The 72,089-nt window shown below is 34.0% G+C and overlaps 4 protein-coding genes and 2 pseudogenes across 6 annotated transcripts; 3 read left to right on the top strand and 3 right to left on the bottom strand.

The window, feature by feature from the left end:
* Window positions 1–15,865: 15,865 nt before the first annotated feature.
* Window positions 15,866–24,526, top strand: LOC143626874 (ABC transporter G family member 22-like; annotated as a pseudogene). The gene is made up of 9 exons (XR_013152505.1): window positions 15,866–16,762; window positions 18,274–18,341; window positions 18,732–18,964; window positions 20,209–20,364; window positions 20,441–20,624; window positions 22,012–22,320; window positions 22,561–23,280; window positions 24,033–24,140; window positions 24,320–24,526. The product of XR_013152505.1 is annotated as an ABC transporter G family member 22-like (transcript).
* Window positions 24,527–47,151: 22,625 nt separating this feature from the next.
* LOC143626872 (uncharacterized) lies at window positions 47,152–51,497 on the top strand. Its single transcript, XM_077096817.1, has 14 exons — window positions 47,152–47,247; window positions 48,764–48,837; window positions 48,925–49,069; window positions 49,159–49,247; window positions 49,357–49,492; window positions 49,569–49,762; window positions 49,831–49,976; window positions 50,067–50,165; window positions 50,250–50,341; window positions 50,427–50,528; window positions 50,603–50,709; window positions 50,788–50,875; window positions 50,951–51,108; window positions 51,180–51,497. The coding sequence occupies exons 1-14, from the start codon at window positions 47,152–47,154 to the stop codon at window positions 51,397–51,399; spliced, it is 1,746 nt and encodes a 581-aa protein (XP_076952932.1). The 3' UTR covers window positions 51,400–51,497.
* A 941-nt stretch (window positions 51,498–52,438) lies between these two features.
* Window positions 52,439–54,394, bottom strand: LOC143626823 (arginine-specific demethylase JMJ22). The gene is made up of 2 exons (XM_077096781.1): window positions 53,154–54,394; window positions 52,439–52,711 (listed from the first exon to the last, which is right to left on the bottom strand). Exons 1-2 carry the CDS (start codon window positions 54,392–54,394, stop codon window positions 52,471–52,473), a joined length of 1,482 nt encoding a protein of 493 aa, XP_076952896.1. The 3' UTR covers window positions 52,439–52,470.
* A 2,305-nt stretch (window positions 54,395–56,699) lies between these two features.
* On the bottom strand, window positions 56,700–61,723 carry LOC143626821 (syntaxin-132-like). Its single transcript, XM_077096780.1, has 12 exons — window positions 61,706–61,723; window positions 59,703–59,798; window positions 59,562–59,618; window positions 58,808–58,856; window positions 58,645–58,733; window positions 58,488–58,561; window positions 58,305–58,408; window positions 58,173–58,198; window positions 57,998–58,075; window positions 57,805–57,885; window positions 57,602–57,667; window positions 56,700–57,022 (listed from the first exon to the last, which is right to left on the bottom strand). The coding sequence occupies exons 1-12, from the start codon at window positions 61,721–61,723 to the stop codon at window positions 56,849–56,851; spliced, it is 912 nt and encodes a 303-aa protein (XP_076952895.1). The 3' UTR covers window positions 56,700–56,848.
* A 4,217-nt stretch (window positions 61,724–65,940) lies between these two features.
* Window positions 65,941–67,992, top strand: LOC143626820 (annexin Gh1-like). Its single transcript, XM_077096779.1, has 4 exons — window positions 65,941–66,528; window positions 66,752–66,961; window positions 67,106–67,195; window positions 67,668–67,992. Exons 1-4 carry the CDS (start codon window positions 66,088–66,090, stop codon window positions 67,881–67,883), a joined length of 957 nt encoding a protein of 318 aa, XP_076952894.1. The 5' UTR covers window positions 65,941–66,087; the 3' UTR covers window positions 67,884–67,992.
* A 104-nt stretch (window positions 67,993–68,096) lies between these two features.
* On the bottom strand, window positions 68,097–68,755 carry LOC143626819 (blue copper protein 1b-like; annotated as a pseudogene). The gene is made up of 2 exons (XR_013152493.1): window positions 68,567–68,755; window positions 68,097–68,460 (listed from the first exon to the last, which is right to left on the bottom strand). The product of XR_013152493.1 is annotated as a blue copper protein 1b-like (transcript).
* Between the last annotated feature and the right edge of the window lie 3,334 nt (window positions 68,756–72,089).

Below are 72,089 nucleotides of genomic sequence, written 5' to 3'. Positions count from 1 at the left end.
CTCCGGTGTTGTTCGTTAAAAAGAAAGATGGACGTTTCGCATGTGTATAGATTACCGCGAGTTGAACAAACTCACCATTAAGAACCGGTATCCCTTACCGCGTATTGACGACCTCTTTGATCAACTCCAAGGTGCCTCTTGTTTTTCCAAGATTGATCTCCGCTCTGGCTATCACCAGTTGCGCATCCGCGATGAAGATGTTCCGAAGACTGCTTTTCGAACTCGTTATGGCCATTTTGAATTCTTGGTCATGTCCTTCGGTTTAACCAACGCACCCGCCATTTTCATGGATCTAATGAATCGGGTGTGTAGGCCTTTCTTGGATAAATTCGTGATTGTGTTTATCGATGACGTTCTGATTTATTCTAAGACCAAGGCCGAGCATGAGCAACATCTCCGATTGGTATTGCAAAAGCTTAGAGCCGAGCAGCTCTTTGCTAAGCTTTCCAAGTGTGAATTCTGGTCTGATGAAGTACAGTTTCTTGGTCATGTTGTAAACAAGATGGGTATTCATGTCGACCCATCCAAAATTGAAGCAATCAAGAACTGGATTACGCCATCTACTCCTACCGAGATCCGTTCCTTTTTGGGCTTAGCTGGTTACTACCGGCGATTCATTTCGAACTTCTCAAAGATCGCTTTGCCTTTAACAGCTCTTACGCACAAAGGTAAACCGTATATTTGGGGCTCGAAGCAAGAAGAAGCCTTTCTATCGCTCAAGCAATTGTTGTGTGAAGCTCCTGTTCTTGCGCTACCTGAGGGTAATGAAGATTTTGTCGTGTATTGCGATGCATCCAACCAAGGTCTCGGTTGTGTTCTTATGCAACGAGGCAAGGTTATCGCTTACGCATCAAGGCAACTCAAGGTTCACGAAAAGAATTATACAACTCACGACCTCGAACTAGGCGCAGTTGTTTTTGCCTTGAAGATCTGGAGACACTACCTCTATGGTACTAAGTGTATCCTCTACACTTACCATAAAAGCCTTCAGCATATCTTTGATCAGAAGGAACTTAACATGAGGCAACGCCGATGGAACGAACTCATCAGCGATTACGATTGTGAGATCCGGTATCATCCTGGTAAGGCTAATGTGGTAGCCGATGCGCTCAGCCGAAAACCCTGCCAGCTTAACTGTATCTTGCCGCGCACCCAGCTTCACTTCGCGCCGATTCAAAGCAACCTTGAATCGCGTATTCGTGACGCACAGCGCGCATCCATCAGTAATGGTAACCTTCGCGCCGAGTTAGCGTGTGGCGCGGAAGCACTCTTTGTCCCTAATCTGAGTGGAATTCTCTGCTATCTTAATCGCATCTGGATTCCCTGTGATGAGAATCTTCGCGCTGATATCCTGAGTGAAGTGCACAAATCTCGATATTCCGTTCATCCTGGCGCTGATAAGATGTACAAGGATTTGCGCATTACTTATTGGTGGCCCGGTATGAAAAAGGATATTGCTGTGTTCGTAGCTAGATGCCTGACTTGTTCTAAAGTAAAAGCTGAACACCAACGCCCATCTGGTTTGCTCGAACAACCAGAAATTCCTACGTGGAAATGGGAATGTGTAGCGATGGACTTTATTACCAAGTTACCTTTGACAGCAAGCAAACATGATAGCATTTGGGTAATAGTGGATCGTTTGACTAAGTCTGCTCACTTTCTGCCCATTCGTGAAAACTACCGTGTTGAGCAACTCGCGCAGCTTTATGTCAAGGAAATTGTCTGCCGCCATGGTACTCCTTTGAGCATCATATCCGATCGCGATGGCCGTTTTATATCTCGCTTTTGGAAATCTCTCCAATCTGCGCTAGGAACTCGCTTGGACATGAGTACGGCATATCATCCTCAGACTGACGGTCAGTCTGAGCGAACTATTCAAACTCTTGAGGATATGCTCCGATCGAGTGTTCTTGATTTTGGAGGTAATTGGGATTCACACCTGCCTTTGATTGAGTTCTCTTATAATAACAGCTATCATTCCAGTATCGGTATGGCCCCATTTGAAGCACTTTACGGTCGTAAGTGCCGCTCCCCGATTTGTTGGAGCGAAGTGGGTGAAACTCAAATCACAGGACCCGAACTTGTTCAAGAGACAACCGATAAAATCGCCAAGATCCGTGATCATCTGTTGACTGCCAGAAGCCGACAGAAGAGTTACGCAGATCGTAGGCGAAAGCCTCTCGAATTTCAAGTTGATGATCTTGTTCTCCTCAAGGTGTCGCCCTGGAAGGGTGTTGTCCGCTTTGGGAAGAAAGGTAAGCTTGCTCCTCGATATGTTGGACCATTCAAGATTCTCGCGCGTGTAGGAAAAGTTGCCTACAGACTTGACCTGCCGCCCGCGCTCAGTAATGTGCATCCAACGTTCCATGTATCCAATCTCAAGAAGTGTTTAGCTGACGAGAACCTTCACATTCCACTTGATGAAGTTCAAGTTGATGAATCTATGCATTTCGTTGAGAAGCCTGTTGAGATTATGGATCGCGAGGTTAAGCAAACCAAGCGCAGTCGTATCCCTATCGTGAAAGTTCGCTGGGAGTCCAAGCGCGGAGCCGAGTTTACATGGGAAAGGGAAGATCAAATGAAGATCAAGTACCCGCACCTGTTCTCTGCGCAACCTACTTCGAGATAAATTTCGGGACGAAATTTCTTAAAGTAGGGGAGACTGTGACATCTGCCCCGATCCGACACGACCCAGGTACCCGTTTCTCTGACCCGATCTCTTTCTTTTATGATTTAATATTTATTTATACTTATATTTTACTTTTAATAATAATAATATACTTTTCCTTCCCGCCTCTTTCTCTCTCTTTCTTTCCGCCGTCCCGTCCCTCTTCTTCTCTCTTTCCGCCTTCTTTTCCCTCTTGTCGCCGTCCCGCTCTTACGCCTTGTTTCCCTCTTTTTCTTCTAACTCTTTGCTTGTCCTTTGTTCCTTCCCGCCTAAGGTTGTCTGCGCAGCTCCACGCGCCAGACTCCTTACAAGGAAGCCTGCGTGAAGACCACCTGTTTCAGCGATACGCGAGACGAACTCTTCTCGCAGCGCGCTAAGAATTGTAATTATTCTCGCAGCGCGCTAAGAACGGTAGTTCTTCCCGCGACGCGCTAAGGATTTGTAGTTCTTCTCGCAGCGCGCTAAGAATCGTAGTTCATCCCTCGACGCGCGAAGAATTATAGTTCTTCCCGCGGCGCGCTAGGAATTTTAGTTCCTCCCGCGGCACGCTAAGAAATGTGATTCTTCCCGCGGCGCGCTTAGAAATGTAGTTCTTTCCGCGACGTGTTAAGGTTAGTTCTGTCTGCCTTCGCGCTCGCGCTCTCTTGACCTGTGTCAGCCTTCTCGCGCTAAACCCTTTGAGTTTTCTTCTGTTGAATCTAGCCGTTTGCTTTTGTGTTGTCTTATCTTTTGAGCTGTTGACCTAATCTGCTTTATGTCTGAACAGTTACTTTCGGCGCAGCATGCGCACCAACCCCATTGGTTGGCAGAAAAAGTGACTGACATTATCTTTTGAGATCTGCTTTTTCCATGCTTGACCAGTACCTTTATCTGACCCTCCCATGCCTTTTTACTGTTCCCTGTCAGCCTTTTTCTCTTTTTCCCTGCTACCATATCTTTTGATATCTTTTACTTTTCTGAACTTGCTTTTGATATCTTTTGTTATCTTTTGTTTTGTCTTGTTCTGTTTGTCTTGGAATCTTTTCCCCTTTTTCTGGATTCATGTCTCATAGGGTTTCTCTATAAATAATAATATTATTTTTCCTAACACATCACACACAAACACTTAATTTAACCTCCTCCTTGCTCTCTCTGCCGCCTTCCTCTCTACCTCCGTCTTCCTTTCTATTCTGCCCTGCTTTCCGGTAATATATATATTATATATAATAATTAACTTATAATCAAGACTCAAATCAATTCATTAAAACAATAATCTTATTTATAGGTTAACTTGTGCTTGTTTAAAGTTGGTTCTTGATTTATCTTACACCGCATCGTTTATCAAGTGAGTAATCTCGTACCTAATCCCTTTTTGCTTTTAATGTTTTGGGATGTTCATGTGTTCATACAAACTTAGAGTCTTAAACTTGTTTATGAACTTTAGTCGCGCAGTATCCCATGTGTTGAGGACGTAGACTTGGCTGTTTATTTGTATGTGTGGATCATTAACCGTCTTGTCGGTCTATTCCGCAGTTCTCATGGTACCATTAGATGAACACGGGAGAACTATCGTTTATGATTTTCTCTTTTGTTTACACATGCACAGTTTGTCTTGTTTGTGAGCTCAATTGTGAGCACTGGCAGTCTATGAATCTTAGAGTTGGTCCCGATCAGATTACACCCTTGTTGAAAACCAGACATACACATGTTGCGCGCAGATTTATTGTTATCTATGTATTGTATTAAACTTGATTTCTCACCAACACGCAAGTGTTTGACGTTTATTTTAACACATGTTCAGGTTTGCTGTAGCTGTTCTGAAGCTTGTGGACACGTAGGACGTTTTTTTTACTTTTGGACCTAGATTAAAATGTATCAAGACAAGTTATTGCTGTTCGAATATTATGATTTATAATATATTGATTTATGATGATTTATGTTATCTTGTGTTTACCCTGCGCGTGCGCGAATGAATGTATTTATTAAATATTGACACCCAATAGTGTCACGAGTAATGAAACAATATGTGGCGCCCCGATGTATAATCCGCCTTTGGTCGGGGTGTTACAGGTGGTCACAAGAAGGTACCCCCCCTTCTCAGTGACGAGCTCACGGTGTCTGTTTTGCAGGTTATCAGAAGAACCATCTTTGTCGGGTCTAACCCCTCGAGGGAAACATCTATTTAACCCCCAGATTATCCGTAATCTGCCCGGGGTCATTTAGTGTTTCTTCACTTTGATAGTTATGACCTTACTTGAAAAGAGGGTCTGTTCTATAAGCTCGTATCTCTGTATTCTTGATTCCCAAGTTTTGATGAGTCCTTCGAATACTGAAAAAATAGAAACTTAACTTATGTGTATAACTAAATACAAAAGAGAAAAACATAAAAATAAATTGGACCTTCCACCTTGAATAGGTATATCCATGGGCGGATCTTTTAAGAGCGGGAGAAGTTATATTTTATCATACTCCAAAACCTTAATTCTGCGTTTATAATAACAAAGATCCTTTGATACATTTTACTTTTATGAGGGTGTATGCATTGAAGAATTAACGATCCATCATCCAACCCGTATTATCGGTTAATAAATCAGAATTTAATTCAGACTGTAAAAATTCAATTAACCTATATATTACCAGCATCCTATTTTACTAGCATTTTATTTTATTTTACTATACTAATAAACAAAAATAAAGATGATGATGTGTCATAATCACATTAAATCATAATTTCTAATCTCTATTCTCCTTAATCCATGCTATCCATGGGTCATGAGTTAAAATTATTTTGACAATTAGGTTATAAAATAGTCAATTTCCATTCTAATCTTAATCTTCTTAATCTACTAATAAATAAAAATAATGACGATTATGTGTCATAACGACATTAATTCATAATTTCTAATTTTATTCTTCTTAATTCATGTTATCCATGAGTTGAAATTAATTTAACAATTGGGTTATAAAATAGTTAATTTTCCATTCTAATATTCTAATCTCATTCCTACTTCCTACAATGGGTCATGGACCAAAACCATTTTGGCAATTGAGTTGTAAAATAGTCATGAAATTAAAGTAAAATATTGATTGGGATCAAACAAGTAAAAATATGAAAAACAAATAAAAACAAGTCTAGAATGAGATTTCAGACTTCTTATTGTTTGTATAATATATTTTATTTAGTTTTTACCTTTGATTTTGTTCATTTATTTCAAATTGCAAATCTTATTTTTTATCATTTAATAAATCTCGTGTAATACACGGATTCAAAAGCTAGTAACATATAAATAAAGAAAACTTATCAACTCTCTGTATATACAATTTAATATTTGTTTGTATGCTAGGTATTTTTTTCAAGTATTGTACTATTAACTTCTGTCAATTTGATCCGATTAATAATATATCACTTTCTTCCAAGAAAAAGAAAATGTAAATTAATTTTAATGAGGTTGGTGCGAAGTTAAAAACCACATGAATATTTCGTGACCTTTTACTACAAAGGTTTCAGCCACGTCCATGTCAACTTTACAAGGTCCAGCTCTATTAAAATGATATTTAGTTAGATCAAATTGGAAAAGTTATGTTATGACAAAAAAGAGCTTTAAAGCAAACTAACTTTATGTGTATGTCCATATATATACTTTTTCCATATTCCATTTAATTTAAAAGAAAACTTTACGTTCATAATACTTAGGGATTTAAGAGGAAATCTTAAAAATATTAAATTGCTCAAAATAGATTATCAAAACTAAACACTTTATTAAATTCACTTTTAAGTTTGTTAAAGAACCAAAAGAAACAACAAACGGACACATCAGCTTCATATCATATTGTAATTTTTTCTTAGAAATCGTCATTTTCTTTCACAACAACAAATCTTCACAAACCTCATTAAGAGATTATCAAAACTATATATAATATGTATATATATGCGTGTATTTGAGAGTGGGGTCACCATCACCCGTCATCGCCCGCCCGCGGACTCGTCTGCTTTTGCAGACTTTACTTCACAACAATAAAGTTTGTTATCCTCAAGTTACATTTGCATGTTTACCACCTCACTCGGATCAGACAATTGGGTGTTGCACCGCGTTATGCATGCTCTTAAAGACCAATCAATCATGTGGAATTTTTTCGCAAAACTGCTACGTGCGGCTTCCTGAAGGCTGAACGTACGGTCTACGCCACCATTAACAGCTAGTTTAATTAGTCACGTTCTTTATTTGTTTCATAAGTTAATATCCATAGTAAAAGTTGATTTTGTCAGTCTCTTTGGTAACTTTTATATGATAGGATTAGGAAATACACATCTAACGTTTATTAATAATTAAGAAACTTGGAGTCTGGAGTAGATATTCAAAATAATTAAGTTCAAAGTTTATAGAAAGATTTATTTACTTTGGCATAAATGAGTCTTATATTTTTTTTTGGAACGACTAAATAAGTAACACCGGGTACTTCATACGCGGCCCCCATTGGCTAATGGTAGCCCGAGCCGGCCACGAGTCCGGACGGACGGAGCCCCTAGCGGTCCACCCATTGAGGATACTCCGGATAAAACCCGACTCCCACGCCCGCCAAACGGCACGACAGCGAGGAGCCGGTAAAACCGAGTGAGATCAGGACTCGAACCCTGGCAAGTCAGGGTCATCCCTCATCTCCTGTATAAATTGGTGATAGTGAGATTTTGAACCCCCTACCTCTCACTAGTAAAGTGAGTGCTCTACCATTGAGCCACGTCCAATTTATAAATGAGTTTTATATTGACTGTGCATGTAAGAAATCACAGTTTTACACTTTTATAAGCTTTTTATAATTGTATTTGAATAATTAAATCAATTTTTGAAAAGACAGCTTTAAAGCAAACTAATTTTACGTGTGTGTCCCATATAGTCTTTTGTTCCTCAAAACTTATTATACGCTCATAATATAAAGAGGAAATAATCAAATGAGTAAATTGTATAAAGATTATATATCAAAATATATAACTTTTTAAAGTTTATACAAATATGTTTATATCCCATGGAATGGGTTAAAGCATATCTATTTTGAAATAAACTAATATATTTAAAGAAAAGGCTAAAATACAAATGGAGATAAAAATGAGAAGTGTAAGAATGATTTGTGAACTAAAAAAATCTCTTAAAAAATTCAAGAAAAATAATAAAAAAATCATAATTCAAAATATAGCTAAAAAATGAAAATAGTAGAAAAACTAAAACATTTCCCCCCGTCTCTCTCGTTAAAAAAAAGGGAAGAGAAAAAAACACATAAAAATGACACAATGTCGAAAAAAAGATACAATTATGAAAATAAACATAAACAAAAAACACAATGGTAAGTAAAGAAAAACACAATAGATCACAAAACAAAACACAATGCCGAGCAAAATATAAAACAATGTTGAGTAATATAACATTATATTAAGGAAAAGGAAAACAAAAGCACAATCAATGATAAAAAAAATAAACAAAAAATACAATAATCTTTTGCTTAACATTGTTTTTTGTTAAACGGGAAAGACGATGGAATATTTATTTATTTTTTTAATTTATATTTTGAGGTGTGATTTTTTATTATTTTTTAAAGAGTTTTTTGTGTGACTACAAATTCTTTTTATTGTTCTATTTTTGTTCCCTTTATGGAATAATTTGACCTTGTATTTTAATATCACATCTTAAACGAATCTTATATCGTCGTAATATAGCATGTATAAGTTTTATAAACTCTATTATAAATATAATGAAAGAACATAATTCAATTTTGAGAAGTTATAATATGACAAAAGATAGCTTTAAAGCATGCTAACTTACAAAAGATAGCTTTAAAGCTTGCTAACTTTATGTGTATGTCGTGGATATAATATTAAAGTTCGTGGACATGAGTCATGCATGTATTATAAGCTTTATCTATCTAAATCTAAACTAAATGATAAATAAACAACTAAGAGAAGACGTGCCATTTGTTGGCACCCAAAAAACCATGTTTTCCTACTTTTGTTGAAAGTTTTGTATATTAGTGTGAATAAAAGTCTTAAATGTATATGTGGAAAAAGTTTGTTTCGTGTGGAACAGAATGAATAGTTGTTTATAAGGTAAAACCTTTACTACTTTATTGAAGCTTTATGATATGTTTTATTACAAATCCTATCCGCGTGCAGCTCCAAAAACCCGCCCGCATGAAGAGGGGGGGGGGGTGTGCAAAAATGGGTTTCTGGACTGCAATTTCTTTGAACTAGTGCGTGCCCGCACGAATGTAGCTCCGAAAACCCGGTCCCGCATGACGTAGTTTTTGCCCACGAATGCCAGCTTCGAAAACCCGGGCCCGCGTGGTGTAGTTTTTGCCCTCATTTTTGAGACTACTAACTGATGCATTTCATAACTGTTGGATCAGCAATGATCGATCTTATGATTATTAATGATCATTATTTTTGGTTTAAACTGTACTAATGATCATTATTCGGAATTAATTATGCACTAATGGGATGATCAGTTCTACGCACAAAAACAATCACTCTAAGCTTCTTTTTTACAACATAGCTCCGGTTTCGTTTTGGACAAGTGATCAAGTCCGGTAGTACGCTGCTGCTTTAAACCAGCGTATCCTGGAACAGACCGTGAATATGTTTAAGGAAATTGTGTCAAACACAAGCCCGATTCACTGTTATCATTTCTTGTTTTATTTCTTTACTAGCTTTTGAACTCATGTATTACACGAGATTTGTAAAAATAATAAAAATAAATAAGGTACGTTTTTTTGAAAGAAATGAACAAAAGTAAAGGTAAGAAAAAAAATAAAATATATACTACAAATAGTAAGAAGTCTATAATCTCAAATTTAGAAATTAGAATGAGATAAACCATTACAAGTTTATAACAATATACAACATTTGTTAAAATTATTTTGACTCGTTACCTATGGATAATTTAATGAATGAGATGAGAGATTAGAAAATTAGAAGGGAAATTATAATCCATTTGTCAAAATAGTTTAGACCCATGACCCAAAGATATATAGGATAATTAAGATGAGGAATTATAAAATTATAAAGAAAATTATAACTCTTTTGCCAAAATTATTTTGACCCATGACCCGTGGATAGATATGAATGAGATGAAATATTAGAAATGAAATTATAACCCATTTAACAAATTGGTTTTGCCCATAACCTATGGATAGGTAAAATGAATGAGAAAAGAGATCAGACCAAGAATAAATGTGGGATTGTCACATCATACTCATTATTTTCTTTTATTAGTAAAGTTATATTAGATTGTTTTTTATTTTCATATAGCATTTCTAACAACTCTCTTATTAAATGGGAAAGTCAAAAAAACAACCAATTTGACAATGCCTAGTGACACAATGCATTAATAAGAATAAGAACGTAACTGTAAAAGATATGGCACATTCTAGTAAAGATGATCTTAGAGTAGAATGTAAACTGCGTATCAAAATTGGAATATTAATTTACTTGACTCTCACTCTACCTGATATTAATTTGCTATCCGGTTCATAGTCTTATAATTTATACACTGTCCATGTTTATATACATTTTTAGTATAACTTAAAAAAATCCTCATATAAGGTATAAACATGATAAATATAAGTTTTGTAAGAAATGTTGGCATGAAAGAGTGTAAACGTGTTTTGAGCGTTTTGACTGTATTTGGGAGGAAATCTTCACATGACCAGTATTATTACAGAACTTTTAAATTATTTAAAAACCTTAAGGAACTCTTAATAACTAAAGTTTCTTATAAAAGAGTGTTGTTTTATCACTTATTAGATCTTTATTTATGAGTACAATTATGAAAATTAGTTTTTACACACAATGATATTTTCTTTACACATATGTAAATTTGTTATTACATGCATTTTACACATGTGTAAACTTGTGATTTATATATGTAATTAAACTGTTCTTTAAATATGATAAAAACTAGTCTCAAATAATGTTAATATATTTAAAAAATTAAAAAAAAAATATTTGTTTGTTATAAGTTTCTAAACAATTTTAACTTTTTTTTAGTTCTGAAATGATGCCAACCCTACTTCAATATTACTAACTTTCTATATAGTATTTACTTAGGTAACTAAAACAAATATCATAAGCTCTTGAGAAACTAAACTAACAATATTGATTGATATTAGAGGGCCTGTGTTAAAATTAAGATAGAATGTATATCAAAATCATATAAGTGACTAGGGAGGTCTCATATAAAATCAACTTAGAACCACAAGAACCACACAAACATGTGTACACAACGAATATCAGATTTTTAGTAGAAGAGGGAAACTGCACAGTTACTGACTTGGTTGAATAACCATCGTATATAAAAAGTTAAAATAACATGTATAAATATTTACACAATTGTCTATCTAGAATTGATTTTCTGTTTGACTAGCAAGATTCCCTCGCACGTTGAGGCAAGAATTTGGTGTGTAGGGAAATTCTGTAAATGCATAAAACTTAAAAATAATCTTTGCAACGATATTAATCAAATAAAACCATAAACTTAAATATCGGTTTCTGTATCGATGTAGTTTGAGTGGTATCAGTAAAAAATATGTATTATAAAATAAAAAAGCTTATTTGCAAGGCAAATTGAAATAAATAATCTCATCTTTTATGTATTGGTCGATAATAATCTCACCTTTAAAAATTACTACCAGCGGCCCAATCTTTCAATTATTTTTATCTCAATGGATCTCCGTTAAAAAACACTTAATGTCGTAAAGTTTTTTCTGAGTTTCAAACTGATGTTTTTATGGCTTTTGAACATCGGTCGACTTTTATCATTATTCCGATCAAAAGTCATAAAACATCGGTTTGAAACTCGATAAAAACTAAACGGCGTTAAGTATTTTTTAACAGAGGTCCATTGAGACAAAAATAGTTGAAAGGTTGGACCGGTGGTAGTGATTTTTAAAAATGATATTATTATCGGTCAATACACAAAATGTCGGATTATATATTTCCAATTTGCCTATTTGCAATGGTTTAATTACACAAGTTTTATCGCATGACCCCAAAAAAAGCCATGATATATACACAAAAGGATGCTGACACGGGTTTTATTCAATCGGAAACCATTAAAACAAATGCGATATTGGTTACAATAATATCAACAACAATACTGATGTAGTTCGGTAACTTTTGGTTTGTCAAAGTAATGGCGAGGTACATACACTGGGTGATAGCTGGGTATAATGTGTATATTTTAGTGCATTAAATGGTTAGTTTTATTAAGTTTGAACTGTGATACTTCAAGCGTGCTTGTGTATTTTCAGGTGTTTGAACGCTAATGATGCTTACTGGGCGAGTTGCGAGCTTAAAATAACATCTTGGGATGGTCGGGAGTGAAAGCACGCATTTCAAAGCCAAAAGAAAAAGAAGAAATTTCCCTGTCTCATAGCCCCATCGCAGTATGCAATGGGTTAAATTTATCTCCCTCGTACTATGCGAGGGAGTTAGAAGTGTTAAACTGTCTAATTTCTTCTTCGCGAAGGCTTCACGCTACGCGAAGAGTCCCAAATACAGAAAAGATAACCTAATTGTTATAAAGGCAGTTTTCAACCTCTATTCGACCTATCTTCCATTCCATAGGCTTACGACCTAGAGGGCAATTTTGCATCATCTCAAAGCTCCCGGATCGTTAATCCTTCCATACTTTCATTCGTTCAACACATAATCGAGTCATCATCATGCAGAGGCAATGCTAAACCACATGTGATCACTTTAGGTAAAGGGTTTTTGTATGAAACTGAATGTATATGTGTTTTCTATCTATAACTGGATTGAAGTATGATTAGCTTTATGATTAATCTATCTTTATGCTTGTTTTGATTTATTAAACAATAGTTTGTCTGGGATTCTAGTTTATCATGCTGATTGGTTGTGTTCATAAACATTTAGGATTAAGTTCTTATAGTCATTGAACAGTTATCTTTAATCACTGATTTACTTAGAATCTTATGTTAACAAACTGGTAATTAGGTAGATTAAGTTCATTTGTGCTAGTTTATTGGATCAGGGTTCCCTGAATCAGCACGACCAAATTACCGTATCTAGTAATTGCTTATCAATCTTAATTGACGATTCATGTCTATGTGATTATCCAATTGATAGGATTCATAATTGTTTAGTTAATTAGATAACTCGAACCTGAAGTGTGTCACTCTGTTCTCATATTGTTTTACAACTAAAAGTATTTGTGTTTTCCTCAAACAAATAAATCTTTAAATTGTTTTATGTCACGTGTCCACTCTTAGTTAATTTATTAATAAACAATGAGTTTGACTTGCACTTTCCTTTGATTTTCTGAGGAGACGATCTTATTTACCCGTACTAACTATAGGATTTGTTTTTTATAAATATACTTATTTTTTTATTAAAGCACGACATCCACATCACTAGGTATATTTTGCGATACTAAAAATATGTTTTATTTCAAACACAACTTCGTTTTTAATAAAACCTATATTAGAATGTTGAAAAAAAATTAATCATGGACACGCATGTGGTTTTTTTCACAAATAGTTAACGATTGCAAGTTATTAGTGAAAATAAAATTATTAAAAACTAAGTGGGTTAACAATGTATATTATTTATAGCATACATATAAGGATGAAGTTGAAACTTAAGAAAAATAAGAAAAGTAAAAAAAAAAATAAATACAAATGGATGCGAGATAGCAAAATGTACATTCAAGTATTCATAACACTTAAGTTGGAATTTTTACTATTAATATAGTACGTGGTATTCTGAGTATAAGTACACGGTTGAACTGTCATCAAGCAAAGCTCTAAACGAGGGGTGTTCATGGTTCGGTTCGAAACCCGTGAAACCGTCCAAACCGGTTATCGGTTTGGTTTCACGGTTGGTTTTCTTTCTTAACTTTTGGTCGGTTGGTTTCAGAGTTTTCAAACCGTAACGAGCGGTTTGGTTTACGGTTTGTACCCAAAACCAACCGTATAAAACCGGACCGTATAATTTAATTATACATATTGTATAAATATTTTATATATTGTATATGTATGTGTATACAAATATACTAAAAGACATAATTAAATAAAAATTATTAATGCTAACGGTAAATTAAAAAATGTAGGCTAAGCCCGATCTAAAACGCAAGACACTTTAATTTGCCTTTCAATTTTTTCAATAAGAACCCAAAAATCAGTTGCTGTAATGGTATTTGTTAAATTTTGTAAATTATCAAGAGCTATAAAATTACATATCACAAATTATTTTGTATAAAACCCCGACAAGCCTCAAACCGTGAAATCAAACCGGAACCAAACCGTTACTAACGGTTCGGTTTGGTTCGGTTTAAGAGTTCAATGGTTTGGTTTTGGTTTACGAAAATAAAAAACCGTTACTAACAGTTTGGTTACGGTTTGACATAAAAACCGCGAAAACCGAACCGTGAACACCCCTATAGTCTAAACTGTATATAGACATCAAGTAGGATTAGTCTGCCATGTGGAGAGATCATGTATGATGCATAGAGTGCATCATGCTTACGTGAAGTTGTTCCCATAAGGACATGCATGGTGTTAGCTCGGGTCAGGTATGTTCGGGTCGGGTCCAAGCCTCATATTTCAGTTTTCGGTTTTGAAAAGAGCACCTCTCTATGTCCATGTGCATACATATAAACATCAAGATTAACAAAAATATTTTGCTACCATTAATTAGCAATTAAGTTTAAAAAGGTTGCATTCTAACTATTTGAAACTAAGTGTCGTTTGTTTCATAGAATTCGTGTGAATTCAAAGGAATTAGAATTAAAATCCCATGACATGGTGTGTTCGTTTCGTTGGAATTGGAATCTTAATTCCATTTTGTTGTGTTCAGTTGTCAAATAATTAGAATTAGATTTCAATACCTTCAAATTCCTTTAAATAAAGGAACTCCAAATCCTTATAAAATTTGAAGGATTTCAAGTAAATTTATTGGAATCTTTTTTCGAGGTTTTTTTTTTTTGAACGAGGACAACGAATAAATCATTTTAGTTTTTTTATTTTTATTTTTTGATTTATATACTAAGTTATGAATTTTTAATTATTATTTTTGAATATTTTATTAAGGAGTTTTGATCTTAATAGAAAACCCCTAAAAAAATTCAAAAAAAACAATAAAAAAATCATAACGCAAAATATAAATTAAAAAAATCTAAAAAACTAAAATATTTCCGCCGTTATCCTCGTTTAAAAAAAACGATTCCAATTCATTTGTGGTGATTATTACAATTCATTAGTCAAACAACACATCAAGAATGGAATTGGATTTGAATTCCTTCCAATTCCAATTCCTATTGAAATGTTTAGATTTCAAATCCAATTTCTTCCAATTCTAAATCCTATGCAAATTCCAATTTCATTCCATTCTATGAACGAACGCTAACACTGCATTCTTGAGTTTTTTATTTAAGGGTTTGGAAAATAAAATATAAGAAAATATTTCTTTTTTCATTCCTGAGTTTTTTTAAAGAAAAGAAAGATAATGGAAAGAAAAGTTGGGTCTTTTTTCCTCTAAAACTTTCCTTCCAAATATGACCGGATTGTGAAGGAAAGTTTATAACCCATTACAATATTACTAATTTACTCTATCTTAATTCTCTTTTTCATTTGGCTATGAGGACATAATTGTAAAGTTACAATTTTTTTTCTTATCTTTTCCTTCCGATCTAACTTAAGAATGTAATTAACACTTTCTTTTCTTTTCTTTTATTTTAACTCGAGAATGTTTTTAAGTATATAATTTCTTATCCTTTCTTCCACTATCTAATCTTATCATTTCTTTTCCTTGTATGTTAAACCCGAGAATGTAGTGTAAGTTTACTCTAATCCTATATGAAATAAGTTAAATGTGTGTGTTAGAGACAATGTGTGCCAGTAATATGAAAGAAAACTCCAAAATCTTCAATGCCCTAAAGAAAGGGTAACATGAGGATGAAGCACCACCTCACAATATTGATGACATCCACAGTCGTGGTTTGCTAAGCTTCACAACGTACAAAACCCTCCATTAATGTTAAAAGTTAAAAAGCGACGACTCTTGGATCCACATCGATCACAAAAAAGGATTGGGCGGGCTAGAGAAATCGAAAAATTTCCATACCCTTACACGTATAGCGCGTTTGTGATCAAATGGTGTTGAGATTGATGGGTTGGTTTTATATTAAATGTACAAATTATAAGAATATATGTGTTTGTTTTTGTTAGGTGATTTTCACAATAATATTTTTCTTTCTGTGGATTAAGGGTATGTTTGTCTTTTCATGTTACTATGATAATTATAAATAGATGTATATGAGACTAGCTTCTTATCAAGTTAGTTCATCACTTTACTACTTTCCTTTGGTTCTTGCTTGAAGTTAAGGTGTGCATAATATATACTAGTATATCTTTAGCTTTCATATAATATACTATACATGCATTGTGTTTGCCAGTGGATGTTTCATTTCTTTAACATGCTAACCATCTCTATAGTCGGGTCGATGAATATCAGCGCGAAGGTGCTTCTTTGTGATAAAACTTGAATTTATTAGTCGAATAGTTTCTTATCCGCGTTGTTACACCCAAAGATTGCTTTTTAGTTAATCTTGTCAATGAAAAGGTCTAGACTTTGGAACATTTTATGCCATTTATGTTTATGATCCATTTTATGAAGATAGGCTAAGTGTTCTTATTTACTAATGGAAGTTCTTTTGTGGGTGCATGTAGCAAACAACATGGAGGAACCAAATTCTAGTTCAGGGTTATCCCGAACAGAATCTGATCAACTAACTGCCAAGATCATATTTGATGGAAACGTGATGAAATCCGAGGTTATGAAAGAGGTGGACAATATGCAAACGCTTTCAGGAAAGTCTAGCAGAAATCAAGTGCTTGCATCACCGGGACGAATCGGCCATAGTGAAAGGAACACACACATCAAGAAAGGAAAGAGTGCTCAAATGAAGTTTGAATATGATGATGTTGGTAGTGGGGCTGCCTTAAGTCGGGCCTCAAGCGCGAGCTTAGGGTTCTCGTTCTCGCTTGCTGGATTCACTATGCGGCCGGATGATATTGTGGATCTTACGCCGCCTTTTAGCGAGGATGATATTCGTAAGTATTTCATGATCTTATTCACTAATTGATGTTGTGATACATTTAGAAAAGATTTATGTTTTGAATACTAAGAACAAAGAGTTGTGGGGGTAGAATGGTCACTAAAAGTAGCTATGAAAGTGATCTCACAAGTCCCAACTCCCAAAGTGCCATGATAAAGCTTTTATGTAGCAAAAAGCCAATGAAGCCGTAAGGGCAAAAGAACAAGAAGTCGGGAAGCAGCTGAAAAGTAGTTCCTTTCTTAAATAATAATAAAGTTCAATAAACACACACACACACACACTATTAACAGCACCAACTATATGTTTATTAGTGTAAAACATGTTAATCCCCTCAAAACACATTAAAATCCTGTAATATGAACATGACCAGTATAACTCATTTATACGTGGTAAAGGGTTCTAATCAGATTATACACAAACAGGTAGAAATGAACAGGTTGTCAAATTGTAACAAATGAATTAAACAAGTCGTAAGTGAGTTAAACTTATAGGCATATAAAACATCTTAATTTATATTTTTTCGTTCTAATTTAAATGGGTGTTTAAAAGCGATAAACATGTAAACGTATACATGCTCCCTTTTATTAACTGGTTAAACAGATAAAACTGGGCACGACCTATTCGTTAAACGGGTTACGCATGACCATCCAAGACCTAATTATTTGCGTGTCTTGTTTCGTCAGTATTATCACCTTAGTTTCATCTATTTGCCTAAAATTATAATAATTTAGGAAGCTAATTATTAGTTATGTTTGATAACCAATTAGAACTAACTTTTATTTTGTATTTGAGACCTATAAGTGGATACTAACCAACAAACTGGACCAAATAATCTTCCGCATTTTTTATAAGAAATCACTATGTATATCATAAAATTTATCTTACATATCTTATATAATTTCACAAAAGAATCCAATTGCAAAAGAGAGGCAGGTAAGCGGGCAACAAACTGCCCCGCAACCCCCTTTGAAAGGAAAAGATTTAAAAAAAATCAAATAAGAACCCTTATATATTTATGAGTTAGGCAGCCTGGCTTACTTTCATGCACACAGTGAATCCTGCAGACTGCAGTCAATCTACACCAGCATAAGTGCGCTGCACCATTTTGTAGAAAATGGGACATGACCAGGACCACCAGGGTCACACCCTGGTCCACTGCCTGCTACCAAGTCAAATCCTCTAGAACTCAAGTCCAATCCAAGAAAGTCTTCCTCTTATCTTTATATTTTCTTCATATTAATCGGTCCCCTCATTTGAATTTTAGGCACACATCCTTCAGTCAAGGTGTTCATATGACATCTCATATCATATCATATCAGTTTTCCGTATATATGAAACCATTCAATACATTAAAAGCCGACACGCATAATGTTAATCAATCAATCAGGGTCATCGTAATAATAATGCGTATCAACGATAAGTAAAAGAATATATTTATGAACGTATGATCGTATGTGAACTTTCTTGTGTGCAATATAATTAATAATAAAAGCATGTTTGTTACAGCTGAAGACATCGAAACAGGCATGCGTCATAAGTTTCAGACCGAACCTACCTTGCAAATCCATCTGAAGGTATACACAAATGCATGCAAGCTTCAAACCTTATAATATTATTTTCAACATTTATTAATATACTTTCTCTTTTTTATAGAAACAAGCCGCCGGTTATAACGATTATTCGTATAATAAATGCAAATAGATTGATTTCCTCTATGTCTATTTGGACAGGAAAAGATGGAGGTCTTTCTATGAGAACAATGCAAGATATATTGTCAGGTTCAGTCTTGTACAGAATCTCATGTTGTATGGTATTTATGTACAAGACTAATTTGCATTTAAAAGTAATAAAACAGAATAAAATAAGCTAAGAAAAAAAGAAGTCAGCTGAGTCTCATTAATCCTGTAACAAATGTGGTATAAATTACTGGTTTTTTTTTATAAGAAAATGTCACAAATATGCAGTTTACAGAAGTGACATACAAGATAACCAAAGGTGTGACATCCACAGAAGAAAAAATTATTTTAAAAGGAATAAATGGTGCGGTTTACCCGGGAGAGGTTTTGGCCCTCATGGGTCCATCTGGGAGTGGGAAAACTACACTCTTGAGCATGCTCGGAGGGCGACTCAACGATCATATAACGGGAGGATCGATCACTTATAATGACCAACCTTACTCCAAGTCACTAAAGAGCAGGTATGCGTTGTATATTATTTGGTTGAGTTTTAATATATTGGTGTTTGCAACAACTTTGCTTATGGTGTGGTTTGGATCATTGTATGCTTAACAGTTTTTAATCATTATAAACCAAAATGAAACCTTTGGCAAAGTGAAACCGAACCAAGCGAAACTGTTACTAACAGCTGGTTTTGGTTTGGCTTCACGATTGAGCTTATTGGGTCAAAAAGAATTATAAGCTGATTATGACTATAAACCCAAAAAACAAAACAAACTACACAAAACTTCACTAGTTAGATATTTGTTTTTACTCCGAGAACTCGTTACCAAAAACTCAAGAGACCCCACCAATAATCTGAGAACTTAACCAGTGGACTAGGTAAAACACAGCTTTCGTTGGCATATGAATAGGTTTAAATAAAGGATATATTTTTTTATGTTAAAAGTATGCTTTTCTTATTGAAATTATTTTGAATCATTGAATTTTCGTAAGAAACTTGAGAATGTCGTTGAAAATCAAGATCGAACTGATCAACTCACTAGAAAGAAAACATATTTGGCTAACTCCCCAAAGATTTTATTGACCAAGAAAACTGTCTTAAAAACTTGATTACGTCCCTACCCTAAGCACGGCATATATAGCAATCCTATACACGTTTGACTATAATTACGACTCAATTAGTTAATTCAACAATAATTATCTAAAACATATCCAACCATAACTCGAATAAGATTCTTATATCCACAAACTAATTAATAATGTTTATTACACCAAACAATAAGGTCTCCTAGTTGGTCCGTGCTTCTTAGCCACAACTGTAGGTCCCGAAGGGTCGGATCAAACAACTATCTTGGATCAATCAAACTCAGTGCTGGCAGAATATCACACCAATGCACCTTTGGTCTCGGGCTTTTTGTGTGTGAGGGTGAGAGAGAATAAGAGGATAAGAATTTATTAAAAAGCTTGTTCTCATTACAGGAAGCATGCATGAGAATACTATTTCATATCATTACATGCCCAATGGGTTTCTTTACATGGCCTTGGGCCCAAATACATATAAATACAAAATATAAGCCTAAACATAAACTTCAATACAAAAGATTCAATAATTAACAAAACGAGGCCCAACAACAACCGACTAAGGAATTCCCACAAAAAAAAAGCATCTTGAGATCCTGTTATCGGAAAACTCACACTACAGCCATTTTTTTTTCTTTTTTATCTAATAGTTATTTAAAGTTTTTAAACGTGATATGGGCAGGATCGGGTTTGTGACTCAAGATGATGTTTTGTTTCCACATCTAACAGTGAAAGAAACTATAATGTATGCGGCTCTTTTGAAACTACCAAAGACATTAACAAAACAAGCGAAAGAGAAACAAGCCGAAGACGTTATTCGTGAACTTGGTTTGGAGAGGTAACCTTTAAGTCGTCTTGTTGATACTTATAGATTATTGTAACAACAAAAGATGCTAAGAATAACCTTAAAACAGGTGCCAACATACTATGATAGGCAACTCGTTTGTTAGGGGAGTTTCAGGTGGAGAACGAAAACGGGTTTCTATTGGAAATGAAATCATAATCAACCCGTCTCTATTGTTCCTTGATGAACCCACCTCCGGGTTGGATTCTACAACTGCCTTGAGGATCATTGAACTACTACAGGACATAGCAGAGGTATGATTGTTTACAATACATATGATTTTTCTTAAAGTCTGCATCAATATTTTGTGGCCATAAACTTGATCATTGTAGCGGCAAATTTGAAAATAGGGGTGTTCATTATTCAGTTTGAAGTTGATTAAATTGCAATGAAACCAATCAAAACCGAATCAAATTACAAATTTGGTCTTCAGCTCAAACCAAATAACTAAAATAAACGAAATAGCACCAGCATCATCACCGTACTTAGTAAATCCCACCAACAGGAAAGCTATGGTTGGGTCTAAGGAGGGTAAATTGTAGACAGCCTTACCTCTACCCCGTAGGAAAAGGGAGGTTGCTTCCAGTGAGACTCGCAGCTCGATAGTAGTATTGCATCAAGCCTTGAACATAAGGCACATATCCGTCGATTGGAGCATGAACCTTGGCTTTCGTCTATCAACATCACCACATGATGCCTGGTGAACCTTACGCCACTTTTAACGTTATTTTCACGAAATTAGTAAAATAACGTCAAAATTAGTGCAATTTCACTTTTGTCCCTTGAGGACCCACACATATATACATTATATGCGCACACCATAAACAGAGCGAGCTTAGTTATCTAAGTTTACTTATTTAACCCAATCAAATTACAATTTTATTCCAATCTTACTTAGCCCAACCAAGTTCAAAAACAAACAATGGTAAATAAAAAGTTAAGAATTTTCTAAATTTGAAAAAAGAAAAGTTATTCGGTTTATTCAATTGAAATGAAAACTAAACCAATTTGAATTCAGTTTAAATCTATTGAATTCTGCTCGGTTCGGTTTTCGATTATGGCCAAATAACCTAAACATAAACACCCTTTTTGGAACAAAATCAGTCACTCTAAGTTATGTCGCTAATTGTTTAGCCACAACATCTGTCGCTAATGACGGTCACAAATGTTGGCGCTAATATGCTTGGCTGTAATATCGGTACTAATTTTCAAACAGAAATTTTTGTCGTTAAAAGTACAATGGTGCCAACGACAACAACCAATCAAAATGATACACGTGTAGTCGTCTTGGCCGACTGATCCTAACTGTCTTCGTCAACTACCTTTTTAAACGTGTATTAATTTGATTAGCATTTTTTTTGGACCTCACTGTACTTTTAAAGATTTTAGTGTGATGGTAAACCCTAGCTTTAGCTCAGTAATTGCATTTGTCTTTTCATGACTGGTTCTAACTATCAAGTCTATTTTAAAAACGACCGAAATTCCAAGTCTATTTTGTTAGGTAGCCACTGGCCAAAAGTCTATTTTAATTTGGTAATTTTTCTAATCTTAATACAGTCCAAAAGTAGCAAAATAGCATTTGTGACTTTTATGAAATGATGATTTAGTAGTGTTCTTAATTTGTTTATGTATTTGTAACAGGCGGAAAAGACGGTGATTACAACGATCCATCAACCATCTAGCAGGCTATTTCACAAGTTTGACAAACTAATTCTACTTGGTAGAGGAAGCTTGTTGTACTTTGGGAAAGCTTCAGAAGCCATGGGATATTTTTCATCAATAGGATGTTCTCCCTTAATTTCCATGAATCCAGCCGAGTTCTTGCTAGATCTTGCAAACGGGAATCTAAACGAGGTTTCCGTTCCCTCTGAACTCGACGACAAACTGCATATAGATAGTTCTGGAAGAGAATCAATGAATGGGAAACCTTCTCCAATAGTTGTTCATGAGGTAGAACATAATAATTCAAAACAGTCACTAAAAGTACCATTTAGTGATAAAATTGTATTAAAAAAGTTATGTGATTTTAGTGCATTTTAATAAATATTTTTGGCTAAAATGTAGAAAATCAAATGTTTACTCACACATCAAAACATGTTATATCACACTTTCTAGACTTTGATCATCTTGTGACTATTTTTTTATTTTTAGTGACAATTTTTGGAGTCTTAAAAATGGTTCTTGTTACAGTATTTAGTTGAGGCTTGTGCTACGAATTTGGCCGAAGAAATGAAAAGAAAGCTCGGGATTCGTGCATCGATCTATCGGGAAGTGAAGTCAAACATGCATTCGGTGAAACGAGAATGGGGTGCGAGCTGGACCGAGCAGTTTACTATACTGTTTTGGAGAGGGATTAAAGAAAGAAGACATGATTATTTTAGTTGGTCAAGAATCACACAAATCGTCGCAACTGCGATCATCTTGGGACTTCTATGGTGGCGATCGGATGTTCATAGCCCCAAAGATCAGGTAACCGAGTTAAAAAACAAATTGATGAATATATAATAGTTACCACTCTTACTAAAACAAAGAAACGTGTCCGTGTCCTGTAAAATCTCACTCATACAGTATGATAAGATTAGGACAAACCGATGTTAGTAATGATATATAAATGTGTAATTGTAGGCGGGATTGCTTTTCTTTATTGCTGTGTTTTGGGCATTTATGCCGGTTTTCACAGCAATTTTCACATTTCCTCAAGAACGAGCAATGCTGAAAAAAGAGAGAGCTGCGGATATGTACAAGCTTAGCGCATATTTCATTGCAAGGACAACGAGTGACATCCCGCTAGATCTTATTCTTCCAGTGATCTTCCTGTTGATTGTTTATTTCATGGCGGGCCTCCTATTAACCGTGCAATCATTTCTCCTAACTATGCTTATAGTCTTTTTGTGCATTGTTGCAGCTCAGGTACGGTACTTTTAATATGATATAACTACTAGATAATTGACTTTCGGGCTACAAAAATAAGGAAATATCACCAAAATAGCCATTTTGACCGAGATAATTAGCAACATAGTCTTGACTTTTTAGAATTACCAATCAATCAGGGTGCGACACGTGTCATGTTGGCGCAATAGTTTTCAATATGACGCAACAAATTGAATTACTTTAGCGTAGTATATTTAACATGGGGTGTCACGTTTACATCTTGAACCATTTTCTTAACTAAAAAAAATCAATAAGTCAAGTACATTTTGTTAAAAGTCAATTGTCAAAATGACTATTTTTGTAATTTTCTCAAAAAGTAATTGGCGGCGCTTTCCATCAGTCTGAGTATTCGCCTAAAGATAATTCAAATCCTAGAAAATGACAAATTTTTTAAATCTTCATTGGTAAAATATCTGCCACCATCTCTCGGTAAGATATTCCTCTGAGCTACAGACCCCACTGCGTCTCCACTGGATCTGTTCTCAGAAGTAATCTCAGGCTATCCGACCATGACTTCCGTCGGTGATATCTTCATCAGTATAGTTTGTCAGTGATCCTTTAGTGGAGTATTTACCCACACCCTTTTTCTCACATTCCTTCGCCAAACGGATCACCGACAACTACCTTTATCGACAGATATGTCCGTCGATGATTGTCCAATTTTTAGTGGATGTTTTTCCTTTTCCTTCTTCAACTAGTTCTATACTAAGCATGCCTATCTATAACTATAGGGGCTTGGACTTGCTATTGGTGCTGCAGTAATGGATTTAAACAAAGCAACAACTTTGGCTTCTGTAACTGTTATGGCTTTCATGTTGGCTGGCGGTTTTTTCGTGAAGGTAATGCATAATATTTCAAATCTTTAAAACTGTTGGAAATCAGGTCCTTGACCGACCACACAAACACGATTTATACTAAACTCGTTCTAAATTCAAGACTATTGTCTTCAAAACTTCATAATATCAAGTTGATTATATTCATTCTAGTAATATATACTCCATTAATTTTGCTTTTGTAGGATGTTCCAGTTTTCATATCTTGGTTAAGTTATTTGTCATTCAACTATCACACATACAGACTTATTCTAAAGGTGCAATATGGACATATAACTTCTGTTGTTGACGGGATAGAACTAGACAGCGGGTTGAAGGAAGCCAGTGCATTGGCAGCCATGGCTATCATCTATCGTATCTTGGCTTACATGTCATTGCGACACGTGGGTTAGGATGAATGTTTTGATGATCAACGACTGAGCGCAAGTATGTGTGTGTATATATGTATGTACGTATGTACAAATAATTAAGTAGATATGGTGTGTGGAAGAAGAATGTCTCATCTTCTATAAAACTGTGTAAATTTGTATCCTAAACAATTTTGATGGACTTAACTGAAGGATCAAAAATCTCATAATTAAATTTATATTTTGACTTGGACTACTTTAAGTATGACTGTTTAAAATTAAATTTAACTGAATCAATAAACAATGTCCTAATTATGTATTGTGTTGGACTAAACTAAATCGAACAATACGAATAACACCGATAATTTTGTGATAACTAACCACGACTCTTTCAATATTATTAAATAAAAACGAAAACCACAGAAAATACAGTACCCTGACATCCATATCTATACTAACAATGACTTGCATTCTACTCCATATCAAATCCTAATAATATTCAAAGCAATTAATAAACAAACCCTATGTCTGTCTCTATATCTATCTCTATCTCTATCTCTAACAATTATATCTCTAACTCTGTCATTATCTCTTTCTTTTTTGGATTATCTTTGTCAACAAATTTTAAATCTTTAACCCCCTTATTTCTCGGTTTAACCATTTAGCTCTTTCACTTATGAAATATTGTTCATGATCAGTTTCCTTGTATACGTCTAGATTCTGAAATAAGCGTTTAGATTTCGTGTTTGTGACAGGAGGTGAATCATAGAGATATCACAAGAGAGGGGAATGACATGTCGCTTGAGAAATTGGTCTTAGTGAAAACTCTTGGTGGATGAGTCAAGGTAAGATGGATTTTTTAACACCCACCCAAACAAATATGCATCTTTGTGTCTTTATATAGTGAAATAATATTTACCTTTTTCATCTCAACTCCAAAGCAATAAAGGTTTTTACTTAACAAATACTTTGAAATAAACAAGTTATCTAGACATTGGTCATTATTTCTAAAGCAACTCCCTCCCCCCAAGTTTCTACAACATCTATTCATCCTTCTGCATCCCAACTAATGGGATTATTGACAACGCCAGTAACGAAAAACCTTGCTTCTAGGCTAAGTATTTAAGTCCTTCAAGCAACTAACCCTATACGACGTTTAAGCTCATTAATGGAGAATTTACAGATATTTTAACAAAAATTTGTTCTTAAAGAGAAAACATGACTAGGTTACACTAATCCATATCAAAAGAGTTATTTTACCAGGATTTTTTGTTGCATCGGCTAAACATCTAACTCAATATACGAATGTTAACCTTCATATGTGAATAACCTATTTTGTTTGCCTTAACATTAACCGAACTGTTTCCTTGATTAATTAGATTTAAAACCGAATCCAAAACATATAGCTCACTTATCAAGAATCCATGCTGTTTGCCATGTGTTACCATTTAACCAAAGTGTTTAAACACGAATTCCTAGATTAAACTGAAAACCGAAACCGGAACATCTGAATATGGCTCATTACACAACTACATAAACAAGTATAAGCTATGGATTTTTGCTACGAAAAAAGTTGGTTGCAAATTTTGCTACGAGGTAGCTACGGATTAGCTAGGGACACATTTTGCTACGATATAGCTACAGATAATTCGTTGCAAACTTGAGAAAATAACTATAATAAAAATAATTTCATAAATCCGTACCAAATTTGTAGCTAAATCGTGAAAATGAATATTATTAACTTAATAAAAAAACGTTTAGTAAAATCTTTGGCAAAATTCATAACAAATTTGAGAAAATAAAAATATTGAAAAAGTATCAAAATAAAATTCGTTACAAAATCCGTAGCAATATCAAAATAATAAAATAAGACTAATTTTATGAAGTCGGTAACAAATTTCGTAGCAAATTCAAGAAAACAAAAATAACTCAGATAGACATAACAAACTCTCAAATACAACTATTATTTCTGGTCAGCCCCTACCCAATTAAAGCTGACCCATTTGTTACTTCATGGATGGATCAAAATCAATAATCCATTATATCAGCTTTGGCTTATCTCCTAACAACAAAATCATAAAAGGATCAGGAGATGATTGCGTGTTTATGATCTTCTATGATCTATTGGATTTATATACCAATACAGACGGTGCACCTCACATATTTCTTTACATGCTTATTTGGTATTAGATAAGTATTACAATATATAAAACCAATTATGCAATTTACTTATTTGAATTACGGAAGAGTTTCACAAATTTAAGGTGGTGATTCAATTTAAAATCTATCTTACTAATAAAAGAAAATAATCTGGATACATGGTATTCTGAGATTAATTCTCACTATCAAATTCACGCCTAAATCACTTCTATTCTATTGATGGAAAAGAAAAAAATATCTTTGCTCTAAATATAGTAATGATTATAAATTCAACATACCGTATTAATTGGTCAATCTCTATTAATTGAATTATTAATGCTATAAGTTATATTGTAAACAAACTTAATATAAAAAAATATTAATATATATAATAATTACGTGTCATAAAAACATTTTTTTTAAAATTAAAATGTATATAAAAGAATTTGTGTTTAAATACACTAACATTTAATTTTTGAGACATCTTCATATTGAAGAAAAGTAGAATAATTTTGTTTACCTTTTACAAATATCCAATGTTTAATAAGTCTTAAAAATCATAGACAAATTTTTCATGTTTTATATTTAGTATAAGACTATTGTGACAGTTGAATAACAATGTGTTTATAAGGACATCATGAAAGTTGTTCAAAAAAGAAAATCCAGTGTCTTTTTTTGTTAATGATTTAGGGTTTAGGGTATGGAGTGAAAAACATTTTTGTGAAAGGCTTTAGCTACATCCCTCATATCTAAAGGCCTCATTGTTTTAAATGTTACTTCCAGTGGTATTGCTTTTTACATTAATTATCTTTTATTTTATTTGTATTAAATTATTCATTTTAATTTATATATTAACTTATACCGTGTAATACACAGGTTTCTAAAGCTGGTATGTATTATATTCCATATTTAATACTTTAACACACAATTCACCAATCTAAGTTAAATCTGAATTTACGTAATATTTTTTCTTTGACATTACTAAATTTACTAATCTAGTTAAATTTGAATTTTAAACAAAGAAAAGCAAAATTATTAATTGTATTCAAATTTAAATATAACCTTATCATTTTTATAACGTATGTATTTAATGAAATTTTTTTTATTATAATTATTTAAAGTCTAAAACTTTTGTACCAGCCCCATAGCCTTGATCAATATCTAACTTTTATCGTCTTCTCTGACCCTGATTCAAAATTGGGGATTCTCTACAACATCATAGGTCATTTCAAAACCAAAATCCAGCCTTACATCAATTCCAAAATTGAAATCGAGACTCTAATCTGGTACACCCTTGACGTAATGCTCTTTGAGAAAATATATTTGAAAATTTCATTTCATACAATCATGTATACTCAAACAAAAGATAATATCAAGGCAATGGTGGATTTAGTCCACTAAAGATAACACATTTGGTAACAACCTATACTCATTCAGATTAAGTGAATTTTGGTTGATCATTCATCAACTCCAACAAGTTTAAAATGAATAATATTATTTGTTACCCATTTAAAGCTATCATAGCTCTTAGGACCTCATATGACTCATTAAGACATGTATGGCTCCTTATAACTCGTTATGACATGTCATGGTCATGGTCAACAGAAGTCAAATTTGGTTAATCAATGTCAATCTTGATCGTACAAGAGAATTTAAGTTGATTATGAACATAATTCATCAAACATGACACATTAAAACTTAATAAGGGCCGTCATGTCCAATTAAAAGCGATTATGACTTTTTGAACCCAATATACCTCATTAGGACGTGTATGGCTCATTATAACCCGTTCCAACCTATTATGGTCAACCACAATAAGCTTTGGTAAACCAAAGTTTAACTTGGAGTCCATTTTGGTCACTCTTTTGAATGACGACTTTTTTGTGCGTTAGGCCACCGCATTCTTCAAAGTTGGAGAGCCTCGTTGCTCACTCTAGTTAGACTAATTAAGTTGTTTTAACTGGGCCCACATTGGCTTTAGAGTTCCCCGGAAAACCATATCGCCTGTTGCCATTTGACAGTCGTTGTGCCACCACAAAAACAGAACTCTCTGGCGTAACATACGGTGGGACAAAAACCTGGATAGGCTTGTGATTCGAACTAACAACCTTGTAAAAGACCTATCTCAAATTCTTCATTACCATAATCCAACAAAGTGACCCAGTAAGGATCAAACTCAGGTCTCTACTAAAAAAACCTAAGTTTCTTACCATTAGTCAATTTACGAAGCCATATTTACATCTAATTATTTATATATTATTTTAGTATGTTACAATATTTATATAAAATAACTTTATTTACATTCGTTTTAGTTTCCCTAAATCGGTCATCACCTCCTTCACTTCCTTCAAATTCGTTCATACTCCCGCTCCCCAACCCCAATCATATCTCTTGTTGCTTCACTTTCACCCATATCAATTGATAATAGCAGGTTATTTCTGTTCGTGTCTCTCCATTCGCGGCTCTTTGAAACTCTCTTATCCGCCCTCTCATGAATATTGATTTATCACTAGTGCTTGGCAGTGAAGCGGGTGACTGGTTATGTACGTGCACTTGTATAATAATTTGGTATATGCAATCTGATGAATGTTTATATTATATAATATCATTGTTACTTATAACTTGTATGTATCCAACTAATTTGAGTTAAATTAGTGCAAAAACATCGTGAATCGGTGTTTTGTTTACGAATAAGATGCATACCAACAGTTTGATGAATTTCGCTCAAGTGCAGGTTGTTGTTGACTGTTGAGGTTACAAAAGACGACTATCATCCATCGGCTGCTTCATTTTTTGTTTGTTTGGCTATGTTGTATAAGAAAATGGATGAATTTAATGAACCCATTGATAAACAGGTAACGGTTCATTGAAATGGCATGTATATTTGAGTTGTTTAATTATGTTTAGAATGCAATTAGCTTTTTGTTTGACTAGTTCCATATTGTGTGAGTTTCGTCATGTTCTTCTCTGAAGAGTTTTGCACTGAGATTCCCCCCCCCCCTAACATTAATCTTAAAGTTTGTACCATATTGTTTAAACAACTCTAATATCATATTTTTGCTATTTGTTTTTTTTTTAGGTGCGTCATTTGTCACTCATAAATAAGTTACCTACAAATACAACCACTAATTCCTTTATTATTCTTTATATGAATTTACATCAGCATACATATTTCTCAATTACTTTGATCACCGTTTTGCTACTAACTGATATCAAAAAATATATTTGTAGGTGTTGGCAGCCAATTGAAGTTACAATTGCATAAGCCAGTGGCCAAAAAGACGATACAACAGGGTTGTTATTGTAGTATTAATACATAAGTCACTTCTTGAGTTCATTCATTTGCTTGTGATATCTTCATTTTGGTTTTGCAGACCAAATACATGTTTGTGCTTGACCTTAGCCCTAAAATCACCATGCCACTTGTATATTCAAATTTATGTGAGAAGATGTGCAATGCAAATTATGATAAAAAGCCGCCCTCTTCTGATGTGGTTGATGATGAAGAATTGAAGATGATAGCATGTTTGACATTCAAGCATAGCTATGCTTTTATGTTGTTTTGTACGGGTGATCGCTTCATCACTTAATAATATTTATGGATATTCTATGTATACTTGTAGTTTGATAAACTATATAAATAGTGGCATATTTTGGATAATTTGTATCATTGTCATTTTATATAAATTATTGGTTGATTTGTGATTGTAGTTTAATGTGATCTGATATATTTTTAAAACAGAAAAATGTAAATAAAATAATAATATTAAATACAAGCTTTTTAGTATATTCTAAAAATCAGTATAAAAGTCGTAGCCAAATGCGTACAAGTCGTAGCCAAATGCGTACCTAATAACACGTAATTTTGTAGCAAAATTCCATGGCTAAAAATATGTAGCAACACTAAAAATCCATAGCAAAATTCCATAGCTAACAACCCGTAGCTCAAAAGACAAATTTCATAGCTAACAATTCGTAGCTAAAAGTCCGTAGCTTGGACCGTTAGTAAATCTTTGGCCATGGCGGCGAGGATCGGAAACTCATCCTCCTTACCTCTCCACCAAGCCAGCAAATCAAGACTTCTAAATTCATCCGGAGTCATGTGTTTCACAAAGTTGGTACCACCATACCTTCCAAGTTCACTGCTTGGGGTGTTTACCCTTTGACGTTTACCGGCGTCTTCCCAAATCATGTAGTACATCCCCATTTCAAGGTCGGTTTGGGATTGGGATTGGGCAACAGCTCTTAACGAGTCATGAATTTGGGAAGACGACCCGTGTTTTGTAAGGTAAAAATCATACATGTTTGCCAAGGTGGTGTTGAAAGCATTCTTTAAAGTTTGGTTATAATGGGGGTTTTGATCGTCGTTTAACTCTAGCTCATCACAAATTTTTTCTATTAAAGCTTCAACACCACCAACATTGATGCAAGGGTTTAACGCAGCCGCACAGGTCAAAACAGCGGGTAGTTGTTGAAAATATTTTCTAAATTTTTCTTTCATTTTTGCACCCATATCAAAATAAGGTGCACCCCTACAATGAATTTCAGTCAACTTTGTGCACATGACAGCAATTTTTGGTAAAGCAATGGGGCTTGTTGGATAGTAAACCCCGGATAAACTAGTTGTGCAAGATTTAAAAATTTGAAGAACCTCCGTAACGATCTCAATCAATAACCAGTTTCTAGGATCGTACGGTGCACATTTACCCCTATTTGACAAAATTTGATGAAACGCAATTAACGATTGTTTTTGTTGGATGGCTTTCTCAAACATTTCACAAGTCGAGTTCCATCTTGTTGGACAATCCCAATTAGGCCCCAACCATTGACAGTTAGCTTCTTCACAAAATTTTTTGTATCTTGAAAATGTTGAATTGTTGCTAAAAACATCTCGTAACATTCTTTTAAAATTGTTTCTTTGCGTTTCGATCACGTTTAACCCATCTTGCACGGCCAAGTTGATAATATGTGCAATGCATCGGCTATGAAAAAACGCTCCATCACAGATAGGTTTATACTTTAATTTTAAATGGCCAACCGCGGCCGTATTGTTGGACGCGTTATCAAACGATATTGAAAAGATTTTATCTTCAATCTTGTATTGTCGAATGACTTTATCCAAGAGTTTAAAAATATTTCTACCCGTGTGCGGGTAATCAAACAATTGAAACGCAACGGTTCGTTTCATCATTTGCCACGACCGGGGGTCAACCCAATGAGCCGTCACACAAATGTATGAGTCGGGCGAACCATTAGGTACCGACCACACATCCGTTGTTAAGTTCACACCAGTTTGTAAGTTTGAAAAGTATGAAATTAGTTCGGATTTAGCGTTTTTCCATGCTTTAAGACAATCTCTTCTAAGGGTCGAACGACTTACGTGTTGGTAGCGTGGTTGAACATACTTTTGCATCATCTCCGTGAATTGAGGGTTGTCGAAGTGGTTGAAAGGAAGTGATTGTTGAATCACAAAGTTGCCAAACTGTTGACGTACCGCTTCAAGGTCGTACGTAAACACCGTTCCTTGATTCGTCATCTCCGGCTGCGAACTACTTCCGGATTCGTCCTTCAAGACCTTGCAAGAGGGCTTTTCTACATGAGCTCTTAAACTGGAGTTTGCTTCTTTGTTATAAAACTTCAAACAATGTTTGCATCTAGCTTTTTGGGTTCCGTTAGACATTTCGCATAGGTCGAAATGTTGCCAAATATCTTGGTTTCGTTTCGTGGGGATGACCCGAACGACGGTTTCTCCCGTGTTCGAGGCACCCATGTTGACCGATGAAGCAGCACTTTGGGAGGCCATGATAATCGACTACGAATTAAGAGTGGTATACTCGAGTATGAAATAAACGACTACGAAAGAAGAGCGTTTGGAGTTGTATAATCGCGTATGAAATAAACGTTTAGAGCGTTTGGAGTTGTATAATCAAGTGTGATCTAACCAATACCCAACCTAAACTATATATAGATGTTTGTGGGGGTAAAATGGTAAAAAAACAAAAAAAAAACGGCTAAAAAACGGTCAAAAAAAAAAAAAACGGCTATAAAGCCGTTTGGTAACGTTCGAAAACCGGTTTAACCGGTTAACCGGTTATTAAAAAACCGGTTAACCGGTTTTTTTTATAACGGTAATAAACCGGTTATTTTAAAAACCGGTTAACCGGTTTTTTAATAACCGGTTATTCAAAAAAACCGGTTTTTTTATAACCGGTTATAAAACCGGTTTTGGCTCCAAAACGTATAACCGATACGTAAACCGGTTACGTAAACCGGTCAAACCGGTTTTTAAAAAAACCGGTTTTTAAAAAACCGGTTTCCGGTTGAACCGGCCAAACCGGTTCCGTAACCGGTTTTTTTGAACACCTCTATCCGTAACTAATAATTTGTAGCTAAAAGTTCGTAGCAAGCAATTTTGTAGCAAAATCCGTAGCTAATATAGCTAAAATGACGACGTCTCTTTTGGTAGCTAAATCCGTAGCAAAATTCTGATTCTGTAGCAAAAATCCGTAGCAAATAAGTTAGCTACGAGACTTGTACCTATGGACCACATCCGTAGCAAATTCGTAGCAAACACCCGGTTTGCTACGGATTTGCAACGAATTTAGACGTAACAAATACCTGTTTTTGTAGTAGTGTTAGTCAAGAACCCATGTTGTTTGCCTTCAATTTCAATGTAACGTGTTGTCTTTTCGAGCTTTTTTAACCTCTCCACATATATATAGTTTGATCCTATCTTTCATAATTTCATCACCTCCAACAATTACAAGTATTGGGTCAAGCTTAACTAGCTCAAGACTAGGGCTTTCGGGTCCAAATGGATTAGCAAGCAGGTGATCTGCAGTCTTTCCAACTGGTAATGACATTCTTCAAAACCTGTCAGTCAAGTTAGTCTTACAATTAACATTTCATCATCCAAGTGCGCTGGGTTAAACGAGGTCATGAGTTGCCGGTTAAACCCAACGCACATGAGATGAGTCTAGAAATCATATCAACACTAACACAAACACGACTTATGTATTCACAGATTGACATGAATATGATCTGCGTAAGCCGTAAATCTTTAGAATCTTTGTTTTTTATTTGCATAGTTCCTCGATATTTTTAGGTGCTTGACTTTCAAAGTTGGGTACTTTTGGATCAATACAAAACATGTACAGAAGGTTAGTAATATAAATTTGCTCTAACGTGGCTCAGTTCGAGTTCACTATAAATTGCTTTCAAGTTTCACCTAAAAATAATTGAGTTCACTATAAATTGTTCATAACCTTTTTTTGTCATTGGGTTACCCCAGATAGCCAGACTTTATTAGTTGGTCATTAAAAAAGATAAAGATAATGTGTAGACCCTAAAACGTTCAAGATATAATCTAAAAAATATAAAGAGACAAAATGACCAATAACTTTAGAACTAACCTTAGATCGTAATGATGTTCTCTCATTCCATGTCTCCGACCGCTCCATCCATTATCCTAATTCCAACAACAACAGCGGCGGCAACACATTATTTTCAAAATTTATTTCTCATTTTTTTAAAAGCATGACACATTCTATTCCCCATATCTCTTCAGGTCGAGTCATTAAAATAATGGTAACATGTTTTTTTAATAAGTAAACTAAAGGCTACAATGAAATTTTCAGATAATAATGGCCACGAAAAAGTAATGCGCCGTTAATAACCATATATAAACAATAAATGGCGTACTTATTGTATTCTACACCCATTGTTTTGCCCTTCACTTTGTTTTTCAAAACTAGCTATTTGTGTAGTTTGTTATTGGTTGCCTTTTATATCAATGCAAACACTATTTTTTTGATTTACAGATAAAGCCTTATTAAAAAACAAATTTCAAATACTATATTATATTATATATTCGTCTTTTTAACTAAGTTTAGAAATCTAAAAGGTCAAGGTTCAAAAAAATCTCGAAATTTGGGAAAAAAAACATGGGTTTGCCTCATCTTGTTTTTATTAAGTAAACGATATATCTTTTATCTCCATCTTCGGAACTTTTTAAGATTCCCAAATAAATCCAGGATTTGTTAATGAGTTTCCCGTGAGGTACGGCATGCACTCGAAAGAGAATGCATAAGTAATATATTATAGAATGACAAGTGAAGAAACAACCGCAAAGAATTTTTTCCCATTTTTTTTTTCTTTTAAGTTTCTTGTATGTTTTCGAAATCTTCAATCTCTCAACATCCCTTTGATTAAAAAACGTACCAATTCCTTATTGTCAGAAAAATAAATCCATATAAGATAACAAATGTTAATATAATCATAACGCTAATGTGGAGAGGTGGGCAAACCAGGCTTTTTTAGGAACCGGTTTGGGGTATGGTCGGGTTTTAGAACGGGTTTTGCTAGGTTTTTTTTCGGGTTTTGACCTAGTAGAGGTGGAACTGGTTTGATTCCGGGTACGGTTTCTTTGAGAAACTGAAACCTGGTTCATACCCATGGGTCGAACATGCCGGGTTTCTGTTAGAATGAATCCCTCCCATGTAAAATTTAGGGTTAGTTATGTCAAAGTATCAAAGTATGTTTAGTTAGTAGATGTTATTTATGTAAAACTAGAAGGGATGAATATGTAAATAACATTAGGTTAAGCGTTTTATTATGAAACGACTCATCTCTTGGAGGAGACGATCCATGAGTATAAATACTTCAAGAATTCAATGAAATCGTAACCTTTTGCAATTCAATTACCTGTTATATTATTGTCAATCTTCATCTTTATCTTAATTCATTTCTGGGCAACAGTTTCCAGATCAGGTCTAGAACCGAGTTTTATGCGCACGTGTACTAATGTGAATGTTGTGTTCCCGAGGCTCATTTAATAAGGAGAGAGGAAGGAAAAGAGAGGAAAATATGAAAAAAAAAAATCATGTTTCAGAGATTTTTTAAGAAGAGCAGTGGATGGGAAAGGAGGGAAGATGCTGGAAAATTTGAACATGTTATCATCTTTCCAAATTGAAGAGATTAGGGAAGAAAATACATGTGTCTAGTAATAACTTCTTATCAATTCATAAATTATCCTCATATCTAACTCCTAATATAGTTATTTAAAGGATATAATTAATATGAAAATTGTATCTTTCTTTTCTTTTTCTTTTAACTCGGGAATACCTAAAATGTTTAATTTCCTTTTCTTTCCTTTTCATTAAACTTATGAACACGAAATAAAATTACACATTTTTCTTCCCCTAGTTTTCTTTCCTGTCATAATTCCCCTTTCTTCTTTCCCCTCGTTAAATGAGGCTCGGAAACTCTACGAGAATATGTATTGAATCTATGGGTAACGTGTACAGTTTGGCTCAAAGATTCAAGTTAACATTGTTTTGCGGCAGGTGAGCCCGGCTTTCGTAGCAAGACCGAGTCAAGCAAACACAACGTTGATCACGATGACATCATATTGGCTATGTATGAAACGGTCAGTTCTTTCCATTCGTTGACTAAAACAAACCATCAAGTAGCGGTTCAACTTATAATATCAATTTACCACTTGATCCTGCATGCTGCATCCAATAACATCGTGACAAAAACACATAACTATGATTACAATAAACAACTGATAACTGACATGTCTATTACTTATGCAATACGTACTTATTACACACGGTGATAGACAAAACGTTTTATTTGGACGGATCAAGTAACAATATAAAATGAGTGATATAAAATAAGTTGCAATTTTAATAAAACAGTTTCGAAAATTATATGTACGTATTTGAATATCATTTGAACAAATTTTATGTTGATCTATTCTTCACGTTAGTAATGAAAAATCATAAATGATATGATAAACTATAACTAAAGCGTATATGTTACAACAAAGGGAGTAGTCACGACAAATAAGTATGACTATGACGACATAATTGTCAGCTTGATTGAGTCCCCCCCCTCCCCCTTTTTTTTTAAATTGAATTATTTGGTTAAATTAAATAGTGTTCCAATGTTTAGATTACATCAAAACAAAAGGTAAGAGGGTAACAAACTGCTCCGCTACCCCTTTTTAAATGTATGTTAATGATGAGGATTAAGGTTTTCTAAAGACCGGATTTAGAGAGAGGGGAGCACACGGAATCTTAGGTGTGTGTTTAGGGTTAAGTTATGATTTTGATTATTCTCTCTGTGTATTTATATACACCCAGGGGAAACTTTTTATTATTCAGTAAGGGTAATATGGTCCATTAACAATTATCTAATTAATATAATAATAAGGTATAATTTAATTATTTTGATTTATTATTATATAAATAATAATGATGGTAAAAAATAAATATATAAAATATATTTATTCTTACATTTTAGCCAAGTCCTTAATGATATAAATTTAAATGTTTGATTGCATAATTGCAAGTCCTTGCCGTTAGACTTGAGCCCGGCTCATTTCAAACTTCATTTTCTAAGAATAAACTCAAGTAGCAACATTTTATTTGAGCATGACTTGTTTGCTATTTGTTACTTTATTTACATGCATACACATATAATAATTCTTTCCGTATATGTTTATAATTATAAATTTATATGCAGTGGCGGGGCTACTTATACGGCACCGGATTTGCCCGAATCTATTCTATTTTTTGTTTTATTTAGAGCGTATAGTAGTGTGTTAATGAACGAACCCATTCATTTTTACGACCGAACCCATTAATTAAGAAATGAAAAAGCAAAGAAAGCATATCAGAAATATTTCTGGTGAACGGAAGGAACATCAATGGAGGAATTACTAGCTACGTCTGTTTGCTGAAGAAGAAATAAAGTATGTAATTTAGTATCTTAGGTTAAGTAAACTTTAAAGGTAACCAATAGTCAATACTTATATTCAGTATGCATTACTAAAGCACTGACACAATATAGAAAATGTTTTTAATTTTGTTTTGTTTTACTTTGAGAGATAATAATAGGTTAACTTTATATGATTTTATTTTTCATATATTGGTATGATAGTTTTTATTTTATGTTTATTTAACCGTTACTATATTTAATTAGAATATTTATTAGGTTATGTGATTTTCGCTACAAGTTTTTCTATTTTTTCTCAAAGATAATTGGGGACTACCTTTTGCTTTTCGTAATTAGATTTGTTAAACTTATTTAACTTGTCCTTTTTTTATCATTTTAACAAGATACATAATCGAAGAGTATTTTTTATATTTGCATACGTATTATTGGAAAATTACTTTGCTAAAAATAAACAAACCAAGTTATTGGTAAAATGGTCGGGTTAAGGTTATTAGCTAATAAATGTTTTTGTGTTTCTAGAGTTTTAGTTGCGGTATAATAATTCTAGAGTTAAAAAGTTATATATGGTTCCGCTAGCAAATGGATGCTATGTGACCCGACCTAGAAACTTTGACGCTGGATAGTAATAATCAATTCCGTAAATGACAGTGAACCCATAAGAAAATTTTTCTGGCTCCGCCACTGTTTATATGTAACATTAACTTATTACATTTATTTAAAGAATAAAACAGTCAAGGCTTGTGATTAGTCAAACTCAATTGCTATATGAAGTTCGGGCTTAAGCTCGTTTACTTGTTGAAGTTTGATATGAGCTCGAGCCCATTTAAGTTTGTCTTTATTCAAGTCTTTAACGGGACAATCATTTTATATATTTATATGGTTCGTCATTTTCACTTCTACTAAGACATGACACTGAATAATCCGTTCCTAAAACACGTGATCCTTCAAATTTCGCAAAATAAATCACCATCATAACTTGACCATTATAGAGTTTGCACTAAATACTTTGCAACTTGATATGATATTTTCAAAGTTTTATCAGATCAAACAATTAGTAATACAAATTAGAAAAATCAACTAACTTTAAATCTAATCAAGAAACCTTTCTAAACATGTATTCTCTTCTCATGTATATTTCTTTTTCATATTAAGGTTTGGAATTCAAACATAAAATGAAAAAATATAACATACGTGTATAACTTAACTTATTCAAGTAAAAATTATTAAGGATACGTAATTAAACCAAACGAGAAAAAAGATGAAATTTGAATGCAGTAATTTAGAATTTTAAAACATATAAATGCATGAAATGCTTTCATAAAATATTATATTACACAATATATTTTATTAGACTAAGTCACTGCATTTGTAAAAAGTGTTTTATTTGATATTTGTCCAAGGTAAAGATGTGTTTACCGGTTTACACGTTGAAAAAACTGCCACATTAAAACAAAATAAATTACACACACATGGCCTAAGGCAGAGAGAGCTCAAGACCTAGATCCCCTTCTCTATAAAACCATAGATTTTTTATTTTTTGTATGTATATTTTTCACACATTTATATAATTAATTTAAGGTATTAGCAAAACAGAAAACCTGGTCTGATGGTTGGATGAATCCATTGAAAATATTTAAGTCTTTTTAATTAGTTACTCTTATCTTTATTTTGTGGTTTGTTATTTTGTTAGTTATTCCTATGTTTTTTTAAAGTACGGTTTTCTTTTTCTTTTATTTTAAATATGATAATTTAATGAAATTATTTGTTAGGTTTACTTCCGTTACTAATAATGAACATGTCTAATACCAATCGAATTTGCGTCGGCTTATCGTTGCAACGTCCGTGTTTTTTTTATCGTTTATTTCTAAATATGTTAACTTAACGAAATTAGTTTTTGGGTTTAGTTTCGGTACCGCAAATTTGTGTAAACTCACCGCTGCAACACCTGTATTTTACCGACCTAATAAACGTCATTTTTAGTATGTTATATTTTCGTATCATGTTATATTTTTAAAATTTTTATTTTAGAGCATTTTGTTTTTTATGTCCCGGACCCTTCTTTTTTCTTTTCTTCTCGAAGACGGCCCTGCACACACACACACACACACATATATAGGGTTTGGATCAGATACAAATTAAATTAACGTATTAACTGTGAAAATTAAGTAGTGTAATTTATATATACGTCATAGTGTGATTACACTACGATATAATTACATAATTACCCCACTTGTAAATATAATTACACTATTTTTATTTGAACATTTTTCTATATATATAGAGAGAGAGAGACAGAGGTGGGATCTAGTGAAAACTTCTCTTAAAGAAAAAACTTAAAAACTCCTAAAAAACTATTTTTAACTTTTTTTTTAAAAAAAAAATTTGAAGTCTTTTTTTTCCATTATTCTTATATGTTGTTATTGGTTCAAAAAAAAAACTTATCGATATAGTGCGTATGTGTAATAGTGTGCATTGCATATATGCAAAAGTGTTTGTATTGCATAGAATACAACACTATTACACATATTTGATACACTCATCGAATACACATTAGTACTTATGTGTAATACAACATTAACGCACATGTGCACCACATCGACTTTTATTTTATTATTATTTTTTTCATATAATACAACACTACTACACATATACAATACACAAATATTGAATATATGCAATAAAACACTATTAAACTCAAAAATACATAGAAATACACATGTGTAATACAACGGTATCGCACAGTAATATGTATGTGCATTACATCGGTTTTTTTTATATTTTTTATTTTTTTCGAGTGAAATATAAGAAAATATAAGAATAATGGCTAAAACAGAATTTTGAAAATATTTTTTTATTTTTAATTAAAAATAATTCTTTATGAGTTTTTAAGTTATCTCTCTAAAGGTGAGTTTTTTCTTGATTTTCTCCCTATGTATATATATATATATATAAAGTATGAGTGTAAAAGAGTTAAAGAGTCGAGATGTCGGTTAAATAAGACCAAATTGTGTAAAAATCGAAATGAGTTGGGCTTAAACGAGCTCAGACTATAGATCGTGCCTAAACGTACATACTAGAACTCATTTAATAAACGAGCTCAAGCTTCACGTACATATCAAACTTGACTAGACTCGCAAGTCTAACAAATATGTTATTTATATAAATATAATAGTTTTATTTTATATGATTAATGCATAAGTATTGCTACATATAAACAGAATATATATATGTGTGTGTCCAAAAATAAATTAATCAAGCTAATTAAGCCGAGCTCAAGCTTAAAATATTTTGAGCTTTCTTAATTTAAATAACTTTAACTCAAGCTTAGGCGATCTAGATCTCGTCAAGCTCGTTTACACCCTAGATAGATGGCATTTTCAACACACATGATCAACTTTAAGTAGAAAAATGTGATAATCACACAAACATCCTCGATCTTATTATATGTGAAATACGACGGTTATATAACAATATATCAAACTCTCTTTTTAACTCCTATTTCGTTTATCAAAAAACCAAACACAAAGTAAAAGTGTATTATATGATCCTCATAACTATCTACATAAATTTCGTAAAATCAAGTTTACTATTTCTTTTAAAAACCAACAAAAAATAGCCTATATAGTATTATTAACAAAATATCTTAATTTGAGAGATGTGAAATACTATTTATGTGAAACTATGTTTCTATTAATGTAATCATTTATATTACACCTTAGTCTTTTTAAAAGGAAAATCACGTTTTTAGAATTTTACTTCTTTAATTAATCTATATCATAACTTATTAGAGGACAAAATAAGGATATAGGTGAACTAAATAATCTAGCCGGCATTTTATGATGCAACTATAATAACCTAAAGACTTTGTCAAAGCTGACCAGGTGAGTTCTTTGCTTATTCAATCTCTTTAGTCTTTACTCATATGTATATATCATATATTGCTCTCTAGATTACAGCATATTATAAATATCAATAAAAATCGACACGAACACCACGACCACCACCGCTATGCATTTTCAGGGTTTGCATGGGCCAAAACCTGCCCCTTTGATGACAAACAAGAACTCCTCCAAGATATTCAAGAAACATAATAGCATCAATATTAATCGAAGTCATAAGCACGTAAATCATCGAGACTGTGTCTACAAATCTCCGGTGATAGTTTATCTGAAGTCACCAAAGGTTGTTCATGTGCTCCCTCAGGAGTTCATGACCACAGTTCAAAGACTCACCGGAAAATCATTTTCTTCATCTTCTCATTAAGATATGTGATATATGTATTTAATTTGTACTTCAGTTTATTGTATTATATTGAACTACAGTTGTAGATACCATGAACTTATGAAAAAATGATGACATGAATGTATGCATATTTGAAGTTGTTTACAAGTATTAAAAATTTTTTGATAAACAAAATGCATAGATTTGTTATTGAGATATGTCGCGATCATGAGAGCTTGTGTTCTAATTATAATATTTAATATGAGATGATTATAGGTTACGATACTTCCAAAACATATAATTTCAATGAACTTAATACTGGTAGTACTAAGATAACCACATAATGCATTTGTACGTAATATTTGACAAATAATCATGTTACGCATCATAACTAAAATAAAGATGCAAACGTTCTATGCAACTTTAACAGTTAAGTACTTAAAACTATGCATTGAATGACCATTTAACACATTATTTCTTCTCAGCAATTGTCCAAACAAATAAGCACATACTTTCAGAAAAGTGTGATCGTATTGTTTTTCTCTAGCAAACAAGTTAAAATTCTTAATTTCCAAGGATCCTTAGAGGTTGATATGAACTTTTACCTTTTGTTACCATAAATTAAATGAAACAAACAATGGAGTGGTTGAATATTTAATATCATGCTTGCAAGTTGCAACAACTTGTTTAGAAAATTCTTCACAATCAATATTGTCAAGTATCAAACTTTAGCAGGTGCCGATCAAGAAAATCTGATTATAAGAAAACTTTATCAAATTGACAACATAACTACATATTTAAAATCGTTAATATAATAAGAAAAAACATCGTAATTTTAACAATAACCGTAAAATCAATTCGCAACGTTTTCACACGAGTGCACGACTAACCAAGATCGGATGTAAATCCAGATCACAAAAGCCTGGTGTAAAATGGTGAATCATTCACCATCTTCGATTCGATATTATGACTAGGGGGAGCATAAGCCGGGTAAGACCCATGACACTTGTCACGTCCGAACCCGTGAAACTTGTTTATATTATTATTAAATAGGGTTGGTTTCTGGGTCTAACATATGGATATAATAGGGCTGGATTAGGTCTGGTTCTCAAAGTAGGTTTAAAGGAAGGCCCGCGAAACCCAATTGTATTTCAAATCAAATAAACAATATGATTTTATTAGAAGAAACACAAGTCCGAACTGGATAGTCCGAACCTACGTTTACCCCAGATGTGAGTCTACTGAACAACGACGAGGTCAGATCCGAGCTAACTGCCTACAAAACAGAACACCGTGAGTCTCGTTACAGGAAGGATACGGTGGGGGGTCTTCCCGTAACCACCCTCCGGCGTGAGAATAAGTACAAGTACTGATCGGAATAATCGATACGAATATCAGTAATTTGCGTAGGGCATGTGGGAGTGGATGAATACCTGAAGGAGATGTCCTTGGTATTTATAGCCGAAGGTGGGGGAAAGTGATTGGTGGAGTTGTCACTATCGTAATATTCCTCCTTCGCCTGAATGGACAGTGTCAAGCCTTTACAGAATGTGACAGCCTGGACCCGTTTATGGGGCGGCCATTATCTGTGCACGTCATGGGATGGCCATTATGTGTCCAGGTGTCATCTTTCCATTGGTCGATGTCGCTATCATGGGTATTGAGGGAATCTTCTAGAAGTAGTTTGTTACAACTGCTCTTCCATATCACGTGGGGATCAATCGCATGATGAGTCCCCTATGTTGCGTGCGGGGTTCCTCCCGTGGATGCTCAATGGTAATCCTCGGGTTGTGATGGAGATCCGCGAAGTGTGTCTTCGAAACCGCGGGTAACTCCCAGCCTTTGTCCTATTATCATGACTGTATGTTGGTCCGTGGGTTCCTCCTGCGGATGCTCGGTGGTGGTCCGCGGGTTGTGTTAGGGGTCTGTGGGTAGTTTTACTGCCCTCCCTCTATACCCTTAAACTATTGATGCCTGTATAGTGATGAATTGAAATGTTAATTATACGCATGTGGAGCGAACAAATGGAGACGCCGATGCTTTTGAAAATTAATCCTAACAAGGGTTGGTTTCTGGGTTCATTCTTAACTTTTACGGGTTCCATTGCTAACAAACGGCTCTAAAACGTATCTAGGACCCAAGAAACCCACCTAAGACCCGAATCGAGTATTAACGGTAAGGTATATTCTTGGATATAGTCTTTACAATTAATTAACTGGTTGGGGTTCGTGTTAGGTTTCGTAGGCCTTGTTTAGGTCAGTTTATTAATTGAAGTCAAAGAGGAGACGAGTAGTTTAGATTTCTTGTTTAATAAGATGGAAACCCTAAAATTTGTCTCTATATAAACCGCATGATGTACTTGTAATTATTTGTCAATAAAGAATACCTAGTTGCCACCCGTAGACGTATGTCAGTTTAGACCGAACCATGTTAAATCCTCGTGTTTGTTTATTACTTTCGTGTTTGTGTTCGGTTTTGTGTGTGCGTTAATCCTAACAGTCCGAGTCAGTTTTGACAGGTAAGACCTGTTTAATCACCCCTAATATGTACGACTCGTGCAAGGTTAAACGCGTACAAACTGTATGAATGTCGTTTTAGGTAAGAGCAATCCATAACCGACATTCAATGACCAAACCAATTTCAATTCTTTTTTAGGGTGTCGATGAGAAAGAAAAAAAATTGAAACATGTAAACATCACATAAATAAAGGGATTTGTGGGTTTTGGGTTTAGTTAATGAAATAGAAAATTTGATTACACTTAGCTAAAGGTACACAAATTCCGGATTTAATGACTAATGAAGAAACACTAGTCTAACCCTTATTTCCCTCTCATAACGAGCTCACGGTGTTTCGTGTTGCAGGGGCCTTTCCGTAACCACTCTCCGACATGAGAACCAGTATGGTAAGTGATGAATATTCTTTAAGGAGAATCAGAGAGGATTAGATCCCTCTGTCGTTATTCCTTGCATGGTATTTATAGTCTAGGGGGATGATTGGACCAACTGTCCCGCTCAATGGAACCTTCTATTCTTTTGGCTGTGCATGATACTGGCTCCTGATTGGTCGTCCAGCTGGTCTACGGAAATCCTTGTCTTGGGAAGGTACAACGTTGACCTTTTTTCATTGGTCCATCGTGCGTTCATGGGTAGTACAGGGGGCTTAGCCTGTGATTGGCTCTTCCCTTCTTTATCATGTGCTGACCTGTGCTTTGTCACGACAAGTCTTTGATCGATGTCGAAAGGTCAATCAAAAACAATGGCGGAGGATACTTAGGGCCAGGGGAGCCCCAGGCCCCCCCCCCCCCCCTGTTTTTTTACGTAGTTGTGTAAATTTACCGGATTTCATCCGAAAATTTTTATACGTAATGTAAATTTAACTGTTTTCGGCCGAAATTTTTTATACGTGGTGTAAAACTTTTTCTTTTTTGGCTGAAAATTTTTATACGTGGTGTAAAATTTAACCATTTTCGGCCGAAATTTTTTATTCGTAATGTAAATTTAGCCGTTTTCGGCCGAAAATTTGAGCACGGGCCCTTTCGTTTGTGAAATTTTGTATACATTTTGAGTCCGGCCCCTCCGGTTTCTTAGTCCAAACTTCGCCACTGATTAAAAACATTTGTAAAATACCTTCACTAGCAAGGATAAGTAAGGTGTCGAATCCACAGGGAATCAGTGGAAAGTGCTAATCAATTCTAATACTTAATTATTAATTATACTAAGTGGACAAACGATGTCAAACGGTTTTAAAGATTTTGATTTGTAAACAATAATTAAAAAGCAACCAAATTCCAGGGTTCAGGTTTCGAAGTAAATTGGATAAATTATTAAACCTATGGAATTATACTCTTTGTTTGAATCAATAAACTAAAAGACTAAATGTTTGACTATGGTGATCGTTAGAACTTAATCCAATTGATTGACACAGCTAAACAATGATCTAATTGATTGTAGTCTTAAAAAATGATGAAATATTAGTTCTATGGTTAAAGATAACTAGGCCAATGACACTAAGATCTCAATCCTAATCGTTGATGACCAAAATCAATAACTGATAAACCGCAAATCTCATTGATTACCCAAAAATATGTTCAAGCACACAAACAAGATCCAAAAATAAGGTTTAGAGTACCAACAATCCAATGAACATTCAACCCTACACCCCGGAGATGGTCATGAGTGATTTAGCCTAGCATGGTGGTCTTGAATAGCTTCTTTGATTCTTGAGTGGATGATGTCATGGATGATTCGGGTGATTGAAAGGTGTTAAGATGGTGGAATAAGCCTCCAAAAACGTCCAAGTATATTATGATTTCGAAAATAGCCATCCTAGGGTTAAACCGGCCTTAAATAGTTCCAAAAAACCTGAAAATTCGACTTTTTCCCGTCCTGGTGACCGTAGGCTACGGTCTCCCCACCGTAGGCTACGGTGGGCCGGTCACCCACCATTTTATTTTTCGCGTAACTTCTTCGTCCGAACTCCGATTTGTTCCCCATTTTTGGCCACGTCTTCGTCTTCACGTGCTCTATCATACCATGCAATAAAATGCTCCTTTTCTTTCCATCTCATATGCTCCCATTTAGCTCCTTTAAGCTCCGCACACCTGTAATCGCAAACACACATAAAGTAATCGTGTTTCCGGCATATAAACTCACAAAACACGTGATATGACTCATTTAATGCACGATATTTCACCAACACATTAGTCTTCAGTTGGACTTCTTTCGTTGTAGATTATCAGTGTTAACCCTGTGGGAGGCTTGTGTATCTTCCCACGTGAGACTTTTATGTTTCACCGCGGAATGTATTCTTCATGCGGGTGGTTATGTTTGGTCATATTTCTTGGGGCTTATTGTCGCTGGTTGTTCGCGGCTGCGGAGTTACCTCCTTGTGCTTAGTGGATTAGTACCTTACCTCCACCACTACAGAAGACATGCACAAACTAAGGCCTGCATGGTCCGCACTCCGTGCAAACTTTGAAAACTATAAAACACCATTAAATTTGATCTGACAGCTGGAAACAAAAGGAGGACGACCTGGGGACTTTTGTGACGGCTAGGAGTGTGCACAGCAGTTTGGTTAATTTCGGTTAATAATCAAAATCAAAATCGTGCTAAATTTTGTTTAGAAATGCAATAATACACGAAATGAAGAAATAAATATATGAAATGAATGTAATAAACACATGAAATGAAGGTATAAAAGTTAGAAAAAATGAAAATACGAATGATTCGATTCGGTTAAGTTAATTTTGGTATTCGGTTATTTCGGTTTTGTTTGGTTTCAGTTAACAGTTCAGTTATTAGTCACTCATGACGACGACAATGATGTAACTAATCTAGTATAAAGTTAATAATTATTTGGGTCTAAATTAAAAAAAAAACACGAGGGTTGTTTGTGTAAAAGTCAGCCGGCCGATGGAGGGAAACCCAAATTGGTTCAAAATCAAAACATTTCCGCTTTAAACCAATTTTACTGCTCAGATATTTTGCCCTGAGAAATTAATTATTAACAACTCCTCATTCATTCTCACGGATCCGTAATCGATCGTGTAATTCGGATCGGTGAAATGGCGAAAGTAGCAACTCGGATGCAGTCGGCTATGTTTTCGGAAGGTGGATCATCGAGTGGTGGAATCAAACGGAAGACGCCTTCTGAGTTAAGAGTAAGTCATACTACTAGTATTATCTTCATTCCAGATCTGTTTATTATTATTATTATTATTATTATTTAATTGTGTTTGCTTGTATACTTATGATTGTGATTGAATATGTTTGGATTGTGACTGAATAAGGCTGAATTTACTGAGTTTATGTTATTTACAAGTCTAATTGTACTAGGATCTAAGCAGTTAATGCGGAAAAATGTAGGATATCAGTCAAGGACTGATATTTGAGATATCACCATATTGGTAATTTTAATATTATATATATATATATAGACACTAACAATTTAGTATATTACTTATATTATTAACATATTATCCTTTTGCAACTTGCAAAACAATAACAATTGTAGCAAGTAGGAACTGATTTAAGACTTAAAATACTAATATTAGACACTAACAATTGACAAATACTACTTAAAACATTGATATCGGGAAAATCAGTGATATATTGGTATTGATATTATCGGTACCGATATTTCACACGAGGACCGATAACCGATATCTTGCCGATATTGACTACATAGAATTATGCAGAATGTTGGTAATTCAGACAGTATTCACAAGTTGGTGAATATGGAAGGACCTAAGTTGACAAGCAGGCCAAGTTTTCTAATTGTACTAGGATTAGGATGGTAATGGCTTGGTCACAAAGTTAGGGTTAGATCGGTAATATAGGGCTTGTGTAGAGGATTTGGATGTGTCATCAATAGAAATTATTGTAAGGAGTTCTTGAGTAAGTGATAGGGAATAGGGATCGACTCTAGACGAATCAATCTCCTGAGCAGGTTAGACTCCAAAGAATATAGACGGGAGAGAACGAGGCGTTGCTGCCAATTTTCTATATTTTCATTCATTACCACATGTTAAACAAGGGCATTCCTTTATAGGCTTCATGGTAGCTACGTGGAATACTGGTTAACGGGAAGTGTGCACGCATCAGTACAATTTTTTTTGTATGAATAAAGTGTTTATCGTTCCTGTGCTTTGATAGAACATTGTATTGAAGTTGCAGTAATTATTCACTAGTTTGTTCATCCTGAAAAAGAAATATGGAATGAATTTGAACATGAGCTTGTGACTTTGCTATCCAAAGTTACAAAAGATTGACAAATTTTAAACTAATATGTATTGGATTACGATAATATGTTAGCAAATTAAGTAGTAAAATGTTAGCTAAAGTTAAACTATTGCATCACTATGGAAGTGCTGGTACAATTAAAATTTTAATAGTATTAAACATATATATTTTATCTTCTTTTGTAGCATTTAGCACAAGAAATACGAAAATCAGTTTCAGTGTCATGGATGCATACATTTTAGACCAGTTACAATGCATATGATTGCTAATGAGTGTAACTTAAGGCATCACAATTAGCTTCTACACACTTCAGACATGCTAAATCCATGCACTGATTAGCATGTGTAATTTGACAAAACAGTATCACACACATATTGTTGTTAGCACTAAGATAACAAATACTAAGTATAATTTTGACTTGTGATAAAATTGCAGGCTGAGCAGTTGAAGCGAAAGAACATTGTTGAGATAATGAATGAATTTCCAACACCTGAGTTTGGTTCCACTCGGTATTAAGCACACCACCTGAACGACTTGTTTTTTTTTTTAAATAGTTATTTTTATGTATTCAACTAACAGTAACTTTTTATTGACAGAAATGCTAATGTAGTCACGTCTGAACCTCTTAAACCTCTTTCATTTAAAAATCCCAAATACATCGACACTCGAGTGGATGAAGTGTTTCCAAGTAGGAAAAACAGTCTGAGGCTTAAAATGCTATCTGGAAAAGAAAATGTGAAGGTCTGCATCATATCTCTCATTTGCTAAAACATGGTTTGATAACGTAACCTTCAAATTTCTAATTAGCTCTTATTGTATAAACATTTCAGGAAAACATTATTGTTGATCAAACTGACTGCTTAAAGAATTCTTTATTTTCTTCAAGGCTTGCTGCTGATAAGCAGCCACTGTGTTCGGGGTACATATTTGTTTATTTATAACTGTATTTTTTTATTAAGCTTTGACTCATTGTTAATCTGCAACGCATGATTCATTTAGTTTTATTTCACTTCATCTTGGTTTTGCAGTTCTAAAGAAACACATGCTTCAACTTCAACTAAACAATCTCACATCACAACCAAAAAGTGTAACATAAGCATGTTTCGTAGTGTTGTGGAGTTGTCAACCGGGGGTGAAAAATCATCTGGCTTTTCTGTTGATATGGTATTTTTTTTTCTGCCTGTACTTTTTTTGATATGTATAATTTTATGTTAAGACAATTAAGAATATTCTATTATAGGATGAAGCCTTCAAAGGGCTTGCAGCTCGTCCACCTTCTAACATCTCAGTGTCACACACTGAATCTGTTGACGGAAAAACAAATTCTACATCAGAAAGTTTTTGCTCAGAGTTTAATATATCTGGCCATAAAATCCCACTGGATTTCACATTGAAAACTAGCATGCGTGTCATTGCTTCATCCTCAGTTAATTGGTAAGCTTTTGGGTTTCTTACAAAGTAAAATGTTTAAAGATCCATTATAACTTTTTATAACCATTCAGGTTTCATCGATTGATGAATCAGCACACATTCAACGGCTCAACGGCCCAAATTTCCAATACAAAAGCTTTGTATTCTTGGGTGTATCCACAGAGCTCTTTGCCTCCTTCAGTCATATCTGCATTAAATATAGCTTCAAAAGGGGAAGGTATTAATATAATAATATTATAGCAAAAAAGAAGAAAAGCCGGTTTTGTCTTTTGGTTATGTGGCATAATTGTTTTATATAAACTTGTAGGTAAAATGGATTTCTTGACCAAACGCCAGTTGGCATGGGAGACCTCATTTCGTAGCCTTTATATCATGCTACGAAAAAACATCTGTAGTTTATTTTATGGTAGTTTTTGTTAATCAAATTATTATACATTATTCATCTGTGTTACATTTCTCTAACATATACATTTTTCTTGCAAGTTTACAGTCTGCACAGGACAGTTTGTGGCAATGTTCACTAACACCAGTGCTTATATATCCCAATCAACAAGACACATAAGGTCACTGTTAAAAGAACAAGTACGCCTTTCTCATCATTCCATCAAGGGCATATTAGTCTTTTCACTTCTTTGTTCTCGTGCTAAATTATTTTTATGTATTTAAGGACATCTCTTTTACTATGCCCCTGTGTCATTCTAAAGTCGAGCAAGTAACCACAGAAGACCTCTTTGAGCTTTCCGAGATTGAAAAACACAATCTGGGGCAGGTATTATGATATTATCTGATCTACCCCTGATCCTGATTCCTGATTCGGGTTGACCTGTTTACATGTTTATGCAGACTAGACGTACAGTTTCTCTATCTGACGTGGATAATACTCCAGAATCTTTATTGGTGTTTGGCAATAATAATGTACAAGGGTTATATGACTTTCTGCTTAATTATCGGTGAGCAGATAAATCTTTTAAACTTCAATAATTTCTTACTTTTTAAATATCTAAGTCTTTGTTTTTTTTTTGTTGCAGGTTTCTTTTACCGACTCTGAATGTCTTAGACGTTCCTTTACTTTATTCACCAGTACCATTTGACAATGCTGCTGTTTCTGCACCCGAGGTTTGTTTGCAACTCTTAAGTATCTTATCAATGTTGTCGAAGTCAAACTAAGTTTTTAACATATTTGGTCAACAGGTTAAATGCAAGGAGGTGAGGAGAATTGATAATATTTCCGGTTTAGCCTCTACTTCTCATTACATTATTGAAATCAAGGATGCATATCTTCCTCCATGGATAACCAGTAGCGTATTTGATACACTACGGTCCAATGGTGATGACAGCTTTGAGGCAAGGTGAGTAGTTTGATTTTTTATAGATTATTTTGTTATTGGTTCACTAAATGTGTACATGTTCTAACACGCAGTTTTGTGACCGAACCCATGTCGATTGGTTTGAACGTTGGTCTTGACATTGTTAACCACAAGTCCGAGCTGCCCAAAGACACACCGGTTGAAGGGTTACATGATCCAGATGGTCCGTTTGGTGTTAGAAATGCTGTTGTTTCTCATCATTTGAGTCGAGGCTTTTTGAAAGGCGTAAAATACTCTAATGATTCTTACACTGTTTCTCTCTCACCAGTGTGAAGTTATTTTGTTTGCATAAATGGTGTGTTTATGTTCTCTTTTTCTAAATGTTAACTTTTAACCAACGGTGCGGTTGGATCAAAGCTGTCTAATTTAATGTTACTATTCAAAAAGGCGCAACGTGTTGCATGTTTGCCTTCCGTTTTGATGTAAACACTACTCTTTAGTGTTACTTGGTTTAGGTTGTACATCGGTTCCTCCATGCAGCAGCATAATTTTTTATGGCTTGGTTTTGCTGATTTTGACAAATTATAGGTCAAACTACAAACTACAGTTTCAGAAAATAACAAATCAAACAGGCAAAGTTAGACTCGAAACAAAATAAAACGATAAATATAGATTGTTTATGAATATAATACATATACAAATATACCTAACAGTGTACTTCAGTAAATTCCAAACTTTCAATAGTAAGCAGGATCGTGAAACTGTTAAAACTGTCAATCGAATTCTAAATCAAACTATAAACTTCAAATTGAGTAACTTGTTTTGGTTCAGGCAATTTGGAAGGCTTCAAATCAGTAGTTAAGGTCCTGTAGTATAACTTAACGTCCAAGGCGTTAAAGCTGATTTGACAAGGGTCAACAAGTGTGATACCACTCCCTTCAGGGTTAAGGGGCGTTAAAGGCAAAATGGGTTGAAATGTTAACAAGCTTTAAAATCTTCTATACTCACATACAATGATTTAAGAGAGTTAAGCATTTCATTTAGGTGAGATGGAATAAAAAGGATAAAGTGGGTTATGTAACGATTACGTGAAGTTAAGGAGCATATGCATACCGCATGGCCTTATAAGGCAATCTATGATCATCAAAACCAAATGCATACAATGAATCTTTCTATCAAAATTTCAATAATGTCACAAACCCAAAAATGTTCTTGAAGCAAAATTACAAAGGGATCAATAAAACAACAAAAGCAGGATAAACGAAAACGAAACGATGAATAAGGCGGTGTTTCGACTCAGGGAAAAGAAATGAAAATGGTAACTTTGTGTTCGGTTTGAGAGTATGAGTTCTAAAATCATATCTTTAAAACAGGCGTCTTTAACCGAATCCCATCCTCATTCTTCTAAAACGAAAACTTAAAACCACCCGAATTGGAGTCTTTAACCGAATCCCAGAAAGACAGTTTCTCCAGCTCAGCTTTTTTCTTCTCCGCTTCCTTGGCCAGCTCATCAATGGTCCCGGGAAAAGATGCTTCAATGGCTTTCTTGAACTTGTCATGTAGATTCACTCGGTCTCGTGTTCCTGACACAAGCGTGCTTGCATTTGGTTTCTTAAGAAAATCAAGCACGTTTAACAAATTCCTCCTACACAATCACAACACATACGAATAAGCAGTTAGTGCGGAAAAATATCGGATGTCGCTCGAAGACCGATATTTGAGATATCGGTAATTTTAATATCATGTAGAATTTATATATACAACACTTTAACACTAACAATTTAGTATACTCTCCTATTAACAAATTATCATTTTGCAACTTGCAAATCACAAGAACTGATTAAGGCTCAAAACACCAACATTAAACGCTAAAAGTTGAAAATTAAGACTGGAAAGGGAATATCAGTGATATATCGATCAAATATTGATCCAATATCGGTCAATATCGCCGACATTATCGGTACCGATATTTTAACAAATATTTTACCAAAGGACCGATAACCGATATATCACTGATATACGGTGATATATCGGTGATATCGATACAAAACTATAACAAATCAGGGGTTAATATTTAATAAAAGTACCTGCTAACAAAATTTTGTGTTATCGCGATAGAATCCTCGAGGTTTATAACCAAATGCCACCATCCATTAGGCACAAAAATCACTTCACCAGCTTTACACACACATTCAACAGGTCTCTTCTTCCATGTTTTAGTAGCCTCATAAAAGTTCATAAACCACTCGTTTATCGACACGGGACACGCGACCTCAGCACCATCCGCGCTCGGGTACACCCCAGGCGGGACCACATCAGGAGGAAACAAAACCCATTTCTTCGACCCTTTCACCACCGCATTCCAAGCCGACGTGGAATTAGGATCGATGTGAAACGATGATCCTGACCCTGCAGGTCCGATAATAATCCACCTATAATCCGGCCTCTCATCGCCCAAAACACTAAACAAATCCTCGTTAAAATAAACCGGGACTTCATAATCTTGACCCAATTTAGTAACTTTATTCGCAAACCTCGGGTCGAAAAGATACAACGGCCGTTCCTCTTGCGCTTGATCCGCGTACACAAAGTAATCATTCATCGTCATCTGCGTCGGTCCAACCGAAAACCGAACATCCCCACAAACTTCCACCAAATAATCCCTACCCCATTTCTTCATAGCACCCCAATTATCCAAACACCCTTCCAACAAAACCGGCTTATTCAACCCCTCGAAATCCCTCACAAACTCATCAACCGAAATCCCTTTTCGCCGAATAATATTATCCCTCACCAACCACTCATCTTTCATTTCAAGATTAGCACAAAGCCAGCTCTGAAACAAATAATCTGAATAAAAATCTTGCACCTTTAACCCTAAAGATCCCACCTTCGAATAATAATTCGGATACCTTTTGGCGACATATGTTGACTTCCAAGAGCCTTTAAACAAAAACCCATGTGGAGAACTGTCCAAAACAAGATTCTTCCAAATAGGTTCATGATTACAGAACACATACAGTGATTTGCTAACAGTTGACAAAACCCCTAAATGGGTGGCTTCTAGAAGCCCTAGAATATCAAGAATGAGTTCATCTGTTAAGGTTTGGATGGTACCTAAGCCTGTGGTTCTTGAATTGTGGTGGGATGAGGCTAGGTAGAGGTTACCCAGTGGCTGGACTCCTAAAGCTTGTGACTTTAAGCTGAATTCATGAGAATCTTGAGTTCTTGAATTAGGGTTTTGTTTAGGGGTTTTGGAGGTGGATTTGTGGGGTTTTCTGCGTTTTTTCTTGCGGATTTGCTTTAATAATGTTCTGCATGCAAACATTGTAATTGCTGATTAAAGAGATGCTTGCTGGGATGTATATGTAGGGTTTATGAGTATATTGACTATTGAAGTTTGGGGGTTTAGAGTGAATGAAAGTAAGAGTGTGTTTGGGATCAAGTCACAAATGCCTTTCTTTTTTCCTTCTAATATTGTTTATGTATTTATGTATCTATATTATTACATTAAAAATCATAATATTTTCTCTTATTTTTAGTTGTATAATACTAGTTTTTATCCCTTGTATTACGAGAGTTTGTTTACGTTATTCGTTTCCAATACTTATATATCTTTTGGATTTTAATTTTATTTATTGTAAGAAAGTTAATAATATATTTAGGGTTTTATGATGAAATGATGTCATAAATAAATGAGATGTTATAACGCGGTTTAAAAACTATCTGGGTTTGGTAAGACCCATGACACGCTTATTTTATTTTACAAGAAAATTGTTTCTTAATTATAAATAATATCATTTTTTTTAAATCAGATATTAATTTTCAGTATGTACCCAATTTAAGATTTTTATATAAAAATATTTGGTGAGATTAATTTTTAATTTAATGAGATGTTATAACATGTTTAAGGGCTATCTGAGTTTGTTTAGATCCATACCCGTGAATTCGGGTCAAATGCATAAGAAACCTCTATTTACAAATAAAGCAATCTGGTGGCTTGAGATGGGTGGAGATATTTTAAAGGTTTGTTTATATATATTTAAGATTTTTTTATATCTTTATCATTATCTTTTTTCTCTCCTTCACTCACAATCACTTTCAGAAAATATTATAAAATTATACAATGTGAAAAATAGAAACGCAAATTTAACTTTCCTATTTAACATTTGCTCTCTTCTCTATTTATAACTATACCATATAATTTGCAAACTCAAATCACGTATTTATAGGGAACGGACTGAGAATGCTCTTAAAATGACTTATTAACTTATGAATTTTTTTAAAAGGAGTTTTTAATAAAAGTGTTTGGATTAACTTATGTGACGGGAAAGATAAAATGACAAAAAAAGGCACTCTTTTTTAAAAGAGCGTAAAGGGTTTCGATGGTTTAAGGGGGTGTAATAGGTAAATCAAACACAATAAGTTAATAAATTACACTTCTCTGACTTATCAAAACCATGATAGAGGTACGGTGTGCCTACATCCCACCCTCCCCAGACCCTACTTATAGCTTTGCTGTCGGTGGGATTTTACTGGGCATGATTGATTGATTGATTGATTGATTGATTGACTTATCAAAACCTTCTTATTTTTTCTTGTCAATAAGTTAAAATCCATAAGTTCGTTTTGTTTATCAAACAACTTATATAACTTATTGAAAAATTAATAAGTTATAAAGGAGACTCAAATAAGCAATCCCAGACATCGCCTAAGAAACACTAACAAAAAAATGTCCGTTAAAAAACATGAAAAAGTCACAAAGTAAACACATAAATATAGAAGCTTCTGACGTGGCTTGAACTCAGCTCGTTTTACTTATATAAGTTTGAGCTTGACTCATTTTAGATCCGTTTGAGATCTGTTTCTATGGCTCGAGCTCGGCTCGATTCAGCCATTTATTAATTATTAGTTATTTATGCATTCTTATTATTTTTAATATATTATAATTATATGTTTATATATGATAATAATAATAATAATAATAATAGTTACATATAAATGTATAAATAATATTTTAAATAAAAATAATATAAATAGTAGGCTTGTAAGCCGACTCTAGTTCGATAAGTGAAGCTTGGGCTAGGGCTCGTTTATTAAACAAGCTTACTTTTAGAATTGAGCTCCAGCTTGAGATCATTTAAGGTTGGCTCGTTTACACACTACTAACGTCGTATTGTGCATCTATGTCTGTGGATTATTTTTGACGAATGGGTGGGACAGCCAGAGGCTTTTGGGGCCCCACCCTAAATCTTATGTCATAAGCGTTTATAATTTGTGGGTCCTCAGGTGGGCCACCTGATTGGGTGGTCCAAATGTTTTTTGGTAGTTCCAATGGGATAGGATGACTGGATCTGCCCGGATTCAGGTCTATGTCTCTTCATGTGTGATATTCTTGATCTTAATACTCATAGACAGATTTTTGAGGGGTTTGATATAATTGCCCAAAACTTGTTAAACATATATATAATTTGTAACCTTGTTAAACATGCATATAATTCGTAACAAAACATGTATCTCTATGACCAAACTAGTACATCGACTACAGGACGAGTATGTTTTTAAGAAATAACTTGAATTCTCGATAGAGTTTTGTAAAAACATGCCAAAATGACAATGATTTCGGTTCGTATGAACAAGCACTAAAAGACAGTAAGTCTTCTTGTCTTCATGGTTGAAGACATACATAAAACTATGATATCAAAGTCATAGAAGAGGTCTCATTTTGTACAAGTATAAGGTCAAATGATGTTTTGCATCGCTAAGATTGAACCGCGCCTATTTAAGCACCTTTGATACTCTTCCACGGTTTGAGTACAACAACAAGAATAACCGCGATAACTATGAGCAAAATGATAATAGCACAACAAGCCCATTTCCTCGAGTTTTTCTGTAGCTTCTTTGTCTTTTGAAGGGCCTTGTTCCCGCTTTGAACATGATCAACCGCAGTCAACACCTATATACATCAGACACAAATCCTAAATTATACAAAATGAACTAAGCAATTTTTTAAACTGAAAAGTAGTGATTACATCGAAACAGAAGGCAAGCGGACAACAAGCTGTGCCACTACCCTTTTTTGAATGGCAAAACCCAATATTTTAAGGCAAATTGGAAATAAATAATCCCAACTTTTGTGTATTGGCCGATAATAATCCCAACTTTAAAAATCACTATCAGCGGTCCCAACTTTCAACTATTTTTGTCTCAATGGACCTCAGTTAAAAAACACTTAACGCCGTTAAGTTTTTTCCCGAGTTTCAAACCGATGTTTTAGGGCTTTTGATCGGAAGAACGGCATGATTCGACTGATGTAAAACTTCTCTCGAAACGGTGATTCAAATGACTTGATTTTTGTTAATTGGAAATTCAAACACCCGAATAACATTACTTTAAACTTCTTTTAAAAACTACATTGGCTGATCTTGGAGTCATAACATTACTATGCATGACCCGTTGAACTCGGCAAAAATCGAATAACATGTTGGTTTGATTTTATTATGTTCAGTTTCATGGTTTATTAGTTTGAACTTACATGTGTCTCTATGTTATCTAGCATTTCTCCTTGAGCATCAACTAATATAGCCATGTCTTGAAATATCTGCAAGAATAATATAAGTTTGACCCTTTTTAAAAGTCAACCATTTCAAATCATTCATACCTCAAATCTTGAAATATCTGCAAGAATAACATAAGTTTGACCCATATTAAAAGTCAACCATTTCAAATCATTCATACCTGTTGCAACTCAAGAAGCCTCCTTTCTACTTCTATAACCGCATCCTGGCGTTCGTGGATCTCTGCAAGTGTATCAACCACCTGCACTTACACTCTGGAACTTAATCTTATATAACACAAAGTAACAACACACACACGAAACTAACAACGGTTAAAGCAAAATGTAAAAAAAAAAAAAAAACTAAGAACGAACCTGGCCTCTTCCATGTTCCCGAATTGCTTTTTGGAAGATTTGTTCACTATCGCCCGTCTCTATTAGTCGATCGATTGTCTAGTGAAGAGTAAGCGATAATCAGCTCATACGAGTGGGCCCCAGGGGGCGCATAATGCCGTTTTTCTTGAAAATTTGAGAGTGAAAGATACCTTACCTCTTCATCTGCTTTAGTTCCCGTTACTGACGATAATTAAACGAAAACGTAACGTTTATTTAGACACAATGCAAAATTATGTAATCATTGGTTATGCACTTATGTTATGCAGTTAAGGTAAGAGTTTAATACCTGTAAAGACGCGTCTTTCAACAACTGCGCGATGCCCTTCATGTATAGTTTCTCTTAGTGTCTGAAATTCTGTCACCTTGTCTTTGAACTTCTTTTTTAAGGCACTGCCAACAAAGATTTAATAACAACAATGAAAATATTTAATTATAAATATTTGAAATTAAAAGTGTGATATACTATTACAGTGTAGCTGCAGTTCTTGATCTGTCAACACCAGTTCCTTGACCGCATCCCGGTTTTTGTCTACTCGCCAAGTTCTTGAATTAAAAAAAATATAAATTATGAGTTAAAGATTCATAATATGAGATTTGAGTTCGCTGTAAACCGTTCATCGACTAACCTCCTTATCAAGTTCCTCGATTTTTGCTTTAATAACACGAGCAATCTTTCCAACTTCGTTCACATCGTTCTCCATTCGTTGCTTGATTGCTGTTACTCAACATATTAATATATTATTAATATTAACCTTATAATCGGTATCAGCATTTGCAATATGATGTTACCTTTCATGGCAGCAGCCTTGGTTACTGATTTCGATTCCTCATGAGCATTCTGCATATAAATTTTGTGTGTTACAAAACACTTATATTTCAAAAACTTAGGTGCTGTTTGTTTTTTCAAAAAAGGTCTGCGCAGGCTCTTTTGTCTGCGACACGCATACATTGCCATCTGCAGACTGTTTGTTTTTTTGAAGACGTTTCATTAAAAAACGTCTGCGTGAACTCTTCTTGGTGCAGACTTGGTCCATCAACTTCTAAGATCTTCTAAGGTCTGCAGAGGGTTAAATACCACCACCTAACAACACCCATTGTCCACCATCACCACCACCTCCACCCACCGTCCAACCACCACCCGCCACCACCACCATCCACCACCGCCGTCCACCACCACCTAACAACGCCCATTGTCCACCATCACCACCACCGTCCACCCACCGCCTCAACCCACCATCCGCCACCACCACCGTCCACCACCTACCAACACCGTCTACCACCACCACCACAACCCATCATCACCCACCGTCCGCCATTACCACCGTCCACCACCTACCACCATTGTCCACCACCACCACCTCTCGCACGCCACCACCAGTTTATTTTAGCAATCTACAAACGTTAAAAAACAAACAGTCTTCTTCTTGTAGACTGCAGAGGTTTGGTCCACCCCTGCTACATATGTCTGCAGCAGATGTGGTCCACATATTGCAGACATTTTACGCCTTAGTGTGTAAAACTATGAACAAGAGTAAGGAGATACCTGAAGTTTTTTCAAAAGCTTATAAAGTTTCTCGAATTCGTTCTCGATGAGTTGAACCTAATTAAGGTAAGAAGTTAATATTTTGTGAGTTATGCTAACATTATCAAGCAATAACATAAGTTATAGTTATAAATTACTCACTTTCTTAAAAAAATCATCTAACTCAATCTCTGCAGACCTCTTTCCAGCTTCAATATCTCCACCACCATGTGTGCTTCTTTGAGGGCTAGTATATGTCTACAAACAATAAATAAACAGAACAAGTAATCAAATAAAGAAGATAAGATATCAAAAGCATATAATATCACAGGCTGCTAGATACACTTCCTTGAAGATATTAACTGAATTTCCTATGTAGGGGTTGTGCACAGTTTGGTTTGAGTCGGTTTTGGGCTAAACCAAATGGATTTGAAAACTGTTCGGGCTTGGTTTTTGGTTTTCTCGATTTTGCCATTTGGGTTTGAAAATTTTGTAAATTAATAACTAAATGATTATTATACAATTAGGCTAAAATATTTGTGTTACATATTCATTGAATTCTTGTAAATTACTTAAATATATAATTAATGAAATTCTATAAGTTTGGTTCGGTTTTTATTACCTATAAACTTCAAGTTCGGTTTGGGTTTGTTTTGGCTTAAAACCGAACCAATAACTGATATACCAGTTTTTGGATTTTTTAAAGTTGTTTGGTTACAGTTCGGTTCTTTTTTCATATTCTACCATTTGATTTTGAAAATTTTAGATTCTGCCATCAATCGGGCACCTGCTTAAGACACTACATAAAGTAGTTAAACAAGTCATATTATTGTTTGACACTTGTGTTAAGCGCATCACTCTAACCTGCTTAACACGATAAGACCTGCTTTGCCAGCCGTTCGGGCCTAAATCATCTTGTTAATAAATAGTTAATTGATTATCATACATTTGGGCTAAAATATCTGAGTTACGCATTTATTAGATTCTTATAAACTATTGAAGTAAAAAATAAAAAATGAAAATCTATAAGTTCAAGGCACAAGATCGATAGACACTTTATTATTACAAGAGAAGTCTGGCACAAAAACTCGTTACAATAATTCTGGCCTCTACCCAAGCCTTCTATTTAAAGATCTAACTCTAACTTGGTGACTAAAACATAACCATACTAATCTTGTTATATTAAACTAAACCAACTTGTCAACTTAGGTCATTACATATATATACGGTTCAGAAAGCGCAAGCTTATCGTCAAATGTCTCTTCTATTACGAAGACCGCCTAGGCGCGAGGCTTATCCAGGGGATGTCTTTTATTTACATTAACGCCTTTTGGAAAGAGCTTCTACATTAAGTTCTCTTTTAGGTGAAGGAAGTATGACCGCTTTACCAATAGTTGAAACCCATGTGGGAGACGTTTCGGCTTATATTCCTACTAATGTCATTTCGATTACTGATGGACAAATATTCTTATCTGCCGACCTATTCAATGCTGGAATCCGACCCGCTATTAATGTGGGTATCTCTGTTTCCAGAGTGGGTCTGCAACTCAAATTAAAGCCATGAAAAAACTAGCCGGTAAATTAAAACTGGAACTGACACAATTTGCAAAATTAGAAGCTTTTGCACAATTTGCCTCTGATCTTGATAAAGCTACTCAGAATCAATTGACAAGAGGTCAACGATTACGTGAATTTAAGTTACCAACATAAGTTTGGTTTTTACATAAGTTTTTTTTTTGTTTTGTTATTATTACATGTAAAACTAAAACCGAACCGTAAATTCGGTTTCTACACAAACATGAAACCAAACCGTTGTTTTTTTCAATTTCATGCACAACCGTACTTACAAGAGTATAATTCAGACTTGAACCACTAAACACGTATATTCGTGTTTTCGCTCAAATGGATCAATCAAATCCATAACCCCAGACTCGTGTTTTCGCTCCTTTAACACATATATTCGATTTACATACGTAAACAAACGTGCATGTATTCAATACGTAAATGATCACCAATCGAAACTAATGCTAATAATCAGTATCTAAGAGAGACTCATTAGAAACATTTACGTCGAATATCGAAATCAACAAGATATTATTGCAGCTGTAAACAATGCACATAATTAATTAGCAAAAACATAAATCGTGATTGAGAAATGAACTTACAGATAAGAGGTCGTTCATGTCGATACCGAGAGATTGATTCCGGGGTTATTATTGTGGATTTATTCAACTGAGAGAAAGAATGAATGAATGAATGAATGATGATGAAGAAGAAGACATAGACATGCAAATCAAACATTACAACAAGAAGAACCGTGAAGGCACGTACGCTTTGTTTATTTTACAACTTGTTTTGCGTAACTCACATTCATATGCTTTCTTTAAATATATTATTATTATTATTATTATTATTATTATTCACTAACTTGTAAAGTCAATATTAATGTTAAACTAACTAACAAAACCCGGTCATGTTCCAGCTGTAGCGACACATATTTGATTGGTATTAGTTAGATTTGTTATTCAGTTATTGTATCGGTTAGGTTTGTTATGGCAATGTCATTCAGGTTATGGCACCGGAAATAAATAATAAAAGAAAAAAATAATTCGTCAACGCCAAAATACAAAAACTTAACATATTTATAAACCGGCAAGTAACGGTAACGAACCGATTCGAACTCAGGCGATATCAACGAATCGATGCGAATTCGTAAACGTAAATCACTAACAAAAAGCGAGCTTTTGTAAAAGGAAATAATATATTTTAAAGAGAAAAGGAACACATATTTAAAGAAAAAGAATGATGATGTGACACCCTCACAACCTGTCACGTGACCCAAAGAGTAATTCAAGTTAACTCATTAGACATCAGCATTTAGCATTTAGGGGTGTGTGGAATTCCTTATTTTACCTCCTTATAATTTTTCATTAAGATAATAAGTTACAAAAGTGTAACTTATGAAACTTTTTCTCTCACAATATAAGTAATCCCAAACACCTTTTACTTTTCAAAAGTTAATAAGTTATAAGTTGGTGAAAATAAGCAATCTCAAACACCCTCTTAATTTGGGTTTCGTTAAAGAGTGATTTGCATATTTTTTTTAGTGAGAATAAAAGAGTTTATTTAGTTGGGGTTTCATTAAGACTTAATTAAGAGCAACTTCTTCTGTCATTAACTCAACTTTCCATTCTCCCTTGAGTCCTGACCTACTCTATATGCATATTATTGGATGCATTTGTTTGTAATTATAGTTAAGCTATGTGGCAATGAACGCGTCATGTTGGGTCAGATAACATGTCATACCACAAGCTCGGATCAAAATGGCTAACGCGTTTTGTTTAAAATAGATACCTTGGAGATGCTTTGCCACTTCGTAGCAAGACTCACCCTGAAACACATACTAAAATTGTTGATGAATCAATAGTTTAACACAACTTACAACACTTCACTTCAGTAAAAATGAAAATATTTAATTTTCAAAAATAAGATTTATTGAGTCGAAATTAACAAATACCAACCCTCTGTCTAGATACTCCGTGACAAACCAAGAACATTTAATAAACAACTTGTCACATAAGGACGATTAACTTGGTGTTTAGTTGTTTTATTTTCTTGTATGTTCGGGCTTCTTGCGACTTACAAGTTATACGTTTTTTCTTAGTTTATAATATTTGGCCTTTAGAAAAAAGTTGCACGAGTCCATATATGTGAATTTACAAATATAGGCTTCTTTACACAAGGCAAATTCTTATAAACTCCCTAAATTCATTCACACAAATATTAAATTATCCACACAATCACTTTATATAAACTTGACCAAATAATCAGATCTCATAATCGTTTGCACATAGAATCATGATATATTAAGTCCCATGCATCTTTCACGCACACCATCTAACACGTAGTAGCTCGAAAAAACTTTTAGGTTCCCAGTCGTTTAATCAACATTAAATGTACATTAACCATTTCAAAACCCTTTCAATATATTCGTTGTTTTATTTCTGAAAAGAAAAAAAAATAGACATGTTTGACTAAGTTTTTTCAAACATAAACATTGACTTCTAGCATACAATTCTCTAGACATTCTTCTCTAAACTAATCAGATTGCGCCACATATCTGAAGCCGGCAAAGTCTTTATGATGTCTAGAGGGTTGTAGGCTATAATCAACGCCTATTTATGAAAAATCTTGGTTAAATATATCTATTTTAGTAATTTTCCTTCTTTTTTGGTAGATCAATAAATATTAAATCTTATTATATAACAAGTTTCCTCAAAACCATGTTATGTGGTATGAACCTTTGCAATGTGTTACTTCTCATGGTTTTATGTTTTTTTAAAACCCAAACTTAAGGTTTTGTTTTAGTTTTCGTTTTTCATGTAGTATAAAACCAAATCTAACCGAATTTATAAACTTTTACTTTTTATTTTAGGTTATTTATAATAATTTAATAAATATGTAACTCAAAATGATTTAGGCCCGAATCCATTATTTTGGGACAACTTTTTCGGCCCAAAATATTCAATCTCGAATGACAAAACCAAAACCGAACAAAACCCACATCGAAAACCGAAACTAAACGATTTTAAAAACTCAAAATCTAAAGTTTCGATTTTAGTAAAAAACCGACCCTAACCGAACCATGCACACCCCTTATCTGGTTCGCTAATCAACTTACATATGTAAACCATGCACGTAAGAACAATTCTTCAATAAAAAAACATGAATCATGATTAAGAAACTTACTAATAAGAGGCCGTTCATGTTTTGCGTCATATTCATTATTCATGCTTTAATTATTTGCTTTCATTACATATATTACTCAGTATGCTTTTAAATTGAGTGTTAATGCTAAATAATGACAAATAAAAAGTTGGAAAAAAATATATTGAGATTGAAGCATTATAGGATATCTTGAGATGTCAGATAAATGTTAGGGATTTTTAGTATAGAAAATATTGAAGAGTTTTAGAGCTGTCGGGGATATGGGAAAAAAAGAAGAGAAATTTTTTTAAGTTGGGTATCGTTAGGAGCAACTTCTCAATCTCCTGGGTAAAAGAAATATTTGTCATCATCTCGCGCTTTATAGATTTTTTTGAAATTTGAAAGGCCTATAAGCCACGTATAAGGCTATACGTGACAGACCCTCATATAACCCTCGTCTAACACCAGACAGGACACAACACCAAAAACCACACAAACAAACACTCTCAACCAACACTCGACCAAACAAAAAAAAGATGATCTGACTCGATGAACAAACCGTAGTAATTTTGATGAAAAAGAATAAAATATTGATTAAGAAAAATATAACCATAGTAAGTCAAATCTCAAATGATTGAAAGTTTTAATTTTGAAGTGAAGTAGTTAATATGGTCAAAACACATGAACAAAAACCTAACTAACCCTTTTAAAAAACTTTACAAATTTTACACACACTATTAAACATAACTCACTTTTTTAATGAAAAATATTAAAAAAGAACAGTGTTGCACAGACCAAACCAATATCATTCTCAATGTCTACAAGGAAGTCCATTAAAAAGCATCATAAAGCACTTCATATCATAAAGCACTTCACTTGTGCATTACAAAACGAAAATATTTATACATCCTTACCATTAGTCTCTTCTTCACTATTGACACAAAAAAAAGTAACAAAAAGACAAGCGTTCTTTTTCCTTTTTCTTTCTTGTGAATAAAACGTTAAAGAAAGTATCAAACTTTAAAATGAAATATGAACACCAATTATTTTGTAATATAAACATAAATTATTCTGTCCTTTGACCCTGCCAGCAGTTTTGCTGTTTGTAGTGTTTGTAGGATTTACTAGGTACGGACATATGGTTATTGTTGTTATATATCATTTTAAGTGATAAATACGTGATTCATGGATGAATCATCCATTATTAAGTTCATCTACCTCCATCAATGATGGATCTAATATATTGTATATACTAGTGTGTGAATACTATTGGTTTGGCTCATTAGATGATTAGCTCAAATCATTAAATAGGTTAAGTTTATGTAATTTATGAGAAAAAAATCTTGCAAACTTTTATATTTCATCAAGGCTGTCTTAATCTTTTTAAGGTCTAAAGCTTATAACAAAATTTGGGGTCCTTTTCATAAGAAATTGTTTTCGATCCTCTGACTCTGATGTCATTTATGCGTATCTATAATTATAGACTACAAACTCTATTGTCAAACAATATAAAAATTACCTATATATAATTTGTTACTTTTTAGAATATGTGTCATATGAGCCACTCTATATCAGTATTGCATTAAAAAAATATTATTTTTTTATGATAAAGGAAAACTAAATAACCTACAACACAAAACTAAATCGAACACAATAATAATTTTTTATAGATTCAAAAGTTGACCTACCTAACAACTAAGCACACTTTTTTCTTTTCGAAGAAAAGGAAAGGAAAGTGGTCCTTCATGCTAGTGGGCCATGATAACACACCCTTGGCTCCCAAGTTACCACTTTTTTTCTTTATAAAGCACACAAACATTTCATAGAATCTTAACCAACAATGGCAAAACCATCAAGCCAAAGTTCAATTGAAGACATTTGCAAGCAAATTCATGGTTCTTTGGAGAATCCAAGCCTTCTTGTTCGGGTTTTCGCTAGTCAATTAACATTGTGCGAATGCCAAAAGACGCGAGAAAAGTACATGGAAATGTATGGAGAAGATTTACATGAATGTTTACAAAACAAAATTCATGGTCAAACATCAAGAACGCACGAGGTCTTGTCGTTGATGGTGCTTAATCCTCATGAACGTGATGCTATCATGGCGAAAAATGCCATTTTTAAGAAAACGGGCGGTGTCAACTATAAGGTACTCATAGAGATTTATGTTGGTAGGAAATCAAGCCATTTGTTCCTCATTCAACAAGCTTATCAAAGTAAATTTAGAAGGCATTTGGACCAAGACATTATGAGTATTGAACCCCCACATTCTTACCAAAAGGTAAATCTTTTTTTTCTTGTACACATGATACAAAATCATTTATAAAAAGATATCATAAGTTAATTATATCATACCTTATTGATGCATGTATAGCTTTAAATAGTACACTTTAAGTCCCCACTCTTAACAAAAGCTTGTACAAAGTTAAAAGATGAAACTTTTTATGCATGTGAGTACAAACCCACATGGGGAGTGGTTGATTAGAGGTGGGTTTTTTGTGTAGATATTAATGGCATTGGGTGCATCACAAAAAGCTCATAGTGCTGATGCTAGTGTACACATTGGCAAGTGTGATGCACAAAGGCTATTTCAATCAAGGGGGTTCAAGATTGATGAAGGAGTTGTGCTTGAAATTCTAAGTAAAAGAAGCATTCCACAACTCAAACTTACTTTATCAATCTACAAGCATATTTATGGGCAGAGTTATACAAAGGTAAAAAGTTTTCACTTAAGAATTTTAACTTTTATACATTAATTTTTAATTTCTACCATAGCTTTGCTATTGGTTGGATATACTGAGTACGATGATGATGATTTAAAAATGATGGACTTTTAGTTATTTTATTAATTTTTTCAGCATTTGGAAAATGAATATGGTGGAGAGTTTGAAGATGCATTGCAATTTGTGGTGAAATTCCTAAGCAATCCACCAAAATATTATGCAAAGGTGAGTTTTCTTTCCTTTTCAAGTAAAAGTTTAAGAGGAGTCCTTTAAACTTCTAAAAGAACCTTTAAGCAACTTATTTCTTTAAAATAACTTCTTTTTTTTATAAAGTCCTATATAACTTTATAGTATATGGAAAGAAATATTGATAAATTACTTCATGACTTTATAGTGTATAGCAACAAGCCATCTTTATTCTCTTTTATTGGATTCCGTTTAACACATAACCAATTTTACGTAGAGAATTGTAAGAATTATACAAGCAATTGCATCTTTTCATTTAAATTTGATACCTAAGCCGTCTACGTAACTTTTTGCCCCACTCTTTGTCAAAACATTATGTACTGACATGTTATATTGTTCTCATGATTCCTTACTTAAAATTGGTTTTGTATTAAACCCGCCCCTCTTTTATAATTACTATTTGCTTTTAAATATTATTATTATTATGCTTCTCTAAATCATTTAAATACAGACACTAGAAGCAATCATCAAAGGAAGAACAAAAGATGAAGGAAGCTTGGAAAGTATAATTGTGAGTCAAAGTGAGACACATACGAATAAAGTAAGAGAATATTACAAGAATTTATATGGGGTGGACCTCATTGAGGACATATTGGAGAGCTTTCCACATGGGGATTTTAGAGATTTGCTTGTTGCATTAACCATGAAATCTAATATTGATTCATGACTAATTATCTTGGGACATGATGTAATTTTGTTATCTCTCTTATCGTAGGCAGGTAAATATAACCTGATTATATTTGTATACATATAGCTCGATACTGGTGATGCGTTAGTTAAAAAGAATCGGGGACTATCATATAGTATACATGTAATATGCTATTATTAAAATTTCAATCTTGTTTGATTAGTGGACTATCAAATAGGCATTCTTTTATTATTAATATTACACGAGTCACATTAGTGTCAACCGATAAATAGTACATGTTAAACGGTTAACTTAAAATATGACGATTACTGACAAAACAACGACAACCACCACCATGAAAGTCTGATATCCATACTTTGTAGCACTACTTGGTGCGGGTGCTGGAGCAGACCATTGTACGTTTATGACCAACTTTTGGTTTTGTTCGGCACAATGGTTTCCCACACCACAAATGTACCACTTTTTGCCTGGTGCCGCCAAGGTCACAACATCGTGTCCAGTTGTAAGGCCCGTGCCAGGTGCCGGGACTGTGCAATTAGCAAGGCACTAGCGTCCGCTTTATAAACGTTGTGCGCGCCTTTTGGATAGTTGAACACTTAAGCACACAAAAAGTATGGCAAGAGTTAATGAGTTAGCAAAAAAATAACAAAGAAAAACTAATAATATAGAAATTCGGGTTTTAGAAAAATCAAATAATTCACCTAGCTTATCACCGACGTAAAATGTTTTGTCTTGGGCCCACTTCTGATAATCAAAATTGGTCGTCCAACCACTGCCATCCCCGACCACGTATTCAGTTGCCACAATGGTCTTTGGAAGTAACATCACAACCGAAATGGTTAAAACCGCAACGATGTGGCTAAAGGTGGTCATGGCTTGTTGTATTGAGATTCTTGACTGCTTGGTTATATGAATGTTATATGTAAAAAAGTTTCTATTTATAATGATTTGTATTCTTGAAAATATCCACAAGACAAGAGATTGTTATTCCGGCAATCATGTGGACCGGAAGAATATGTGTATGATAATATAAGGACAAGTAGCAAAACGTAAATAATTAATAAGAAAGATCGAAGAAAAAATGATATTCCTAATAATAAGTTTTATTTTCAGAACGGCCTAAGAAAAAGTTAAAATGTTATACTTGTATTCACAGTTACCTTAGAATTTCTTGTTCGGCAGATTTTAGAGTTTCTGGTTCGGCCTAAAATCGAAATTAATTTCGGATATTTTTAGGCAAATTGAAAATAAATAATCTCATCTTTTGTATATTGGCTGATAATAATCACATCTTTAAAAATTCATGTAGACAGTCCAACCTTTCGACTATTTTACTCTCAATTGACCTCTGTTAGAAAGCACGTAACTTCGTTAAGTTTTTTTTTGAATTTCAAACTGATGTTTTAGGATTTTTTTTTATCGGAAGACGAATATGAGTTGACTGATGTAAAACTTATCTCGAAACGATGATACAAACGAAACAGTGTTTTCAATTCGGGTGTTTGAATTTCCAATTAACAAAAATCAAATCATTTGAATCACCGTTTCAAGATAAGTTTTATATTAGTCGACTCGTATCTTTCTTCCGATCAAAAGTCCTAAAACATAAGTTTGAAATTCAGAAAAACACTTAACGACGTTGTAAGAAAATAGTCGTTAAAAATAGTAATAGTGTTTTTAACCGAGGTCCATTGAAAGAAAACTAGTCGAAAGGGACCATTGGCGGCGATTTTTAAAGGTGTAACTATTATCAGTCAATACACAAAAGATGAGATATTCATTCCAATTTGCCATATCTTATAAGAAAATTTAGCGCAACAAAGGATTTACATGTTATTAGATCAATGACCCGTGTAACGCATGAGGTGAATAACGAATACGTTGTCATATAAGAAAAGCCGCACTTAAAATGATATAACAATACACGATTATTATGTATTCGAAAAATATAAGATTATTTTCTAGAAAAACAAAAACATCATATAATTCATTAATCTATAACCACTTCTTGAAATTTACATTATATAATAACATAAGAAAACTTATAGCTATAATTCAAAAGCCTCAAAATACTTCTTTGTATGCAACTCAAAATACTTCTTTGTATGCAACATGTGATGTTTTATGTGTAATTTCACAATCTTTATCTAAGATTAGTGGTTCCAATCTGTCTCTACTCTTAATTGTGGATGACGTTTCTTAGAGCTAACCATGTGTAAACACTGAATGCCTCAAATACAAACCTGCCCTGGACCCGTTTATGTGTTTTATGTGTTATTTTATACTTGTATTCTTAATGTAAACCCGACCCGTTTTGTATCCCGGACCTTTTGATATTATCAAAATGATGAATTTTATGTTATATATTTGTTTTATAGTTGTCGGATCTAAAAAAAACACCCTTTTCGGTTCTTAAAATGCCCCGAAAACGCTCAAAACAAACTCCAGGGACTAAAACTATCAAAATGGAGACTTGAAAGACCCATTTGTAGTTTGTGCTTTCTTGGGTCTATAACCAATCCATTTTCATGAAACGCCATTTATGAAAGACCCATTCAACTTACCATATATATACACACACATCTTCTTTATTTGTGTGCTTGCTCATTTCCTCATTTCTCTCTCAAATTCTTGAATTCTAAGGTTGTTCTTCATAGTTTGACTCTCAAGGTCAAACTAAGCTAATCTTTCATTTTAACTGACTTTTCGATACTTAAAGCTTGATGTTACACCATATATATAATATACACTCCTTGTTTACCTTCGGTTTTTCATTTCTCCGGTCTCGGCCGGTTGAAATGTCGGGCTAGTAAGGCAAGGTTATATAGAGGACTTTGTAATCCTTGTTTATATATTTAACAAATCTAACCATATAACTTGTTATACTTGCTTAACTTCTGCATATTTTAGTTTATCGTTCATATTTGTCAAGTTCCATGGTATTGGGTATGTGGTGACTAGCCTCGGTTTCATCCCAAGTTGAGAACCGAACCAAAAACCGAACTTTCATTTAAAAGCTTTATTGTTAACTTTTTGAATGTAAAACTTAAGTTTATTATTTATAAGTTATTTTACAAGTTCCATGGTAATTGGGTATGTGGTAACCATCCTCGGTTTTATTCCGAGTCAAGGACCGAACCAAAAACCGAACTCAACCGAGTTCACTTGCTTAAGACACACAAGTGTGTTTTTAGCCACCAAAACTCATATTTTTCTTCAAGATTAAATTTTAAATCAATTTTTAGTTAATTTCTAAACATACTTGGCATGTCGGTAACCAACTTGATCTTATAACAAGTTCGGACCGATAAAGTCGTATACTCGCTTAACGAACGTTAAGGTTCTTCACAATAGAACTACATACTTGGTTAAGTCTATTTTGATTTTATTGAGTTATCTCATAACATTTATTATTTTGGTAAGTTAACTTTGAGCTTGGTCAATTATCATGTCTCGAACCGACAAACCCGAACACTCGTTTAAACCTCGTTTTGGTATTCTTATAACCAAGGGTTTTGCAATATTGCATTTTAACCCACATTATTACTTTACATAGCTTGAGTAAAAAAAGAAAAAAAAACTAATAAATAGAATACCGAGACCCGGTTTCGAGTAAACTTATTTTACAAAACTCGTTTCTTTAATTTCTCAAATATTTACATTTTAAATCCTAAACTTTATTTATTTACATTATTTGTCATGTATTTTATTTTAAACCCTTCCAAAACTACCTACTAACACAAGACCCATTTAATATAGGTCTTGCTCGTTAAACCGATCTCTCTGATTATTCACGACACTATCTTTCAAGTTACTTGTTAATGTGAGTACTTTTTCCTCCCCCGTTTTCCATCTTTCGTTTTGGGGGTGTCATTGCATACTTATTCAAATTCAAATGATTCATACTTGAGTCTTAAACCACAACACTTATTGTAAATGTTTACTTAAATAAATGCTCGATTTGGTGTTATATGCTTTACATGATTATGTGCAAATTCTTGAATTGTAAGGCGGGTAGCCTCATCAAAGTATGATCATACGTTAATTCCGAGTATATATGGTATCCCCATATAGAAAGGTGTCGTCAATGTATTCTTATTGACGATTTCATTATTGTCGTCAATGTATTCTTATTGACGGTTTTATTATCTAAATTGTTGCTATTATTTATTGTTTTCATATATTGGTTGTGGATTTCATACTATATACTTATTGTCCAAAACT

The sequence above is a fragment of the Bidens hawaiensis genome, unplaced genomic scaffold, assembly GCF_021521415.1.
Source record: "Bidens hawaiensis isolate Kalapana, Puna unplaced genomic scaffold, B.hawaiensis_p1.1 tig00004525_1, whole genome shotgun sequence".
Taxonomy (NCBI): domain Eukaryota; kingdom Viridiplantae; phylum Streptophyta; class Magnoliopsida; order Asterales; family Asteraceae; genus Bidens; species Bidens hawaiensis.
This window is presented reverse-complemented; position numbering and strand designations above follow the sequence as displayed.

Bases quoted from the DNA above. Each gene is read 5' to 3' on its own strand.
- LOC143626823 (XM_077096781.1), bottom strand. From the start codon at position 54,394: ATGTTTGCATGCAGAACATTATTAAAGCAAATCCGCAAGAAAAAACGC. The intron at 52,712-53,153 runs GTACTTTTATTA...GTGATTGTGTAG, and splicing joins ACACAAAATTTTGTTAGCAG to GAGGAATTTGTTAAACGTGC.
- LOC143626821 (XM_077096780.1), bottom strand. The intron at 59,619-59,702 runs GTGAGTAATTTA...TACCTTAATTAG, and splicing joins TAGATGATTTTTTTAAGAAA to GTTCAACTCATCGAGAACGA. The intron at 57,886-57,997 runs GTTCGTTCTTAG...GTGTAAGTGCAG, and splicing joins GGGAACATGGAAGAGGCCAG to GTGGTTGATACACTTGCAGA.
- LOC143626872 (XM_077096817.1), top strand. From the start codon at position 47,152: ATGGCGAAAGTAGCAACTCGGATGCAGTCGGCTATGTTTTCGGAAGGT. The intron at 49,977-50,066 runs GTATTAATATAA...ATAAACTTGTAG, and splicing joins TATAGCTTCAAAAGGGGAAG to GTAAAATGGATTTCTTGACC. The intron at 50,342-50,426 runs GTACGCCTTTCT...TATGTATTTAAG, and splicing joins GGTCACTGTTAAAAGAACAA to GACATCTCTTTTACTATGCC.
- LOC143626820 (XM_077096779.1), top strand. From the start codon at position 66,088: ATGGCAAAACCATCAAGCCAAAGTTCAATTGAAGACATTTGCAAGCAA. The intron at 66,962-67,105 runs GTAAAAAGTTTT...TAATTTTTTCAG, and splicing joins ATGGGCAGAGTTATACAAAG to CATTTGGAAAATGAATATGG. The intron at 67,196-67,667 runs GTGAGTTTTCTT...ATTTAAATACAG, and splicing joins CACCAAAATATTATGCAAAG to ACACTAGAAGCAATCATCAA.